The sequence below is a fragment of the Ranitomeya variabilis genome, chromosome 1 (genome assembly GCF_051348905.1).
Source record: "Ranitomeya variabilis isolate aRanVar5 chromosome 1, aRanVar5.hap1, whole genome shotgun sequence".
NCBI classification, from domain to species: Eukaryota; Metazoa; Chordata; class Amphibia; order Anura; family Dendrobatidae; genus Ranitomeya; species Ranitomeya variabilis.
Window position 1 is genome coordinate 573,070,749 of NC_135232.1, and position 72,089 is coordinate 573,142,837.

At 44.2% G+C, this 72,089-nt stretch overlaps 1 protein-coding gene across 1 annotated transcript; it reads right to left on the reverse strand.

Annotated features, from left to right (window-relative positions):
- Positions 1-12,611: 12,611 nt before the first annotated feature.
- Positions 12,612-59,449, reverse strand: LOC143805410 (C-reactive protein-like). Its single transcript, XM_077284763.1, has 3 exons — positions 59,315-59,449; positions 56,064-56,122; positions 12,612-13,349 (listed from the first exon to the last, which is right to left on the reverse strand). The coding sequence occupies exons 1-3, from the start codon at positions 59,317-59,319 to the stop codon at positions 12,694-12,696; spliced, it is 720 nt and encodes a 239-aa protein (XP_077140878.1). The 5' UTR covers positions 59,320-59,449; the 3' UTR covers positions 12,612-12,693.
- Between the last annotated feature and the right edge of the window lie 12,640 nt (positions 59,450-72,089).

The window sequence follows — 72,089 nt, forward strand, 5'->3', positions numbered from 1 at the left end:
ATATTTCTTTTGATTATTGCTTTTTGCAAATGCATGCTTTTGATGCATTCTTAAAAGCAGTGACTTATCTCCTGAACGTTATGATTTTTGATTGATTTGTAGCAATTTGTAAGGCTCCCCAATATTATGCGATAATGACTTTAAAATTGTTCCACAAACTAATATGCTTGTGTTGGCTTCTGGGTCTGCTGAGCCTATTGGCCATGATCGCCATGATTTACAGGCTACCTTTTTGTGGACCAAACGCAATTGAGCATCTATTCTTTAACTCTTTCCCACTGTTAACCCAAGCTTCTGCCAATAGTAAACTTGATGTTACAATGGACAGTTAGCTCCTTCTTCATTATCTTGAATTCTATCTTCATTGTTTTAATATATGCAAAAATCCTAGCCCCCATACTAAAAATGAAAACATCAGAAGAATGTAGAAAAGCCCTCTCCACCTTCATGTCTCATTTTTTTATGTCTTTTTTTTTCTATGGTAGCGTTGTTTTCATGTACATCAATCAACATATTCCCCTGCTTAGAGGTGTCAATATATCATTCTGTGTTCACTCATCTTTTGAGTCCTCTTGTCTACAGTTTTCGGAACACAGAAATCAAACACTTTTTGAAGATAAAACTTCTTCCTATAAGACTTTTTACATAGAAGAAAAACAAGACTCTCGGAAAAAAAGATAGTTGACTTGAAATAAGAGTTTTATTTTATATTTGGGACAGTTATGGCTGTGTGATCATGTCAAGAGAATGAAGACAACAACATGAATGATATTGTCATGTTTTTATGACTTATAGACTTTGCTCTACAAAATTTGTACCCTATTAAATAGTGATGAGCGAGTGTACTCGTTGCTCGGGTTTTCCCGAGCACGCTCGGGTGGTCTCCGAGTATTTGTAAGTGCTCGGGGATTTAGTTTTCATCGCCGCAGCTGAATGATTTACAGCTACTAAATCCAGCCAGGCTGAGTACATGTGGGGGTTGCCTGGTTGCTAGGGAATCCCCACATGTAATCAAGCTGGCTAACAGATGTAAATCATTCAGCTGGGGTGATGAAAACTAAATCTCCGAGCAGTTACAAATACTCGGAGAGCACCCGAGCATGCTCTGGAAAACCCGAGCAAAGAGTAACTCACTCATCACTACTAATAAACTTTTATTAGGATTACATTATGACAAAAGAATTTTTTTTCCTCTTACCAGGTCAAGAGTGGGCAGTTATTGCATTTATTTTATTCCCTTTGCTTCCTTAATTTTTTATTTATTTTTTCTCATTTAATGCTAATTTTCATGGGTGACAGGTCCTCTCACAAGCAGCATTTTGGAAATCTTGCAGATAAATTATGGGTCCTCTCCTTCAATATTACTTCATTGTCAACTATACTTTTCTGAATGCCTCCTGGGGTGTTTCATTTATTGTACATGTACCACTCAAAAATTGGAAGTTTGGAAAAATGGAGAGCTAGATGCATATACTAAATACTAGAGATAAGTGGATCAGGCAAAAGTCAAATTCCCATATTCATTCAGTTTTCTTCTGGTAAAATCATTTAGTGACAAATTTAATATCCCCTATGTTCAGGGCCGTATTTAGAGTTTCTGCTGCCCTAGGCACTTTTAGTGCTGCCTCCCCCATTGGTGAGTATGACACTATCGGCAGTGACTTTGGCAAGAATCGCTGTTGTGAAAATAGCCTTTTGCAGCAGATCCGGCAGTTTTTTCGCATCTGCCGCGTAACGGATCACTTACGGCAACACTGCGTTTGGCTTCATTCATTCCCTATGGGATTTGCGGCACTTGCTGTGATCTGGCAAATGTGGTACCATACCTCCCAACTCTTGAAGGGAAAGAGGCATAAAGGTTGTGGCACATGTAGTGCGCCATGGCAAATTTTAGGCCACACCTCTGACCACACCCATTTCACAACTAGTCACACCTATATCCAAGTCCCAACCACACCCATTTAGCACTGCTGATCACACTGTTTCATATACAATAATTATAACCCCCCAAAAATATGGCCACACAATGCTCCATACTGTATAATGACCCCTCATGATGTTCAATACTGTATAATGGCCCCACATGATGCTCAATACTGTATAATTGCCACACATGATGCTCAATACTGTATAATGGCCACACACGATGCTCCATACTGTATAATGGCCACACATGATGCTCCATACTGTATAATGGCCACACATGATGCTCCATACTGTATAATGGCCACACATGATGTGCCATACTGTATAATGGCCACACAGTGCTCCATACTGTACAATGACCACACATGATGCTCCATACTGTATAATGACCCCACATGATGTTCAATACTGTATAATGGCCCCACATGATGCTCCATACTTTATAATGGCCACACATGATGCTCCATACTTTATAATGGCCACGCATGATGCTCCATACTTTATAAGGGCCACATATGATGCTACATGCATACTGTATAATGGCCCACCCCCCTCTCCCATCCTGTATGCATGGCTCAGGGCAACCTGTCAGTCGATTCATTCTACCAACACCACGGGCGGCATCAGTCAGACTGCAAACAGGGACATTTATCTCTGCAATGCTCGGACGTTTCAGAGAGAATAGTTTGAAGAGCTGGATGGGCAATTTAGTGAGAACACTGACTAATCTGTTGCTATCGTCTGTGGGCTTCTCACTCCATGTCTCTAGATCAGGGGTGAGCAATTTATTTTCCCGAGGGGTCAGATGAAAGACCATGACTGTTGTGGAGGCCGAACCAATAGCATGAAAATAATTCTACTCAATATTAATAAATATTAATTGTATCACTTAATATTGAGCAAAATTAAGTATGCTGACACCCCCTATATATCTTTAACCCCCCCCACAGCCCCTTATATACAGCATGAGCCCCACACAGCCTCACTATATACTGCATGAACCCCACACAGCCTCCATATATACAGCATGAGCCCCACAGCCTCCCTATATACAGGATGAGCCCCACACAGCCTCCCCATATACAGCATGAGCCACACACAGCCTCCCTATATACTGCATGAGCCCCACACAGCTTCCCTATATACAGCATGAGCCCCACACAGCCTCCCCCATATACAGCATGAGCCCCACACAGCCTCCCTATATACAGCATGAACCCCACACAGCCTCTCTATATACAGCATGAGCCCCACACAGCCACCCTATATACAGCATGAGCCCCACACAGCCTCCCTATATACAGCATGAGCCCGACACAGCCTCTCTATATACAGCATGAGCCCCCCACAGCCTCCCTATATACTGCATGAGCCCCCCACAGCCTGCCCATATAAAGCATGAGACCAGCCTCTCATCTCCTCAGCAGCCTCCCCTCTCCAGCCTCTCATCTCCTCCCCTCACCAGCCTCCCCTCACCAGCCTCTCATCTCCTCCCCTCACCAGCCTCTCATCTCCTCTCCTTTCCAGCCTCTCATCTCCTCTCCTTTCCAGCCTCTCATCTCATCTTCTTTCCAGCCTCTCATCTCCTCTTCTTTCCAGCCTCTCATCTCCTCTTCTTTCCAGCCTCTCATCTCCTCTTCTTTCCAGCCTCTCATCTCCTCTCCTTTCCAGCCTCTCATCTCCTCTCCTTTCCAGCCTCTCATCTCCTCTCCAGCCTCTCATCTCCTCTCCTTTCCAGACTCTCATCTCCTCTCCAGCCTCTCATCTCCTCTCCTTTCCAGCCTCTCATCTCCTCTCCTTTCCAGCCTCTCATCTCCTCTCCTTTCCAGCCTCTCATCTCCTTACCAGCCTCTCATCTCCTCTCCTCAGTAGCCTCCCCACACCAGCCTCTCATCTCCTCTCCTTTCCAGCCTCTCATCTCCTCTCCTTACCAGCCTCTCCTCTCCTTACCAGCCTCTCCTCTCCTTACCAGCCTCTCATCTCCTTTCCAGCCTCTCATCTCCTTTCCAGCCTCTCATCTCCTTACCAGCCTCTCATCTCCTTACCCGCCTCTCATCTCCTCTCCTCAGCAGCCTCCCCACACGTCTCTCATCTCCTCTCCTTACAGCCTCTCCTCTCCTTTCCAGCCTCTCATCTCCTTTCCAGCCTCTCATCTCCTTTCCAGCCTCCCATCTCCTTTCCAGCCTCTCATCTCCTTACCAGCCTCTCATCTCCTCAGCAGCCTCCCCACACCAGCCTCTCATCTCCTCTCCTTACCAGCCTTTCCTCTCCTTACCAGCCTCTCCTCTCTCAGCAGCCTCCCCACACCAGCCTCTCATCTCCTCTCCTTACCAGCCTCTCCTCTCCTTACCAGCCTCTCCTTACCAGCCTCTCATCTCCTTACCAGCCTCTCATCTCCTCTCCTCTCCTTACCAGCCTCTCATCTCCTCTCCTTACCAGCCTCTCATCTCCTTACCAGCCTCTCCTTTCCAGCCTCTCCTCTCCTTTCCAGCCTCTCCTCTCCTCTCCAGCCTCTCCTCTTCTCTCCAGCCTCTCCTCTCCTTACCAGCCTCTCCTCTCCTCAGCAGCCTCTCCTCTCCTCAGCAGCCTCCCCCACCAGCCTCTCATCTCTTCTCCTTACCAGCCTCTCATCTCCTCCCCTTACCAGCCTCCCCTCTCCTCACTCACATACATCAGCAGACTCCCGTCTCCTCTCACCTCACTTCTCTCTACAGCTTCCTCTGAGTCCTCACACACTGCCCGCCTCCTCTCCCTGCTCACCGCCGACTTCAGTATCTTCTCCCACAAACATGTCCTGCTTCTCTACAAAAAAGCAAAATGTCTTCCAGCTTGAAACGTGTAAATCACCACAATCTGTGTCTCCCCTGTATGTGCATGCTCAGACTTAGGCGGCCTCACACTAGCGAGTTTTACGGACGTATGAGCGCATAAACTATGTCCGTAAAACTCGCAAAATAAACGGCACAATTATTCTCAATGGGGCTGCTCCTATTAGCCGTATATTACGGTTCAGTATTATACGGCTTTCTACGGCCGTACAAAATCGCAGCATGCTGCGTTTGTCACCGTATTGCGCAAAAAAATCACCAATGAAAGTCTATGGGGGCGAGAAAAATACGGATTCCACACTGACCAGCAGTGTGACTTGCGAGAAATACGCAGCGGTGTTAGTGAAAAGTCGGTAATTCAATTGCCGGCTTTTCATTTCTCCTGCACAAACCCGACAGGATATGAGACATGGTTTACATACAGTAAACCATCTCATATCCCCTTTTTTTTTGCATATTCCACACTACTAATGTTAGTAGTGTGTATGTGCAAAATTTCAGCGCTGTAGCTGCTGAAATAAAGGGTTAAATGGCGGAAAAAATTGGCGTGGGCTCCCGCGCAATTTTCTCCGCCAGAATGGTAAAGCCAGTGACCGAGGGCAGATATTAATAGCCAGGAGAGGGTCCATGGTTATTGGCCCCCCCGTGGCTAAAAACATCTGCCCCCAGCCACCCCAGAAAAGGCACATCTGGAAGATGCGCCTATTCTGGCACTTGGCCACTCTCTTCCCACTCCCTGTAGCGGTGGGATATGGGGTAATGAAGGGTTAATGCCACCTTGCTATTGGAAGGTGACATTAAGCCAGATTAATAATGGAGAGGCGTCAATTATGACACCTATCCATTATTAATCCAATTGTTGGAAAGGGTTAAAAAAACACACACACATGATTTAAAAGTATTTTAATGAAATAAACACAGCGGTTGTTGTAATAATTTATTGTTCTCTCAATCCATCAGGAACACCCTCGCTTGGAAAAATAATAAACGCACAAGATACATACCTTCTGGTGAACCGTCTCGTCCCACGAAGTAATCCATCTGAAGGGGTTAACTAATATTACAGGCAGGAGCCCTGCTAAATGCAGCTGTGCTCCGTGCTTGTAATTCCCCAGCGAATGAATGAAATGTAGGTCATTGACCTACATTTCCTTCAGTCGCGGTGAGGCGCCCTCTGGTGGATGTTCTCATGAACTGCAGCCTGGGAACTTTTTCCCACGCTCCAGGTCATATGAGGACATCCACCAGGGGGCGCATCACCGCGACTGAAGGAAATGTAGGTCAATGACCTACATTTCATTCATTCGCCGGGGATTACAGGCACGGAGCACAGCTGCATTTAGCAGGGCTCCTGCCTGTAATATTAGTTAACCCCTTCAGATGGATTACTTCGTGGGACGAGACGGTTCACCAGAAGGTATGTATCTTGTGCGTTTATTATTTTTCCAAGCGAGGGTGTTCCTGATGGATTGAGAGAACAATAAATTATTACAACAACCGCTGTGTTTATTTCATTAAAATACTTTTAAATCATGTGTGTGTGTGTGTTTTTTAACCCTTTCCAACAATTGGATTAATAATGGATAGGTGACATAATTGACGCCTCTCCATTATTAATCTGGCTTAATGTCACCTTCCAATAGCAAGGTGGCATTAACCCTTCATTACCCCATATCCCACCGCTACAGGGAGTGGGAAGAGAGTGGCCAAGTGCCAGAATAGGCGCATCTTCCAGATGTGCCTTTTCTGGGGTGGCTGGGGGCAGATGTTTTTAGCCACGGGGGGGCCAATAACCATGGACCCTCTCCCGGCTATTAATATCTGCCCTCGGTCACTGGCTTTACCATTCTGGCGGAGAAAATTGCGCGGGAGCCCACGTCAATTTTTTCCGCCATTTAACCCTTTATTTCAGCAGCTACAGCGCTGAAATTTTGCACATACACACTACTAACATTAGTAGTGTGGAATATGCAAAAAAAAGGGGATATGAGATGGTTTACTGTATGTAAACCATGTCTCATATCCTGTCGGGTTTGTGCAGGAGAAATGAGAAGCCGGCAATTGAATTACCGGCTTTTAACACATATCGCGCTGAATGAAATCTAAATACAGAATATATATATATGTGTCTCAATGACATATATATATATATATATATATATATATATATACTGTATATATGTTTTCCCGAACATTTGAGCACATAAATCCATTAGATGTCGGTTTTGCAAGCCTGCGCGAAAATCTCGCAGTACGGATGCCATACGGATTACATACGGAGGATGCCATGCGCAAAATACGCTGCCACACCCTGACTACGGATCAATATTTTGGGAACATTTCTCCGTATTACGGCCGTAGTATGGACGTATAATACGTGGCGTATTGTCTTACGCCCAGTGTGAGGCCGGCCTTATAGTGCCACAGCAGCTGAGACAGGATGGAAGGGCTCTTACCTGCAGACAGCAGTCGTGGACCTTAGCAGGGTCCCCCCTCTGACAGGCAACATCTGAGGGGGCAGACAAGCACAGAGGTGAGACGCCCAATATCACCAGACCCCCCTGATGCTCCCTGTACAAACCCCGCCCCAGTCACCTTCTCACCACATGGGGGACAGTACTGGCAGAGCACAAGAAGTGCAGCACTGAAACACTTCCCCCGCAGATGACACAGAAAGGTTCCTTGTTACCCGAGGAGACAGGAAATCCTCGGGCTGACAGCAGTTAACTCCTTACTGTCTGTGCCGTCACCTGTGGAGTATCCCTGAGGGCTCTCACACCTCCAGTCTGCTCCAGTGCTCCTACATTAAGATGAGCGTGCAGTGTGTCACATGACCCGTGTCAGGATCATGATACACTTGGGCCTGCTGCTGCTTAAAGGTACAGCACCCATTTCTGCCCCACACAGTAGTCAGGGCTGTAATGCCCTGATGGCGGCCCTGTGCCCGAGACCCCCTCCCTCCGCAGCAGCCGGGACTGAGGTGGGTGGGCGGGGCGACCCCAGACTTTAAAAAAAATTAAAAAAAATAAAAAAAATTTAACTTGGTCAGGTGCCGCCCCCTGCATTGTCCCCGCCCTAGGCACATGCCCTCGAGTGCCTAGTGGCAAATACGGCCCTGCCTATGTTAGGGTTGGCGGATTGCACTAAATTAAATTAAACTATAAAGTGCAATCGCATCCTGGGTTCCACCGTGCGGAAATGAATAACTGCTGCTAGTGTCAATAATGATGGATAAAAAACTAGCACATGCAAAACCACACAAAGCAAGCGGGATGCAGAGTACCAAGCTCAGCTAACCACCGAGCAGCACTAAAAATATAAGTACCAAACTCGGCTATCCGAGAGGCACAGAAAATATAAGTAACAATCCCAGCTAACCACCGAGCGGCACAAAACAATAAGAAAAGTGCAATACTCTGATAAAACCGCAGAGGTCGAAGCAAATGGCAAACTAGGTGTGGAACGCTATAGCTCTCCCAGGGAAGACTAGGCTAGTGGTTGGACTTGCTCTGTAACTCAGCTGTGCTAACTGCACACATGACAGGAGACAGATGCTAAGCCAAGCGGGATTTACCACCCTACACTGCCTGTCTAGACATACAGTACTGAAAAAGCAGCTCTGCAACTGAACCGTGTCACTTACACAGAGAAACTAAAGAGATGCTCTGCAACTGAGCTGTGTCACTTACACAGAAAACTAAAGAGATGCTCTGCAACTGAGCTGTGTCACTCACATACAGAAACATGCAAACAGAGTGGTAGCGTATATATATACACACACACACAATCACCAATAACACTGGCATGCCCGTGTGTGGCGCTGGAAGCCTTTTATGCACTAGGCTCCACCCAAACACTTACACCCAGATGGATGGGGCATGGCCCGTGGGCCAATCTGGAGCTTCAACATCACCAGAGCAGTCAGTGTCCGAACACCAATGAAAAGGTGCCTCATCATGGACATGCTCAGTAAGATGATTTCTGGACTTAGACTCCAGAGGGAAGGGCTGCCTCTGTATACCACTGGTTACCATAGACTTAGCTGGAGAGCCAGCAGTAACCACATGGACACCACAAAGCAGTGCAAGACGCTGGGTCTGAAGTATGTGCTAAGCAACAATCCCAGCTGCTGTGACTGAATGGGAGACTGCAGAGGCAGATAAGGCTTGGGATCCATCCTGCGCAGTGGAAGAATCATGGCGCCTTATCTGTACTTGGGTACCTCTAGACCCCAGGGAATACTAAATATAAGATACAAAAAATCCTTATACTCACTTCTCATCATCACCCATCCAGTCGTTGCCACATCTTCAAATTCCCACTGCTTGCACTGAATTCCCCAGGCCTCTCATGTTGACCAGCACTTCTGGTTTTGATTAAGTCAGGGATGGTTTTGAGCAATCATGGGCATGGTCCTAACTCATTACATGACATAATGATACCCTGATCCTTCGCTCGCCTGTGTAGAAGTTTCCCAGGCTATCATAAAAAAACACAAGTGAGGGGTTCAGGATTTTAGCATGAGCTGAGGTTGTCTAAAGATGCTTCAAGGATTGTATAGGTGATGTAGAGGGGCTGGAGAGAAGAGCATAAGAATTTTTTTGCTAACATTCTAAAGGACTTTTACATTTCAGAAAAATTGGCAAGCAGAAGTGATTTAAGAAAATGTGTAAAATTCAAGTAGAATTAAATTCTACTTGAATTTATTTGCTCCTTTTTAGCAAATATCCAAACTGGCCTACTTTACATGTCCACAAGGCATATCTAAAGAAAATAGATATCAGCTTTATATGTCTTTTTAACTGCACTAGAAAATGGCTTAAAAAAAGTGCCTCTTTTCCTCAAGCACAACACAACACCAGCCTATGAGTTGTTTGTCATATTAAAGCCCAACTCATTTGAAGTGAATTGGGTTGGGCATAATACCACACATAACTTCCAAACAGATGTGGTGCTCTTTTTGAAAGAAAGCAGGCATGTTTTTTGATTTCTTGATAACCCATTTAAACAGGCATTATAAATGTATAACATTGTGGGTGTAAGGACTAGAATTAGGAGATAGCAGCTGCAAATGGGGACAACTTGGTAAATAAATAAGTAAAAAAAAGATATTTACATGGTCACTGTCAATTTATAAATCCGCTCCCAGCCCCCGGGTGCTATGACTCCCATCCCTCCCTGCATTTCCCCTGGCTCACTCTCCACATTTGATCCCATCACAGAAAAAGAAGTCTCAAAGCTCCTCTCTTCTTCTCGTCCGACTACATGCACTACTGACTCATTCCCTCACATCTCCTCCAATCCCTCTCTCCAGTCATCACAACTCATCTAACTACAATCTTTAATCTCTCCCTCTCCTCAGGCATTTTCCCCCCTCCTCCTTCAAACACTCATTGCTCCGTTATTAAAGAAACCCTCTCTCGACCCTACACAAACAACTACAGTCCAGTCTCCAATCTCCCTTTCACCTCTAAACTCTTGGAGCCCCTGATCTACTCCAGCCTTTCCTGTTACCTCTCCACTCACTCCCTTCTAGACCCTTCACAGACTGGCTTCTGCCTCCTACATTTGACAGAAACTGCACTCATCAAAGTGACCAATGACCTTCTGACAGCAATATGTAACGATGACCACTCTCTGCTCATTCTTCTCGTCCTCTCTGCAGCTTTCAACACTGTTGACCATCATCTCCTACTCTCTAGGCTAAAGTCACTAGGCATTAAGGACCCTGCTCTCTCTTGGTTCTCTTCCTATCCTTCTGACTGTTCCTTCAGTGTTTTGTTTGCTGGCTCCACTTCATCTCCGCTTCTTCTCACTGTTGGGGTACCTCTGGGCTCAGTCCTTGGTCCCCTTCTCTTCTTTCTCTACACGGCCCCGATTGGACAGGCCATCAACAGATTTGTCTTTCAGTACCATCTTTATGCTGTTGACACACAACTATACACGTCATCCCCGGACCTTACTCCTGCTGTACTGCAGAATGCCAGTGACTGTCTGTCTGCAGTCAACATCATGTCCGCTCTCTATCTGAAACTTAACCTTTCCAAAACTGAACATCTTCTGCTCCCGCCGTCTACTAACCTCCCTAAGTCTGACATTTCCATCTCCATGGGTGACACCATGATAGCATGCCGGCAGCAGGCACGCTGTCTGCATGTTATGTTTGACACCAATCTCTCCTTCACCTCCTATATACAATCTCTTGCCCGCTTTTGCCGCGTACACCTAAAGAACATCTCTAGAATTTGCCCTTTTCTAACAATGGAAATAACAAAAACCCTCACTGTTGCATTGATACACTCCGGCCTGGACTACTGTAACACTCTATTAATTGGCCTATCTCTCACTCGACTTTCCCCTCTCCAGTCCATCCTTAATGGCTAATCTGTACTCTGACGCTTCCACTCTTCGCCAGTCGTTACACTGGCTGCCCATTCATTTTAGGATCCAAGTCAAAGTACTTGTTTTCACACACAAAGCTCTCCACAGTGCAGCACCCCCTTACATCTCCTCCCTCATTTCTGTCTACCGGGCTAGCCATCGCTGTGCTATACAAACGACTTTCTACTAATCTCTGCATTAATCCGTACCTCCCACTCTCGACTCCATGACTTTTCCCACATTGTGCCAATCCTCTGGAATGCTCTACCCCAGAAATTAGGACCAGCCACAACTTGCACAGTTTTAGGCACTCCCTCAAAACACAGCCTATCACGTTTCCTAATCAAAGTCATTTTATGTGTAAGGGTGTGTGTGTGTGTGTGTAGCCCATTCACTATCTCTATCTATCCCCCACTCCCTCAAGATGGCTGGACCATCCTTGTAAATACACACCTGTACTTTGTATCTCCCCCACCTCATTGTGGATTGTAAGCTCTCATGAGCAGGGTCGTTTTATTTTGCTCTAATTATTGTTTTATTGGTAACGTTTTTACGTTTGACTGTTGTGTTTGAAACTGTTAAACTGTAAAACACTGCAGAATATGTTGGTGCTTTATAAATAAAGATTATTATTATTATTATTATTATTAATGCGATAGTACAAGTTAATATAAGAAATATGCTACTAACTCTACCTAGAGCACTACTACTTCCTAAATTCACCCTTTACCATCAAATAAAACTAAAATCAGCATTGATTAAAATAGGTCAGATTGCCATTTCACTAAGAGATGAGCTAGCAGCTGCCTATAGAAGTCTATGAAGAGGGGAAGGAAGAAAGAGCGTGAAGCAAAGTGAGAGACAGAGACAAACAGATAATGTTCCTGTTTTCTATTAAGTGTTTTATCTCAACCTAGTTCTAATTTCACGGCCACATTGATCAGTATTGCTGTAAATTGTGTTCTTTAGCCTGTACCATAGACAATTAAAAGACCAGAAATATCTCACAAAGTCTTATGGAACTCTGTATGGGAGAAGTTATGGCAGCTAATCAACACCTACAAGCTTACTTGCTTAGAGAATAGTACTGATATTACTGATATTACGACTGGTAATTACAGTAACACTGGATTTTCATAGAAACACAGTTTACTCTGCTGTCAGTCTATCAATTCTCTGAATGCCGAGCTTTGTATAACCCCACCCACACCATGGATTGGCTGCATTCTATGATCAATGTATATGGGCAAAATGCTGCTAATCATTGTGGGGGGGAGGTGTGTGTGGACTAGGAAGCACGAGACACCTTGTCCTCAAATGATAATCTCCTGTAATACTGGATTATTATATACTGCATTATTGCTGGTAGAGCTTTTAGAGGAGAAATTTGATGAAAACTACAGCACATAAAATGGTGAAAAATAGTGTTGTTCCTTTTGTATACACGAGACAGTTAATTACAAAAAGTCAGTCAAATTAATAGTAGGTAATTTATTCCATATTGCAGACCACATTGTCATAAAATGTTATTATAAGCATCTCTCATTTAGACATTTGATCAGCTGAAACATTGAGTATAAAGGGATGCGGTGTAGCCCCAGGATTTACATTGAAGTTTTGGTTCGATCAAAACATTTCCCTTAATTTCAAAATTTAAAGATCTCCAGTTAATAACATTTCCAGTGTAATCATCGGCGACAACCTTTTGAATGTTTTCTGGTGTCAGCACATAATCCCACATATGGACATCACTAATCTCACCTATAAAGCTTTGTTTTGAGTCAAACCCACCACCAAATGAGTCCTGGTCCTGTGCAAGAATTATTTTCATCTCTGGTGTGTATGAAAACCCTTTTTGGGACACTCTTCGAGGATATAGTTTACCATTGACCCAAAGCTGAATGACTCCAGTTGTTGAGTCCCAAGTCACACATGTATGTTTCCAGTCTAGAACATCTAGATCTGTCTTGATTTTGTGTTCTTCCTGATTCACATAGACATAACTAAAATAAGGTGGTTCAGGAAAAATGAGAAATGCATTATCTTGGTTGGAACGAGCCATGGCCAGAGAAAAAAGGCTGTAACTGCGGGAAAGCTCAGTGTAGGACCTCAGGCAAACAGACAGCTTCTGTAGAGGCGCTTTTACTTCTGGCTTTAAGACCACGTATGAAGTTGAAGATTCTCCAGGGAAGAGGAAGACTTTGTTTCCCAAGTCTAAAATAACATAAAAAAAATCCAACAGCATAAATAATATAATGAAAGATTTATAAATGCAAGATATGTATCTCTTAAATAGTAACTAAACGTTTATTAATTTATTTTAATACTTTTGTCCAGCATGGAAAGTTCTGAAACATTGCAAATTAGATTATTTGTGATTTGTCTTTATTTCTCAAAGTTAAATTGCATGTAAGTGGCTTCAAAACCCTAGATTTTCCCCAGTCGATGTGCCTACTTTAGCTGAATTATTATTATATCATATCCTTTGGGGTACAGATGATGGCAGTGAGAGTTTCAGCTCAGCACCTGTGTATCACTATCTCCGGGGAGAAGCTGCTGATTGAGAATGTTCTGATAAAGTCAACACTCAGAGGAGGAGACAAGTGCTGCTGACCCATCACTGCCATCATCAGTACTCCAAATGACTATGGCCGGATATCAATGCGGCTGAAAGCAGGCAATGGAATGGGAAAAGAAGGGGTCTGTAAGCCACTTACATTCATTTTTAATAGGAAAGAAGACACATTCTCTAATAAAGAAATTTGCATTGTTTCAAAACTTTCCATCATGGAAAAAAATATAAACAAATATGAAAGTTTAATTATTCTTTAAAATGGTTATCTATTTTCTGAAAAGAAAGATAAAAGGGCATCAGAATTGATAAAGTAGTAAAGTAATCTTTACTGATCTCTTCTTTTCCTAGTTGTAGAGTTAGTCCTCACCTGTCATGTGACCTCCTTAGCCAATCAATTGGTAACATACTGATACTGCCACTAAGTGATGAGAGCCATGATGCCAGTAATACGGGGTGTGACTGTTGCGCCACCATTTAATCATAATTAGTGATGATCGAATAGTGAAATATTTGGATTTGTTAAAATCGGCATGAATAATTTCTAATATCCGTGTATTCGTCCCAAATAACGAATCCAATGCAAGTCAATAGGAAAGCCGAATATTTTTCTGCTGGACCCAACAAACAGGTCTGGGGGCCTGAGAAAAAAAATGAAATGGATGGGAAAGAGCTAAAACTAAATGGGAACAGCAAGGAAAAGATGTCTTCATGAATTTCTGACTCACATATGGTTTCTGGGAATAATGTTGTCAGACTATTGCACCGGTTTTACAAATTTCTAAAAAGACCTACCAAACCAAAACATTTTTTTACAGGGAAAAATGATAAGAAGCATTTTTTCCTTCACAATTACATGTATATAACGCTAAATAAAAATAAAAATAAAAAATTATACTTCCCCTTTAGCATATGTTCACAGAGTGCATTTTGGCTTTAGTTTTTCCATTAACATTTGTGAGGGCTCTCACTCCTACATTTGGGAGGTCCCTCCCTCATGCCAAATAGTTAGCAAGATAGTGGCATACATATTCCCCATACCTTTACAATGCCATTTCAAACATGCCCATTCAAATTTTGGGCATCGCCCGTCACTACCACCATGTTCACAGTCATGTCATTATGCGGCCCTCTATTACAATTTGCAGAGTGCCTGCAGGTGCCATAAAACCTGAGTTTGGGAAGGGCCCTCAGGTGGCACTGTATCATACATTTGGGAGACCTCTCACTCCTACATACGGGAGGTCCCTCCCTCATGCCAAATAGTTTACAATGCCATTTCAAACATGACCATTTGAATTTTGGGCTTTGCTCGCCACCACCACCACCATGCCCACTGCCATGTCATTATGCGTCCCTCGCTTTTAATTTTCAGAGGGCCACCAGATGCTGTGACACCTGTGTTTTGTAAGGTCCACAGTTAATTTTTGCTACTGGATCCCAATGGAACCACTGTCATAGCAGGTGAAGCCACTGTAAGGTGAATATAATACAGGAGTTTAGTGAGCTGTATGATCAATGTCAGTAAATTGGATTCGACCAGGCACCAAATTCTGAACATAGTGTATGCAAGCGAGGGCCTGTATTGTTCTCAGTCTGTTGGGCCTGAAACCCATGTCAGGAACATGTACAAGCCTCATTTTACTTAGAAACAGCCTCCTCAAGGGAAAGAGACAGGAGAGCCATTGACCAATCTGCACATGCCTACGCATTCTTCTAGAAACTACCCAACCACATGAATGTATCTTTTTCACGGTTTTGAGCAACAATGGAGTAATTGCAGGATATGTCCCAGAGAATGTCGAGGTCTGTGGAGTTTGTTACTCAGGTGACAGGCAGTGCTGCAAAGCTCAGGTAAAGGCCTTAGCGTGGCAATGACCATGTTCCAATATGTGTAAGGCTGCTGCCTGAATAGGTATGTGGAGCATATTTACCTAGTCTTTTAGACGTGCTTAAAATGTACATAAACTGGCCAATACCACACCACCATTTATTTGTAAGGACCCAAATTTAGAAAATGTAAGGGAAACGACAGTTCAATAAAGAGACACAAGTCTAATTTAGAAGCCTGGAAAAGTCAGCAATAGTCTTTGTCAAGCACCAGACAATGTACATTGCTAATGAATATGTATACCCTATATAAATAGCAATTTGTGAACAGACATACATGCTCACAAGGAACAGTTGAACGCTGTGATGGGACAACGGACTGGACATGGTTGCTGACTGTTGTGTCTGGGCAACTGCAGGTTGTGGACAGGAGGCCTCAGCGCATCTTTCCTGAACAGAAGAGTGGGAATGACGTAAAACAGCGGAAGGGCCAGTGGTTTCCCCATCAGACACAGATTTTGTACCCAGGTGTTCCGCCCACCTACTGGGGTGCTGCATATGTATGCTAACAGAGGTATTATGTCGCATTTCCCATTATAAAGGTTTATGTGGGTAAGATTTTCAAACTAGCAGCATATATATATATATATATATAGAGAGAGAGAGAGAGAGAGAGAGAGAGAGAGAGCATGTTTCTTTACTCATATTGTTGTTTTGTGTAAGGCTGAAACCTGAAGAATTGTGTGGAGCATATTAATGCATTCATGTTCTAAAATGTCCAAGTGCAGACCCAAAAAACAACATCAGGCTGCCAGATACACAATTAAAGAGACCATGAGATGGGCAACACAATAAATAAATTATAATAATAGAATATACAGATATTGAGAGTAGAAATTTGACAATTGCACAATGTACAAAGGTTTCCAAAAATTACCCAAGGGGTCTGTATCATACACGCTGAAACAGACCGTGATGGGGACCTCACAATACTTTAATCAGTTATTATAGGTAGAGATATGGAGTACAAGTTTCACAATTGCACAATGTGCAAAGTTTTCCAAAAATTACCCCAAGGGGTCTGTATCATACATGCTGAAAGATGCAGTGATGGGGACATCACAATATACTTAACAGTTATTACAAGAGGTAGAAATGGAGAGTACAAGTTTCACCATTGCACAAGGTGCAAAGTTTTCAAAAAATTACCCATGAGATTTGGAACATAAACACTGAAAGACGCCGTGATGGGGAAATCCCAATACACTTTTGGAGTTATTACAAGAGGTAGAGATAAAGAGTATTAGTTTCACCATTGCACAAGGTGCAAAGGTTTCAAAAAATTTGCCAAAGGGGTCTCTCAGACCAGCTGAAAGAGTCCATGAATAAGACATCACAATACATTTAGCAGTTATTACAAGATGTAGAGGTAAAGAGTACTAGTTTCCCCATTGCACAATGTGCAAAGGTTTCAAAAAGTACAAAACAGTACCCATGTGGGGTATACATAAATGAATATTAAGTAATTGTTGCAGAAGCAGGAGGAAGAGGATGAGGAGATGATTTCCTGAACAAAATGGTTTTAGATGGTAAGGGATGGACGTTAAGGGTATGTGCACACGCTGCGGATTTTGCTGCGGAACTGCAGCGTTTCCGCAGCTGCGGGTCCGCAGCGGTTTCCCATGATTTGACAGTACAATGTAAACCTGTGGGAAACAAAATCCGCAGTGCACATGCTACGGAAAAAACAGAAAAAAATGCGTGGAAACGCAGCGGTTTATATTTTGCAGCATGTCAATTCTTTGTGCGGATTCCGCTGCGGGTTTACACCTGCTCCAATAGAAATCTGCAGAGGAAACCGCAATAGAAACCGCGATAAATCCGCAGTAAAAACCGCAGCGGTTTTGCACTGCGGAATTATCAAATCCGCTGTGGAAAATTCCGCAATGGAATCTGCAGCATGTGCACAAGTCCTAAGACAGTTTTCAAACAAAAACTTTTGTCCTGCATTTACATAAGTTGCTGTCATCCATAGGGCTTACAAAGTTGGAGGAAATCCAGCCCTTGTTCAATTTTAGAAGAGTCAGCATGTTTGCATTTTCCTTTGACAGGTGTGCGCCTATCGGTTATGAATGCACCTGCAGAACTAAAAACTCACTCAGAAAACACAGTCACAGCAGGGCATGGCAGCACCTCCAAGGCATACAAGTAGAGGTCGGCCCAAGTGTGCAGCTTGCACAACCAATAGTTAAAGGGTAATAGTAGTCCTTCACCATCTTGGTCAACCTCTTCCTCCTCGTCATAGCTACACCACCCACAGATAGCCTTTGCTGATGGGACAGTCTCATGAAAATGGTCCAGTTGGTGGACAACTCCCCTGGGTTGCACCTGGTGTTTGTGGCCCTAACATGTAATCCTTGTGGGCGAAAAGAGCTGGCACCTCCTTCTCCATTGTTTTCTCAGGGTGATCCTTTGAGTAAGTCTTCCACTACGGCCCTCTAGCATGCATGCGCTGATAATGGCACGTCTGCCTCCGACATTAGAAAAGCAAATTTCTCCTTGTACCGTGGGTTAAGAAAGATGCACAGCCAGTATTTCACAGTGGACAAAATGTGTTTCATGCGAGGGTCTTGGGAAAGGCATCTGGATATGAATAGTGATGAGCGAGCCCTAAAATGCTTGGGTGCTCGTTGCTCGGGTCGAGCAGATTGGAATACTCGGGTACTCGGCCAGAACAACGAGCCCAATGTAAGTCTATGGGAGACCTGAGTATTTTTACTGCGATCCCCCCCAGGGGTCCTTTTAAGGTCTAAAAATGTCTGAAAATGATGGAAACACTGCTTAAATAACACAGGGACATCATGGGGATCACCCCTGGAAGCATTCCTAACTTCTAGTTCACAGCTTTAATCATTTTTTTCCGAGATTCATGCCATTTTTTCCGGTGGCACAAAAAACACATTAAAATGAAACCAAAATGGATTTTGCTGAGAAATATGTCAAGGTACATCCTTTGCAGGTTCATGACTTGCCTGTAAGGCCAAATATTTTACCCCAGACTGAAAATTTCCTCCCCCACTTAAGCTTAGTTCAGACGCAGCGTTTTTGAAGCGTTTTTCTACTTTAACATTGCTTTCAACCACTACAAATGCATTCACTGGGAAATGTCATTGTATCATTTAACACCTCTAGCTGGCCCATCTTGTTTCATTTATGAAGGTGGGACTCTTAAAGTCACAGAGCCTATTTTTACTGATGCATCAGGCGGCATTAATCTTCGTAAAGGGCCATTATTAAACAGTGGGTCTCCTAAGCTGTTGTAGTCTATGCTGTGAGTGGATGGGCTGGAAGAATTACGACGCACCACAATACCCCTGTCATAAGATGTCCAGGGGGGACTCCTACAATAAGTGTTGCATTGAATTCACTGCCATGCTACCAATTAATATGCACCCCAATAAGACTTAGAACCCACATACAGGATGGGTCCATGAAAATCCACTTCACAATATGCATTTTGTAGTCCCATACTCCTTTGCTTTACACATCGGCAGCAAGGCCTGCCCTACTGCATAGTCATATGCACCCCATTACTCCTTGGAACCCTCATACTGGATGGGCCCATGAAAATCCACTTCACAATATGTATTTTGTACTCCCTTACTCCTTTGTTTTACACATCGGCAGCAAGGCCAGCCCTACTGCATAGTCATATGCACCCCATTACTCCTTGGAACCCACAGACTGGATGGGACCATGAAAATCCACTTCACAATATGCATTTTGTACTCCGTACTCCTTTGTTTTACACATTGGCAGCAAGGCCAGCCTTGCTGCATAGTCAGTCATATGCACTAAATTAGGCCTTGGAACCCACATACTGGATGGGCCCATGGACATCCACTTGACAATATGGATTTTTTACTCCCGTACTCCTTTGTTTTACACATTGAGAGCAAGGCAAGCCCTGCTGCATAGTCATTTGCACCCCATTAGTCCTTGGAACCCACATACTGGATGGGCCAATAAAAATCCACTTCACAATATACATTTTGTGCTCCATACTCCTTTGTTTTACACATTGGCAGCAAGACCAGCCCTGCTGCATAGTCACTCATATGCACCCCATTAGGCCTTGGAACCCACATAATGGATGGGCCCATGAAAATCCACTTGTTTATTTTTAATGGTATGATGGTTCCCTCTTTGCACAATTATTTACAGTAGTATTTGGCAATTTCATTTGCCATGTTTTTAACACTAAGGTTCAGATACGGCTTTAAAAAAGGCTAATACTTGCAATACAAGGCAATTTTATTGCAAACTAAAAAAATTCAAGGAATAGTTTGATTGAATAGTGTGAGTGCGTATAATTTTGTATATGTTAACATACAAAGGTTAACCCCTTCCCGACCCATGAGGCCACGTAGGCGTCATGAAAACCTGTGCCAATCCGACCCATGACGCCTATGTGGCGTCATGGAATGATCGTGTCCCTGCAGAGCGGGTGAAAGTTAACTCCAATTTCACCCGATCTGCAGGGACAGGGGGAGTGGTACTTCAGCCCCCAGTGGCTACGATCGCTCTGATTGGTTGTTGAAAGTGAAACTGCCAATCAGAGCGATTTGTAATATTTCACCTAAAAAACTGGTGAAATATTACAATCCAGCCATGGCCGATGCTGCAATATCATCGGCCATGGCTGGAAACACTGATGTGACCCCACCCCACCCCACCGATCGCCCCCCCCCCAAGCCACTGATCTGTGGTCCGCTCCCCTCCGTCTTGTGCTCCGTTCCCCCGTCCTCCTGTCCGCTCCCCCTGTGCTCCTATGCCACCCCCCCGTGCCCCGATCTCCACCCCCTTATTCTTACCGAGGCTCCCGGTGTCCATACGTCTTCTCCATAGGCGCCGCCATCTTCCAAAATGGCGGGCGCATGCCCAGTGCGCCCGCCGAATCTGCCGGCCGGCAGATTCGTTACAGGTATAATTTGATCACTGTGATAAAACCTATCACAGTGATCAAAATAAAAAAAATAGTAAATGACCCCCCCTTTATCACCCCCATAGGTAGGGACAATAATAAAAAAAAGAAAATATTTTTTTTTCTTTTTCCACTAGGGTTAGGGTTAGAACTAGGGGTAGGGTTAGGGTTAGGGGTAGGGTTAGGGGTAGGGTTAGGGTTAGGGCATGTGCACACAGTGCGAATTTGGCTGTGGATCCGCAGCGGATTGGCCGCGGATCCGCAGCGGATTGGCCGCGGATCCGCAGCGGATTGGCCGCGGATCCGCAGAAGATTGGCCGCTGCAAATTTGTAGCAGTTTTCCATCAGGTTTACAGTACCATGTACACCTATGGAAAACCAAATCCGCTGTGCCCATGGTGCGGAAAATTCCGTGCGAAAACGCTGCGTTGTATTTACCACAGCATGTCAATTCTTTGTGCGGATTCCGCAGAGTTTTATACCTGTTCCTCAATAGGAATCCGCAGGTGAAATCCGCACAAAAAAACACTGGAAATCCGCTGTAAATCTGCAGGTAAAATGCAGTGCCTTTTACCTGCAGATTTTTCAAAAATCGTGCGGAAAAATCTCACACGAATCCGCAACGTGGGCACATAGCCTTAGGGTTAGGGTTGGAATTAGAGTTAGGGTTGGAATTAGGGCTAGGGTTGGAAATAGGGTTAGGATTAGGCTTGTGGTTAGGGTTACGGATAGGGTTAGGAGTGTGTTGGGGTTACAGTTGTGGTTAGGGTTGGGATTAGGGTTAGGGTTGGGATTAGGGTTAGGATTAGGTTTAGGGTTGGGATTAGGGTTACGGGTGTGTTGGGGTTAGGGTTGTGGTTAGGGGTGTGTTGGGGTTAGGGTTGTGATTAGGGTTAGGGCTACAGTTGGGATTAGGGTTAGGGGTGTGTTGGGGTTAGTGTTGAAGTTAGAATTGAGGGGTTTCCACTGTTTGGGCACATCAGGGGTCTCCAAACGCAACATGGCACCACCATTGATTCCAGCCAATCTTGCGTTCAAAAAGTCAAATGGTGCTCCCTCCCTTCCAAGCCCCGACGTGCACCCAGTGGTTTACCCCCACATATGGGGTACCAGCGTACTCAGGACAAACTGGGCAACAAATCTTGGGGTCCAATTTCCCCTGTTACCCTTGCAAAAATAAAAAATTACTTGCTAAAACATAATTTTTGAGGAAAGAACAATTATTTTTTATTTTCACGTTATAAATGCGTTATAAACTTCTGTGAAGCACTTGGGGGTTCAAAGTGCTCACCACACATCTAGATAAGTTCCTTGGGGGGTCTAGTTTACAAAATGGGGTCACTTTTGGGGTGTTTCTACTGTTTAGGCACATCAGGGGCTCTGCAAATGCAACGTGACGCCCGCAGACCATTCCATCAAAGTCTGCATTTCAAATGTCACTGCTTCCCTTCCGAGCCCTGACGTGCGCCCAAAAAGTGGTTTACCCCCACATGTGGGGTATCAGCATACTCACAACAAACTGGGAAACAACTTTTGTGGTCCAATTTCTCCAGTTACCCTTGTGAAAATAAAAAATTGCTTGCTAAAACATCTTTTTTGAGGAAAGAAAAATGATTTTTTTATTTTCACGGCTCTGCTTTGTAAACTTCTATGAAGCACTTGGGGGTTGAACGTGCTCACCACACATCTAGATAAGTTCTTTGGGGGGTCTAGTTTCCAAAATGGGGTCACTTATGGGGGGTTTCTACTGTTTAGGCACATCAGGGGCTCTGCAAACGTAACATGATGCCTGCAGACCATTCCATCAAAGTCTGCATTCCAAAACGTCACTACTTCCCTTCCGAGCCCCGGCATCTGCCCAAACAGTGGTTTACCCCCACATATGGGGTATCAGCATACTCAGGAGAAACTGGACAACAACTCTTGGGGTCAAATTTCTCCTGTTACCCTTGGGAAAATTAAAAAATTCTGGGCTAAAAAAATATTTTTGAAGAAAGGAAACACATTTATTTTTTTCACGGCTCTGCGCTATAAACTTCTGTGAAGCACTTGGGGGTTCAAAGTGCTCACCACACATCTAGATTAGTTCCTTGGGAGGTCTAGTTTCCAAAATGGGGTCACTTGTGGGGGAGCTCCAATGCTTAGGCACACAGGGGCTCTCCAAACGCGACATGGTGTCCGCTAATGATTGGAGCTAATTTTCCATTCAAAAAGCCAAATGGCGTGCCTTCCCTTCCGAGCCCTGCCGTGCGCCCAAACAGTGGTTTACCCCCAACATATAGGGTATCATCGTACTCAGGACAAACTGGAAAACAACATTTGGAGTCCAATTTCTCCTATTACCCTTGGGAAAATAAAAAATTCCAGGCCAAAAATAATTTTTGAGGAAAGAAAAATTATTTTTTATTTTCACGGCTCTGCGTTGTAAACTTCTGTGAAGCACCTGGGTGTTTTAAGTGCTCACTATGCATCTAGATAAGTTCCTTGGGGGGTCTAGTTTCCAAAATGGGGTCACTTGTAGGGAGCTCCAATGTTTAGGCACACAGGGGCTCTCCAAACGCGACATGGTGTCCGCTAACGATTGGAGCTAATTTTCCATTCAAAAAGTCAAATGGCGCGCCTCCCCTTCCGAGCCTTGCCGTGCACCCAAACAGTGGTTTACCCCCACATATGAGGTATCGGCGTACTCAGGAGAAATTGCCCAACAAATTTTAGGATCCATTTTATCCTGATGCCCATGTGAAAATGAAAAAATGGAGGCTAAAGGAAATTTTGTGTGAAAAGAAAGTACTTTTTCATTTTTACGGATCAATTTGTGAAGCACCTGAGGGTTTAAAGTGCTCACTATGCTTCTACATAAGTTCCTTGGGGGGTCTAGTTTCCAAAATGGGGTCACTTGTGGGGGAGCTCCAATGTTTAGGCACACAGGGGCTCTCCAAACGTGACATGGTGTCCGCTAGCGATGGAGATAATTTTTCATTCTAAAAGTCAAATGGCGCTCCTTCCCTTCCGAGCCTTACCATGTGCCCAAACAGTGGTTTACCCCCACATGTGAGGTATCGGTATACTCATGAGAAATTGTCCAACAAATTTTAGGATCCATTTTATCCTGTTGCCCATGTGAAAATGAAAAAAATTGAGGCTAAAATAATTTTTTTGTGAAAAAAAGGTACTTTTTCATTTTTACGGATCAATTTGTGAAGCACCTGGGGGTTTAAAGTGCTCACTATGCATATAGATAAGTTCCTTGGGGGGTCTAGTTTCCAAAATGGGGTCACTTGTGGGGGAGCTCCAATGTTTAGGCACACGGGGGCTCCCCAAACGCGACATGGTGTCTGCTAAAGATTGGAGCCAATTTTTCATTCAAAAAGTCAAATGGCGCTCCTTCCCTTCCGAGCCCTGCTGTGCGCCCAAACAGTGGTTTACCTCCACATATGAGGTATCAGCGTACTCAGGACAAATTGGACAACAAAGTTCGTGGTCCAGTTTCTCCTTTTACCCTTGGGAAAATAAAAAAATTGTTGCTAAAATATCATTTTTGTGACTAAAAAGTTAAATGTTCATTTTTTACTTCCATGTTGCTTCTGCTGCTGTGAAACACCTGAAGGGTTAATAAACTTCTTGAATGTGGTTTTGAGCACCTTGAGGGGTGCAGTTTTTAGAATGGTGTCACTTTTGGGAATTTTCAGCCATATAGAACCCTCAAAATGACTTCAAATGTGAGGTGGTCCCTAAAATAAATGGTTTTGTAAATTTTGTTGTAAAAATGAGAAATCACTGGTCAAATTTTAACCCTTATAACTTCCTAGCAAAAAAAAAATTTGTTTCCAAAATTGTGCTGATGTAAAGTAGACATGTGGGAAATGTTATTTATTAACTATTTTGTGTCACATAACTCTCTGGTTTAACAGAATAAAAATTCAAAATGTGAAAATTGCGAAATTTTCAAAATTTTCACCAAATTTCCGTTTTTTTCTCAAATAAACCCAGAAATTATCGACCTAAATTTACCTCTGACATGAAGCCCAATATGTCACGAAAAAACAGTCTCAGAATCGCTAGGATCCGTTGAAGCGTTCCTGAGTTATTACCTCATAAAGGGACACTGGTCAGAATTGCAAAAAACGGCCAGGTCATTAAGGCCAAAATAGGCTGGGTCATGAAGGGGTTAATAAGTACATATAAGGATTAAATAAATATAGTGATTGCATATATATGAAGATTAACTACATACAGTATACTTAGATCATCACCAAGAGACTTTTAAACATCATCGGTCTGGAATATTACAAAAGCAACACCAAGACAGAGAACCCCTGGGAGATTAGCTAAACTGCATGGGCGTCCCCAAATATTCAGGCAGCATACTACACATGTACAGGTACCCCAGTTTTGGCATCTGTCTTAGTCATGTTTCTCTGGTCTTATATAGTGATTTACACTATGTAGTAACTCTAGTTTCACCCACACCTTCAAGTGGCCACTTTTCAAGGTTGGATGAAACTGAGATATCATGGAGTCATCATACGAGGGGCCATAAACCCATAGAAAAAAAAGCCACAAGGATTTAGATCAAACTACCACCGGCATAGTTTCAGTAAACCTTAATGTTTTACAATGACAAACAGCAAACATATAGAGGCTTAAAACTGTTTGTGAAGTGAATAAACAAACATTTATCAAGATTGTGTCACTATGAGCATTGACAGTCACATCTGTAACTGTTTTACAAGAAATGCAGCTATGTGATTGTCTGAATGCATTTGGTATACAGTATTTTAATCTGGATTCCAAGTCGCCACTGGTATATTCGCCATTTGTACATTTGAAGCACCCAAACTTATGGCTCTCAAGGAGAGAAAGTAATATAGCGGACAAATAAATATTTTAATGAACTACTGAGCCAAACTAACAGCATTGCTTTATCAAATTTATATGAAGTGTATTGTGTGCAATGTGAGCAATCAGGCAACACAGAAAGGAGCTTTTTAAGTGAGCTCTTTAAGGTACACAAATGTTATGAAGTCTTTGCCAACAAGGATGTGGTTTCACCAATGTGGAGTACCTTTTTAAAAATATACTATTGCCATCACAGCCTCCCTTGTCCAAACTTAACCAGCCTATAACAGTACAGAGCACATTCACCCTTGTGATCTAGTTAAAGAAGAGACATTGCAGGAGACAGAGTTAAGAAGTAGGCCCAATGTAATGTCATGCCCAATTCCCCAAAGTGGGTTCCTGTTTTTTATTTAAAAAAATAGTGCCATCACAGCCCCCATGCCCAAAATTCACCGTACAGAGCACGTTCACCCAGGTCATCTAGTGCCAGGTAAAGGACACATTGCAGGAGACAGAGTTAAGAAGCAGGCCCAATGTAGGGGTGTGGGTCTCTTAGACTTGTAATGGAGTGTCTGGCCTGACAAGCATTTGCTCATAGGTGGTTAATTTTCAAAAAAAAAATTCATGTGGATCCTAGACACCCTTTCCCAAAAATTGACTTTCTGTAGCAGCAGGGAACATGTGAACCCTGATGTTCTAGTGATGGAAAATGAGGAGACATTGCTGAAGGCCTCATTAAAACCTAGGCCCAATGTAAAGGATTGTGTCTCCTACACTTGTAATGCCCATACACTATGTAAGGACTCTGGATTCCTTGTTTATCTGTGGTGTTTTATTGCCATTTTCCAAGATGGCGTCTGCTGCCTCAAATCTGCTCATTTGATCTGACTTCCCTGTCTTTATAAGCCTGGCTTGCTTCATACTCCTTGCGTGAGTATTCTGCCTGAATCCCTGGCTTGTGCTGCAAGAGACTTCCCCTCTCCAGATACTCCGGCTCCGCCTATTCAGCTAACCTTCTCAGCTCTCAGAGGTTCTCCTGCATTACTCTGCATTCTTCTCCTGCCTGCTGGGACATGTAAGCACATCCTGCAAGCAAACTATTCCTAAGAAGGACCCAGTTTGCCATCCACTTGAACTGTTGTGCACATGCTTCACCCACGTTTGTTCATTTGAATATTGACTTTGCCTGCAGCTGAGCTGCAAGAAACTTATCCTGATTTCACCTTATTTGCTGTGTTTGAACTTGCTCACGCCTTGCACCTGTGTTTATTTGAATAACACAGACTTTACACTATACTCTGGTTCTGCTGCTTATTTGTCTCAAGCCAAGAGATTCCTGAGTGTTCCACTATAATTGTTGCACACTAAGTGCATGGGCTGACAAACATTTCCCCATAGGGGGGGGCATCATAAACACCTTGCAAAACTGTAAAGTGATTTCCTACACAGTTCCTGCTGGGAAGATGCAGGTTTGTAGTAAAAATATGGCGGACAAATCGTTTGATGAAGTCATCAGGAAAAGGGGCATGGTGATGACAGGAATGGGAACGTACAGGATAAATAACAGTCGTGGCCATGGGAGGTATGAGATCCAGGATACAGCCTACAATGATTAGTCAATTAGCCACCACCAGCCACCACCAATTACAGATGCGCGTGTTTGACTCAGCCTAAAAAATGCCTGTCAAAAATATGTTGCTAAACCAAAGAAGCAAGTGTCTGTCTAAAGGGCAAAGTGCAACATGTTCATTAGATGCTGAATTATAGAAAGCAGATCAGTGTTTTTAGAGGAAAGGCAAACAAACGGAGTGCACGAGGAGGGGGACAAGATGGGTCATCTCCTCTCTAGAATAATGGTGGCACAGAGAGACTCCAAACATATAGTTGCTTTGAAGGGAAAGGATGGGTCGAAGCATACTGATTGCGGGGCAATTTTGGAGGTGATGACAGAGTATTAGTCAGATCTTTATAAATCGTGGGTACAACCAACGATGGAGGAGGTAGATGGTTTTCTGGCAGAGGTTCAGCTTCCTAGACTTTCTACAGTTGATCAGGGACTTCTTGAAGAGCCGTTTAATTTGGAGGAGCTTGACGCCGCACTGGCCTCTATGCCTAATGATAAAGCCCCAGGGGAGGTGTAAATAAAATGTAAAGAGGTATTGCTTCCCGCTTTGGTGGAGGTGTATGCTGCTGGTCTGGTTGAGGGGGAATTGTCGCAGTCCATGTCTGAGGCAATAATTGTAGTGTTGTCAAAACAGGGTAAGGATCCAATGGATCTGACTTCTTATCGCCCAATCTCATTATTACCCATAGATATCAAAATCTTGGTCAAAATGTTGGCTAATCGTCTTAACAAGGTGATAACGACACTAATAAACTGGGAACAGTACGGTTTTATGCCCAGTAGTTCTACAGCATGTTATCTTAGACAATTGTTTCTCAATATGCAGGTAAAGTCAGACAATATGGGTCAGAGGGTTGTGGTGTCTTTAGACGCTGCTAAGGCTTTTGATAGTGTGGAATGGCAGTATTTGTGGGCGGTTATGAAGGCTATGGGTTATGGCGAGAGATTTATAATTTGGGTGCAATTGTTATATGCCTCTCCAAGTGCCAGGATATGGGTAAATGGGCTCTTGTCAGGGGATTTCCCTTTATATAGGGGAACGTGTCAGGGTTACTCCTTGTCTCCTTTCTTGTTTGCAATTGCTGTTGAGCCATTGGCGGCGACGATACACAGGTATAGGGACATAAAGGGATTTAGATACGGAAACTATGAAGAAAAGATTGCCCTGTACATGGACGGCATGTTACTGTTCTTGGAAGATGCAAAGTAGTCTTTGGGGGCTGTTATGAACAGCATTAAAAAATTTGGGGCTCTTTCTGGATTATCTATTAATTGGGATAAGCCTGTGTTGCCCATGGATGCTTCTCTGACACTAGACCCTGGGGTTCCCTTAAGGGTGGTACATGAGTTTAAATATCTGGGCATCATGGTTTAGGGCAAAATAGAGGACTATGTGTAGCTCAACCTGACTCCTATGCTTGGGAAGTTCCAGCTGAAGATTGGGGCCTGGAAGAAGCTATTTCTGTCGGTTGCAGGAAGAGTAAATTTGATCAAAAAGATACTTATGCTTCAGCTCCTCTACATATTGCATAGTGCTCCAGTGTGGCTGCCTCAGAGTAAATTTTATAGGATCAATACTCTATTTAAGAACTTAATTTGGAAGTGTGGCCTGGCGAGCATCAAATTGCAACATCTGCTAAGGGCAAAGGATGAGAGTGGTCTGGCGGTCCCCAATCCATGGATTTACTATATAGGATCTCAATGCCAGCATATGGTAGGTTGGGAAGAACTGGAACAGGTCACTTAAGCTGGGATAATCATTGAATACGCGGTAGGGAAAGGCCCATTGTTAGCCAGTCTGGAAGCAGGCAGATTCAGAATTAACCCCAAACAATTCCCAACAATAGCTATGATGGGGAAAGTCTGTCAGTAAATTATGTTTTGGAGGGGAATAATGGAATTTACGAGATATACGTCGATTTGGTTTGATCCTAGGTTGGCAGAGCTCATGAGACTGCGGGGGTTCGGTCAGTGGAGGCACATTGGCATTTGGTTTGTGTCTCAGTTACTTGATGGGGATGTTATTATAACATTCGAGACACTTAGGACTGAGTTTCCTCTGTCCCAGAAGATGTTATTTCAATATTTGCAGTTGAGACGCCCTAAATTGTCAAAAGGAGGGGTCGCGTGTGATTCTGCAGTCCAATACCTTGTTGAATCTTATTCGGCCTCAAAGGAGTACGACGTGGTTCATTACCTTGATGCACAGAGGTCTGATGGATACCTTTTTATTGAAACATCCATTAAGGCTAAAGGAAAAATGGGTGGCGGACGTGGGTACTTTGTCTGATTACCAGTGGGAGTCTATACTTCAAAACATCCCCAGGGCGTCCTTGAGTGAGGCTAAGAGGGTGTCAGAGTAATACCTGGTGTATAGGGTATACAGGACCACGGCATGGATGAGGAAGGCAGGACTGAGAGGTGACTCAAAATGCCCAAGGTGTGGTGAGGATGATGCAGATTTGATACATATGATGTGGTCCTGCGCTCGCCTCCAACCCTTTTGGGTGAAGGTGCTTAACTTGGTTCAAGAGGTGACGGGTAAATGTGGTGCGTAACCCGCTGACTTGCCTTCTGGGTTGTATGGATGATATTGCTATGGATGAATGTGTAAGGTTGATTATTGCAAGATTGTTGTATGCTGAGAGAAAGCTTATTGCGATTTACTGGTTGGACGAAAAACCGCCAGGGCAAAAGGAATTTATTAATAAAATTAATTTCCTTTTCCTTATGGAAAGGAATATCTACATCAAGTGAGGTCAGAATACAAAATTTGAAAATGTGTGGGGCGGATGGATGGATTACCCAGTTGTGGTGTCTGCTGAGTTATTGCAGAATAGAATGGGGTCATTTAGCTGCTTCTGGAGGGACTTTTACATGTACTGTTGGACAATTTTCAAGAGGTGATGTTGTCAGTTGGTTGTAGTGGATAATAGGTAAGGGACTGGGGTGAGGGAGGGTTGGTTATGGGGTAAGGGTCATGTTTTCGTAAAATGAAAATGTATTAATCGGTTTTAGTATTAGTGGTACCTGTCTGGAAAATGTGTCAGACTGTGTTACTGCGTGTCATATGCTTTAATACAAAATTATTTGATTTAAAAAAAGAGGAGTGCACCGTCCGTAACTATAAACACACCCGTGGCACAAGCTTCTTCATCTTCAGCCATACATATTACCAATAATATCCCAATGTCACAGTCGAAAATTATTTGTTCTAGTGTAACGAACGCTGTTAAAGGAATGCCACGAAGCGTAGATAACCACGACCCTGGGAAACAGCATTTCCTCTTTACAACTTATGGATGATGATGGTATTGATGACGACTTTGAAATTAGTTTACCACATCCACACCAAGAAGATGAAGATCACAGCTGCAAAAAATGTGCAAAAAAAGGCTGTGAATGTCTGGAAAATCATTTTCTCTTGGGCAAACTTTCCCTCTTACTAAAGTGGTACCGAATGATGCATACACAGCTCGCATGTCTCTTTAACATGACATGGTTGAAAGATGATGTATTCTGTTTTGTCCATGTCCAGTTTTTAAAAGCGAGCATAAAAGAAGGATAAAATAGCTGCAAGACGTGTGATTTTGGTCAGTAATGAGGTAATGTCAGGTACAGATAGGTAGATCTGAGTGTCATCGGCGTACTGATGATATTGCAAACCATGCCATTACATCAGCTGTCCCAGGCCGAAGGTGTAGATGGAGAAGAGTAGGGGTCCTAGAACTGAGCCTTGGGGAACACTGAAAGACAATGGTCGAGGTGAGGAGTTGGTGTGGGAGAGGGAGACACTGAATGTCTCCGTAACACCCTGGTTGTTTTTTAAAGACTCTGCCAATAACCCCCAGAAGGCCATTTGCACCAACGGCCAGGTCCGCATTAGTAGGGGGAGCAAAACTGCCATCCTAACCACCACAAGCATGATCAGGCACATGGCAGCAAAGCAACCAACTTTGTTGGTTGAACACAAGGCTCCATGAACAGTGTCTGCGGGTGATACCACTGCTTCTTCCAATGTTTTGCATGCAAGCAAATCCCCTGTCCATGGTGCATGCAAAGATGCCTCATGCCCTGCATCTGCAGTTGCACACAAACTCAACTAGCACCATCAACAAGCACGTACACGTCCTTGTCCCAGCGTAGCGTTCAGTTGTCCATACCTCAGTCTTTGGAACGCAAGCAGAAATAAGCAGACAATGCCAAAGTACTAAATTCACACATTTCTCGTCTGCTTGCACTCGAAATGTTGCATTTTTGGCCTGTGTGAGACCTAAGCTGTCAGCAACCTGATGGCGGTTACCATCACAAGGTACTCATTACCCAGCTGCCACAATTTTTCCCTGTCTGCCGTCATGACATTAGACAAGCAAGCACATATCCCGCAACATTACCCGGGCCCTCTACCATGCTGTTACAGGGAAAGTGCACTTAACCCCTTAACGACCGCCGATATGCCTTTTAACGGCGGCCGCTAAGGGTACTTAAACGACAGCGCCGTTAATTAACGGCGCTGTGGAAAAAGTGAATAACGCCCCCCAGAGTCGGATTTTCTCTGGGGTCTCGGTTGCCGAGGGTAGCCGAGACCCCAGAGAACATGATTCGGGGGGTTTTTACCGACCCCCGAGTTGGTATCGCCGGTAATTAACCGTTTACCAGCGGTCGCAACAAAAAAAAAACGTGATTTGCCATTTAATTTTTCTGTCCTCCGATGTGATCGAACATTGGAGGACAGAGAAATAGAGTCCCCAATGGCCCCCAATAGCCCCCCAATACTCACCTATCTCCCCCGGTGCTCCTTGTGGCTCCCGATGGGCACCGCCATCTTTTTTCTGGGAAAAAATGGCGGGCGCATGCGCAGTGCGCCCGCCGCCCGGCACCCGGAAGATCTTTGGGGTCTCGGCTGCCAGGGGTAGCCGAGACCCCAAAGAACATGATCGGGGTCGGTTTTTACCGACCCCTGTTTTGCGATCGCCGGTAATTAACTGTTTACCGGCGACCGCAAAAAAAAAAAAAATGTGATCGCACATCAGAGGACAGAGAAATAGGGGGATTCGGGGACCCTATCATACTCACCCGGTGTCCCCGGGTCCTCCTGCGTCTCCTTTTGCCGGCCGGCTTCTTCCTCTGCAAAGAAAATGGCGGGCGCATGCGCAGTGCGCCCGCCATCTGCTGCCATCTGCCGGCCGGCAGGAGAGACGAGTTGGGGCTAAAATTAGGGTTAGGGTTAGGGCTAGGGTTAGGGTTAGGGCTAGGGCTAGGGTTAGGGTTAGGGCTAGGGTTAGGGTTAGGGTTAGGGCTAGGGTTAGGGCTAGGGTTAGGGTTAGGGTTAGGGTTAGGGCTAGGGTTAGGGTTAGGGCTAGGGTTAGGGCTAGGGTTAGGGCTAGGGTTGGGGCTAAATTTAGGGTTAGGGCTAGGGTTAGGGTTAGGCTACTTTCACACTAGCGTTTTTTGGCTTCCGTCGCAATGCGTCGTTGGAGAAAAAACGCATCCTGCAAAAGTGCTTGCAGGATGCGTTTTTTCTCCATTGACTTGCATTAGCGACACATTGCGACGGATTGCCACACGTCGCATCCGTTGTGCGACGGATGCGTCGTGCTTTGGCGGACCGTCGGCACAAAAAAACTCTACGAGTAACTTTTTTTGTGCGACGTGTCCGACATTTCCGACCGCGCATGCGCGGCTGGAACTCCGCCCCCGCCTCCCCGCACCTCACAATGGGGCAGCGGATGCGTTGATAAAACAGCATCCTCTGCACCTGTTGTGCGGCACTTACAACGCTAGCGTCGGTACGTCGGCCCGACACACTGCGATGAGCCGAGTACGACGCTAGTGTGAAAGTAGCCTTAGGCTTCTTTCACACTTGCGTCGGTACGGGGCGGTCGCAATGCGTCAGCCCGACGTACCAACGCACGTTGTGAAAATTGTGCACAACGTGGGCAGTGGATGCAGTTTTTCAACACATCCGCTGCCCAGTCTATGTCTTGGGGAGGAGGGGGCAGAGTTACGGCCACGCATGCGCGGAAATGGCGGACGCGACGTACAAAAAAAAGGTTACATTGAACTTTTTTTGTGATGACGGTCCGCCAAAACACAACGGATCCAGTGCACGATGGACGCAACGTGTGGCCATCCGTCGGTAATACAAGTCTATGGGCAAAGAAGGCATCCTGTGGGCACATTTGCAGGATCCGTTTTTTGTCCAAAACGACGGATTGTGACGGATGCCACAAGACGCAAGTGTGAAAGTAGCCTTAGGGTTAGGGTTGGGGCTAAAGTTAGGGCTAGGGTTAGGGTTAAATTTAGGGTTAGGATTGGGGCTAAAGTTAGGGTTAGGGCTAGGGTTGGGGCTAAAATTAGGGTTAGGGTTGGGGCTAAAGTTAGGGATAGAGTTGGGATTAGGGTTAGGGTTTGGATTAGGGTTGGTATTAGGGTTACGGTTGGGATTAGGGTTACGTTTGGGATTAGGGTTGGGATTAGGGTTAGGGTTGGGATTATGTCATGATCTCTGCAGGCAGAGATCATAGCAAGCCTATAGAGGAACAAGCTCTCGGAAGATGGAACTATACTGACCATGAACTAAGCCTGCCGCGCAACTAGAAATAGCCAGGTAGCATTTCCTATTTATCGCTAGATGCCCAGCTCTGGCCTAAGACCTAAATAGCTAGCAGAGGGAAATATAAGACCTGGCTCACCTCTAGAGAAATATTCCAAAGAAGACAGTAGCCCCCCACATATAATGACGGTGAGTTCAGATGAAACAACAAACGCAGCAGGAAAATAGTCTTAGCAAATTTGAGGTCCGCTTACTAGATAGCAGAAGACAGATAGTATACTTTCATGGTCAGCAGAAAAACACTAACAAAACACCATCCAGAGATTACCTTAAACTCTGGCATTAACTCATAACGCCAGAGTAGCAATCCCTGATCAACGAGAGCTTTCCAGACACAGTAACAAAACTTCAGCTGTGAACTGGAACAAATAGGCAAAACAAAACATGGACAAAAGTCCAACTTATCTAGTAGTAGTCTAGAAGCAGGAACAAGCACTGAGAGGCATCAGATAACATTGTTGACCGGCAAGAAACCACCAGAGAAATGAGCTTAAATAGCGACACCCACTACTGATGGAACCAGGTGAAACAGGAAAGAGGATGACAAGTCCAATTCCACAAGCGGCCACCGGGGGAGCCCAGAATCCAAATTCACAACAGTACCCCCCCCTCAAGGAGGGGGCACCGAACCCTCACCAGATCCACCAGGGCGACCAGGATGAGCCCTATGGAAGGCACGAACAAGATCAGAAGCATGAACATCAGATGCATTGACCCACGAATTATCCTCCTGGCCGTAACCCTTCCAATTGACCAGATACTGGAGTCTCCGTCTGGAAACACGAGAGTCCAAAATTTTCTCCACAACGTACTCCAACTCACCCTCAACCAACACCGGAGCAGGAGGCTCAACTGAAGGTACCACAGGTACCTCATACCTGCGCAATAACGACCGATGAAAAACGTTATGAATGGAAAAGGACGCAGGGAGGTCCAAACGGAAAGAAACAGGATTAAGAATCTCCAATATTCTATAAGGGCCGATGAACCGAGGTTTAAACTTAGGAGAAGAGACCCTCATAGGGACAAAACGAGAAGACAACCACACCAAATCTCCAACACAAAGCCGAGAACCAACACGACGATGACGGTTGGCAAAACGCTGAGTCTTCTCCTGGGACAACTTCAAATTGTCCATAACCTGCCCCCAGATGTGATGCAATCTCTCCACCACCGCATCCACTCCAGGACAATCCGAGGATTCCACCTGACCGGAGGAAAATCGAGGGTGAAACCCCGAATTACAGAAAAACGGGGACACCAAGGTGGAAGAGCTGGCCCGATTATTGAGGGCGAACTCTGCCAATGGCAAAAAAGCAACCCAATCATCCTGGTCAGCAGAGACAAAACACCTCAGATATGTCTCCAGGGTCTGATTAGTCCGCTCGGTCTGGCCATTAGTCTGAGGGTGAAAAGCAGATGAAAAAGACAAATCTATGCCCATCCTAGCACAGAATGCCCGCCAAAATCTAGACACAAATTGGGTACCTCTGTCAGAAACAATATTCTCAGGAATACCGTGCAATCGGACAACATTCTGAAAAAACAGAGGAACCAACTCAGAAGAAGAAGGCAACTTGGGCAGAGGAACCAAATGGACCATTTTAGAGAAACGGTCACAGACCACCCAGATGACAGACATCTTCTGGGAAACAGGCAGATCTGAAATAAAATCCATCGAGATGTGTGTCCAAGGCCTCTTAGGAATAGGCAAGGGCAACAGCAGTCCGCTAGCCCGAGAACTACAAGACTTGGCCCGAGCACAAACGTCACATGACTGCACAAAGACTCGCACATCTCGTGACAGGGAAGGCCACCAGAAGGATCTTGCCACCAAATCCCTGGTACCAAAAATTCCGGGATGACCTGCCAATGCAGAAGAATGTACCTCAGAGATGACTCTGCTGGTCCAATCATCCGGAACAAACAGTCTATCAGGCGGACAACGATCCGGTCTATCCGCCTGAAACTCTTGCAAGGACCGCCGCAGATCAGGAGAAACGGCCGACAAAATTACTCCCTCCCTAAGGATACCTGTGGGTTCAGAATTACCAGGAGAGTCCGGGTCAAAACTCCTAGAAAGGGCATCTGCCTTAACATTCTTAGAACCCGGTAGGTATGACACCACAAAATTAAAGCGAGAAAAAAATAAAGACCAGCGCGCCTGTCTAGGATTCAGGCGTCTGGCAGTCTCAAGATAAATCAAATTTTTGTGGTCAGTCAATACCACCACCTGATGCCTAGCCCCCTCGAGCCAATGGCGCCACTCCTCAAACGCCCACTTCATGGCCAAAAGCTCCCGATTCCCAACATCATAATTCCGCTCTGCGGGCGAAAATTTGCGAGAAAAGAAGGCACAAGGCCTAATAACGGAGCAGTCGGAACCTTTCTGCGACAACACTGCCCCAGCTCCGATCTCCGAAGCGTCAACCTCAACCTGAAAAGGCAGATTCACATCAGGCTGACGCAACACAGGGGCAGAGGCAAAACGGCGCTTAAGCTCCTGAAAGGCCTCTACAGCATGAGGGGACCAATTAGCAACATCAGCGCCTTGTCTGGTCAAATCAGTCAGTGGTTTAACGACATCCGAAAAACCAGCAATAAATCGGCGGTAAAAGTTGGCAAAGCCCAAAAATCTCTGAAGACCCTTAAGAGAGGAGGGCTGAGTCCAGTCACAAATAGCTTGCACCTTGACGGGATCCATCTCAATGGAAGAGGGAGAAAAAATATACCCCAAAAAGGAAATTTTCTGGACCCCAAAAACGCACTTAGACCCCTTCACACATAAAGAATTGGACCGCAGAACCTGAAAAACTCTCCTGACCTGCTGGACATGAGAGTCCCAGTCATCAGAAAAAATCAGAATATCATCCAGATATATTATCACAAATTTATCCAGAAAATCGCGGAAAATATCATGCATAAAAGACTGGAAAACTGAAGGGGCATTAGAAAGACCAAAAGGCATGACCAAATACTCAAAGTGGCCCTCGGGCGTATTAAATGCGGTCTTCCACTCATCCCCCTGCCTGATCCGCACCAAATTATACGCCCCACGAAGATCAATTTTAGAGAACCACTTAGCACCCTCTATACGAGCAAACAAATCAGTAAGCAATGGCAATGGGTACTGATACTTAACAGTGATCTTATTCAGAAGCCGATAATCAATACATGGTCTCAAAGAGCCGTCTTTTTTTGAGACAAAGAAAAACCCAGCTCCCAAGGGAGAAGAAGATGGACGAATATGTCCCTTTTCCAAAGACTCCTTTATATATTCCCGCATAGCAGCATGTTCCGGCACAGACAGATTAAACAAACGACCCTTGGGATATTTACAACCCGGTATCAAATCTATGGCACAATCGCACTCACGGTGCGGAGGTAACGACCCAAGCTTGGGTTCGTCAAAGACGTCTTGATAATCAGAGAGGAACTCAGGGACTTCAGAGGGAATGGACGACGAAATAGAAACCAAAGGTAAGTCCCCATGAATACCCTTACATCCCCAGCTCAACACAGACATTGCTCTCCAGTCCAAGACTGGGTTGTGAGACTGCAACCATGGCAATCCCAGTACCAAATCGTCATGTAAATTATACAGCACCAGGAAACGAATAATCTCCTGGTGATCCGGATTGATACGCATGGTTACTTGTGTCCAGTATTGTGGTTTATTATTAGCCAATGGGGTGGAGTCAATCCCCTTCAGAGGAATAAGAGTCTCCAAAGGCTCTAAATCAAAACCACAACGATTGGCAAAGGACCAATCCATAAGACTCAGAGCGGCGCCAGAGTCAACATAGGCGTCCGTGGCAATGGATGACAAAGAGCAAATCAGGGTTACAGACAAAATAAACTTAGACTGAATGGTGCCAATGGAAACAGACTTATCAAGCTTCTTTGTACGCCTAGAGCATGCTGATATAACATGAGTAGAATCCCCACAATAGAAACACAATCCATTCTTCCGTCTAAAATTCTGTCGCTCGCTCCTGGACAGAATTCTATCACACTGCATACTTTCTGGCGTCTTTTCCATAGACACCGCCAGATGGTGCACCGGTTTGCGCTCCCGCAGACGCCTATCAATCTGAATAGCCATTGTCATGGACTCATTCAGACCTGCAGGCACAGGGAACCCCACCATAACATCCTTAACGGCATCAGAGAGACCTTCTCTGAAAGTTGCCGCCAAGGCGCACTCATTCCACTGAGTAAGCACAGACCATTTACGGAATTTTTGGCAGAAAACTTCAGCTTCGTCTTGCCCCTGAGATAGTGCCATCAAAGTTTTTTCTGCCTGAAGTTCCAAATGAGGTTCCTCATAAAGCAAGCCCAAGGCCAGAAAAAACGCATCCACATCGCGTAACGCAGGATCCCCTGCTGGCAATGAGAAGGCCCAATCTTGAGGGTCACCCCTGAGCAAGGAAATCACAATCCTAACCTGCTGAGCAGGGTCTCCAGCTGAACGAGACTTCAGGGACAAATAAAGCTTACAATTATTTCGGAAATTCTGGAAACTAGCTCTATTCCCTGTGAAGAACTCCGGCAAAGGAATTCTCGGCTCAGATACCGGAGCATGTACCACAAAATCTTGTAAATTTTGTACTTTCGTGATGAGATTATTCAAACCCGCAGTTACACTCTGGAGATCCATTATTGTCAGGTGCACACAGAGCCATACAGAGATTAGGAGGAGAGAGAGAAAAAAGACTGCAGCAAGGCAGACTGGAGGAAAAAAAAAAAAAAAAAAATTCCAGCAGACTTCTTATAACTCTCCTTTCTCAACCTGGGTCTTTAACACTTTATTGGCCGGTCAAACTGTCATGATCTCTGCAGGCAGAGATCATAGCAAGCCTATAGAGGAACAAGCTCTCGGAAGATGGAACTATACTGACCATGAACTAAGCCTGCCGCGCAACTAGAAATAGCCAGGTAGCATTTCCTATTTATCGCTAGATGCCCAGCTCTGGCCTAAGACCTAAATAGCTAGCAGAGGGAAATATAAGACCTGGCTCACCTCTAGAGAAATATTCCAAAGAAGACAGTAGCCCCCCACATATAATGACGGTGAGTTCAGATGAAACAACAAACGCAGCAGGAAAATAGTCTTAGCAAATTTGAGGTCCGCTTACTAGATAGCAGAAGACAGATAGTATACTTTCATGGTCAGCAGAAAAACACTAACAAAACACCATCCAGAGATTACCTTAAACTCTGGCATTAACTCATAACGCCAGAGTAGCAATCCCTGATCAACGAGAGCTTTCCAGACACAGTAACAAAACTTCAGCTGTGAACTGGAACAAATAGGCAAAACAAAACATGGACAAAAGTCCAACTTATCTAGTAGTAGTCTAGAAGCAGGAACAAGCACTGAGAGGCATCAGATAACATTGTTGACCGGCAAGAAACCACCAGAGAAATGAGCTTAAATAGCGACACCCACTACTGATGGAACCAGGTGAAACAGGAAAGAGGATGACAAGTCCAATTCCACAAGCGGCCACCGGGGGAGCCCAGAATCCAAATTCACAACAGGATTAGGGTTAAGGTTAGGGTTGGGATTAGGGTTAGGGGTGTATTGGGATTAGGGTTAGGTTTGAGGTTAGGGTTGAGATTAGGGTTAGGGGTGTGTTGGATTTAGGGTTTTGATTAGGGTTATGGTTAGAGTTGAGATTAGGGCTGTTTTGGGGTTAGGGTTGTGATTATCGTTAGGGTTGTCATTAGGATTATGGATTGGGTTGAGATTAGGGTTAGGGGTGTGTTGGAGTTAGGGTTGGAGTTAGATTTGGGGGGTTTCCACTGTTTAGGTACATCAGGGGGTCTCCAAACACGACAGACAATTTTGCGCTAAAAAAGTCAAATGGTGCTCCCTCCCTTCTGAGCTCTGCCGTGCGCCCAAACAGTGGTTTACCCCCACATATGGGGCATCAGCGTACTCGGGATAAATTGGACAACAAATTTTGGGGTCCAATTTCTCCTGTTACCCTTGTGAAAATAAAAACTTGGGGGCTAAAAAATCTTTTTTGTGGAAAAAAAAATATTTTCTATTTTCACTACTCTGCATTATAAACTTCTGTGAAGCACTTGGGCATTCAAAGTTCTCACCACATATCTAGATAAGTTCCTTGGGGGGTCTAGTTTCCAAAATGGGGTCACTTGTGGGGGGTTTCTACTGTTTAGGTACATCAGTGGCTCTGCAAATGCAACATAACGCCCGCAGACCATTCTATCAAAGCCTGCATTCCAAAATGGCGCTCCTTCCCTTCCGAGCTCTGCCATGCGCCCAAACAGTGGTTTACCCCCACATATGGGGTACCATCATACTCAGGACAAATTGTTCAACAACTTTTGGGGTCCAATTTCTCTTGTTACCCTTGTGAAAATAAAAATTTGGGGGCTAAAATATCTTTTTTGTGGGAAAAAAATATATTTTTTATTTTCACTACTCTGCATTATAAACTTCTGTGAAGCACTTGGGCATTCAAAGTTCTCACCACATATCTAGATAAGTTCCTTCGGGGGTCTATTTTCCAAAATGCGGTCACTTGTTGGGGGTTTCTACTGTTTAGGTACATTAGGGGTCTGCAAACGCAACATAACGCCAGCAGACAATTCTATCAAAGTCTGCATTCCAAAACGGCGCTCCTTCCCTTCCGAGCTCAGCCATGCGCCCAAACAGTGGTTTACCCCCACATATGGGGTACCAGCATACTCAGGACAAATTGGAAAACAACTTTTGGGGTCCAATTTCTCTTGTTACCCTTGTGAAAATAAAAACTTGGGGGCTAAAAAATCTTTTTTGTTAAAAAAAAAATATTTTTTATTTTCATGACTCTGCATTATAAACTTCTGTGATGCACTTGGGCATTCAAAGTTCTCACTACACATCTAGATAAGTTCCATGGGGGGTCTAGTTTCCAAAATGGGGTCACTTTTGGGGGGTTTCTACTGTTTAGGCACATCAGGGGCTCTCCAAACACGACATGGCGTCCGATCTCAATTCCAGTCAATTTTGCATTGAAAAGTCAAATGGCGCTCCTTTGCTTCCGAGCTCAGCCATGCGCCTAAACAGTAGTTTACCCCCACATATGGGGTGTCAGCGTACTCAGGACAAATTGTACAACAACTTCTGGGGTCCATTTTCTCCTGTTACCCTTGGTAAAATAAAAATTTGGAGGCAAAAAGATCATTTTTGTAGAAAAAATGCGATTTTTTTATTTTCACGGCTCTACGTTATAAACTTCTGTGAAGCACCTGGGGGTTTAAAGTGCTCACCACACATCTAGATAAGTTCCTTAAGGGGTCTAGTTTCCAAAATGGTGTCATTTGTGGGGAGTTTCTACTGTTTAGGCACATCAGAGGCTCTCCAAACGTGACATGGTGTCCGATCTCAATTCCAGCCAATTCTACATTGAAAAAGTAAAACGACACTCCTTCTCTTCCAAGCTCTGCGGTGCGCCCAAACAGTGGTTTACCCCCACATATGGGGTATCAACGTACTCAGGAGAAATTGCACAACAACTTTTGTGGTCTAATTTCTCCTGTTACCCTTGTGAAAATAAAAATTTTGGGGCCAAAAATCATTTTTGTAGAAAAAATGCGATTTTTTTATTTTCACGGCTCTACGTTATATACTTCTGTGAAGCACCTGGGGGTTTAAAGTGCTCACCACACATCTAGATAAGTTCCTTAAGGGGTCTAGTTTCCAAAATGGTGTCATTTGTGGGGGGTTTCTACTGTTTAGGCACATCAGGGGCTCTCCAAACGTGACATGGCGTCCGATCTCAATTCCAGCCAATTCTACATTGAAAAAGTAAAATGACACTCCTTCTCTTCCAAGCTCTGCGGTGCACCCAAACAGTGGTTTACCCCCACATGTGGGGTATCGGCGTACTCAGGAGAAATTGCACAACAACTTTTGTGGTCTAATTTCTCCTGTTACCCTTGTGAAAATAAGAATTTGTGGGTGAAAAAATCATTTTTGTGAAAACAAATGCGATTTTTTATTTTCACGGCTCTACGTTATAAACTTCTGTGAAGCACTTGGGGGTTCAAAGTGCTCACCACTAGTGTTGAGCATTCCGATACCGCAAGTATCGGGTATCGGCCGATACTTGCGGGTATCGGAATTCCGATACCGAGATCCGATACTTTTGTGGTATCGGGTATCGGTATTGAAACAACATTAATGTGTAAAATAAAGAATTAAAATAAAAAATAGGGATATACTCACCCTCTGACGCGCCCTGGACTTTACCGCCGTAACCGGGAGCCTTCTTTGCTTCAAATGCGCGCGTTTTCTTCATTCCGTGACGTCACGGCTTGTGATTGGTCGCGTGCCGCCCATGTGGCCGCGACGCGACCAATCACAGCAAGCCGTGACGTAATTTTCAGGTCCTTCTAGGCATTCAGTATTTTAAAATTACGTTCCGGCTTTGTGATTGGTCGTGTTGCGGTCACATGGGCGACACGACCAATCACAAGCCGTGACGTCACGGGAGGCAGGACACGCGCGCATTTTTAAAATTACGTCGCGGCTTGTGATTGGTTGCGTGCCGCCCATGTGACCGCGACGCGACCAATCACAGCAAGCCGTGACGTAATTTCAGGTCCTGAATGCAGAAATAGGCACGCTGTGATTGTGATTGAAAACGCGCGCATTTGAAGCAAAGAAGGCTCCCGGTTACGGCGGTAAAGTCCAGGGCGCGTCAGAGGGTGAGTATATCCCTATTTTTTTATTTTAATTCTTTATTTTACACATTTATATGGATCCCAGGGCCTGAAGGAGAGTTTCCTCTCCTTCAGACCCTGGGAACCATCAGGGATAACGTCCGATACATGAGTCCCATTGACTTGTATTGGTATCGGGTATCGGTATCGGATTGGATCCGATACTTTGCCGGTATCGGCCGATACTTTCCGATACCGATACTTTCAAGTATCGGACGGTATCGCTCAACACTACTCACCACACATCTAGATAAGTTCCTTAAGGGGTCTAGTTTCCAAAATGGTGTCACTTGTGGGGGGTTTCCACTGTTTAGGCACATTAGGGGCTCTCCAAACGCGACATGGCGTCCGATCTCAATTCCAGCCAATTCTGCATTGAAACAGTCAAACGGCGCTCCTTCACTTCCAAGCTCTGCGGTGCGCCCAAACAGTGGTTTACCTCCACATATGGGGTATCGGCGTACTCAGGAGAAATTGCACAACAAAATTTGTGGTTAAATTTCTGTTTTTACACTTGTGAAAATTAAAAAAAATGGTTCTGAAGTAAAATGTTTGCAAAAAAAAGCTAAATGTTCATTTTTTTCTTCCACATTGTTTCAGTTCCTGTGAAGTACGTAAAGGGTTAATAAACTTCTTGAATGTGGTTTTGAGCAGCTTGAGGGGTGCAGTTTTTAGAATGGTGTCACACTAGGTTATTTTCTATCATATAGACCCCTCAAAATGACTTCAAAAGTGATGTGGTCCCTAAAAAAAACATGGTGTTGTAAAAATGAGAAATTGCTGGTCAATTTTTAACCCTTATAACTCCCTAACAAAAAAAATGTTGTTTCCAAAATTGTGCTGATGTAAAGTGGACATGTGGGAAATGTTATATATTAACTATTTTTTGTGACATATCTCTCTGATTTAAGGGCATAAAAATACAAAGTTTGAAAATTGCAAAATTTTAAAAATTTTCGCCATATTTCCGTTTTTTTCATAAATAATCGCAAGTAATATCGAAGAAATGTTACCACTAACTTGAAGTACAATATGTCACGAAAAAACAGTCTCAGAATCAGCGGGATCCGATAAAGCGTTCCAGAGTTATAACCTCATAAAGTGACAGTGGTCAGAATTGTAAAAATTGGCACGGTCATTAAGTACCAAATTGGCTCTGTCACTAAGGGGTTAAACACGGACACTTGGACAAGTGCATGTGGGCAGGGATGGTACATCTCACTGACGGCACACTGTGTTAGCGTAGAGGAAGCCATGAACCAGTAGGACATTGGGAGACCATGTTGCAGATGTATGGAGATAGTTTGTGGAAGGCTTTGTCAAACATAGTTGGGGTTTTGAACTGTAGCCTCTGGGCAATTGGAAGGCAGTGTAGGGACTGGCAGAGAGGAGAGGCTGGGGAATAACAGAGGGACAGTTGGTTTACTCGGCCATCAGACTTTAGGATAGATTGGAGTGGTGCAAGAGTGCTAGAGGTGAGGCCAGAGAGTAGAAGGTTGCAATAGTGTAGGCGGGAGATCATGAGGGCGTGCTCATACATTTTTGCAGTTTCTTGGACTGTACGGATCCTGGAAATGTTTTTGAGTTGTAGTGGCTAAGGGCTTGGATATGTATCTTGAAAGTGAGGGCAGAGTCAAGGATCACCCCGAGGCCCCGAACATGTGGGACTATTTGTACCGGTGTTCCCTCCCGTCCATACACAGGCACGTGTCCCACAACATTACCCATGCCCTCCACAATGCTGTTATTGGGAAAGTCCACCTAACCACAGACACGTGGACAAGTGCTTGTGGTCAGGGACAGTACATCTCACTAACGGCACACTGGGTTAACATAGTGGAAGCCTGGACACAGTCCAACCTTGGGATGGTGCACGTCCTCCCAACCCTGAGTATTGCTGGCCCTACGTCAATCAGGGTTGCCACCACAGTCTACAGCTACTGCACCCCCTCCCCCTTCGCATCCTCTTCGGCCTCCATCTCTGAAAGTAACACATCAGTCACAAGCTGGAAGCACTGCAGCACTGCCTCAGGCAATCGGCAACAGGCTGTGCTGAAGCTGATATGATTAGGTGACAGCACAATGATGAAGAGTTGTGGACAGCTCTGAAAAAGCAGGCATATCTGTGGCTGACACCACTGAACCTACAGCCAGGCATGGTCATGTCTGACAAAGGCTGGAACCTGGTGGCTGCTCTGTGTCGAGGCAAGCTCACACATGTGCCATGCATGGCCCATGTGCTTAACCTCATTGTTCAATGTTTTCTGAAAAGCATCACGGAGGTGCCAGATCTGCTAGGAAAATTATGAGGCTCTACTTACCCATTTTAGAAAGTCAGATACAGCTTCATCTGCCCTTGCCATGATTCTGCAGTGCTTGCAGCTTTTGTCTCACCGACTGGTGTGTGATGTCCTCCCCATACATTGGAACTCTACACTGCATATTTTGGAAAGGATTTCTGAGCAGAAGAAGGCAGTTGTTGACTACCAGCATCAATAAGGCCGTTGGTATTCAGTTCTGACTTCACACATATGATCTCAGGAGTGGACATGGATGTCAGACATATGTACCATCCTCCAAAACTTTGAGGAATTCACCAAGATGGTGAGCAGCAATGATGCCATAATTAACTTCTCCATCCGGCTGTGTTCTAATATAAATATTTATGGTTATTTATATAGCGTCAACATATTTGCAGTTTGAAACACAACAGTCCTAAGTAACAGCGATAACAATAATACAATAATTAAACAGAAATAAAACAACCCTGCTCGTGACAGCTTACAATCTACACTAAGTAACGAGAACAATAATTAAACAAAAAAAACCATCCTGCTCGTGACAACTTACTATCTACAATGAAGTGTGGGAGATAAAAACTAAAGGGGAATGTATTTACAAGGATGTTTTTACCATGATGTTACTGAGGTTTGTCAAAAGTTGTGGAGGACTGAGGACAAGGAGGTGGAGGAGAGCATGGTAAGTTGTCCTCTCTGTTAGCAGTCTTGCACGCACGCCTGAGTTTATGTTCCGCTGCCTTTCTGGTCACCCTCGCGTTCTCAAAAATTTGGGTGGCAGGGAATACTGATTGATGACACTTCCAGACCCACGCTACAAGGAGAACTTTATTTCTCTTATTCCAGAGGCAGACAGGTGTAGTACAATGTTGAAGGACCATAGGGCCCTTCTTGCTAAAATATTAAAACAATTCCCATCTGAAAACACTGGCAGAAGAGGTCACAGTTCGTTGGCCAAGCAAGTAGTACAAGTGAGAGAGACACAACTCCAATCCAGCAGAGGCAGTGGAACACTGACAAAGTTCAAGGAGAGTTTTCTCAAACCCTCCTATCGCCCTGGCCCTGAGGCGTGGAGGACTCTCATAAGGAGTAGTTTGTTTTGGAAAATGCTGAGGGAGTACCCTGCTGACCGTAACAATGTCCTCTGTCATTCCTCTGTGCCCTTTAATTATTGTTTTGCAAAGAGTAACACGGAACATGAACTGTCTCTCTACTGCGAACGTGCGCTGTACTCACGGTCATGGAGTGCACGGTGCCTCGCTTTCTGGCGGTCACTGTGTACATGGCTCATCACTGTAGGCCACAAATACATGAGACGTCTGACAGCCATAACGCACTGGCAAATATGTGGCCTTTTTGTAATTTTGGAAGCTAAATAGTGTTGTATAGATTTAGATTCTCACACAGCATAAAAAGGGGTCCACTGGCCTACAATGACCCAACTTGGAGCACGCAGATATATGAGGGCTATCACAGAAATACCACACTGGCAAATATGTGGCCTTTTTATAATTTTGGAAGCTAAATAGTGCTGTATAGAATCAGAGTATCAGACAGCAAAAAAGGGGTCCGCCGGCCTACAATGACGAAACTTGGAGCACACAGATATGTGAGGACTGTCACGGAAATACCACACTGGAAAATGTGGCATTTTTGCAATTTTGGAAGCTAAATAGTGCTGTATAGAATCAGAGTATCAGACAGCAAAAAAAGTGGTACGCCAGCCTACAATGCACAAACTTGGAGCACGCAGATATATGAGTGCTGTCACTGGCAAATATGTGGCCTTTTTTTTTTCTAAGATCCAAAATAGTGCTGTATAGAATTTGAGTATCAGGCAGCAAAAAACAGTGGCAAAACGGAATAAAATGCAAAAACTTGGAGCACGCAGATATATGAGGTGAATTTAAAGCACACAAAAAAAAGTGGCACAAGGCTAGCACACACAACTATGATACGTATGCCTGACAAACTAGGATTTTTCAACAGGCCTCAGTCTGCCAGAACAGACTGTATATTTTTGTTTTTTGGGGGTAAATTTTTGAAAAAAAACAAAAAAAGGTATAAAATAAAGAAGCTGCAGCAGCAGACAGTTATGGAGCTTTGGGAGGGATGCAGTGGGAGCAATGGATGCACATACAGTGCCTGAAGCCCTTGCACTGATGTGGATATGCTGTGCCATGCCTACCTAGCACTGTAATATTGGGACCAACAAATTAGCCCTAAAAAGGACTGTTGGTTTCTCAGGAGTTGTGGATGTAAGAGCTGCAGAACTACACTACCTCTAAAAACCACAAATTCTATCCCTATTTCAGCACCTGCTCTCCCTACTCTCGCTGAAATAGGAACAGAATGCGGCGAGCAGGGCGGCGAAAGATCTCTTATACTCGGGATGATGCTGTGCGGCCAAGCCAGTCACTGCACGACCACAACAAAGATGGCTGCGGCATTTCATGGCCTGGCAGACAATCCCTGCACCTTGATTGGGTCTCTAAAGTCCGCCAAAAAGGCTGGGTGGAGACACCAGTTACCAACGAATAATCCCAGAAATGCTCGCCGAGTACACCGAGCATAATGATACTCGGGCAAGTGACGAGCAGTGGCGAGCACGTTCGCTCATGACTAGATATGAACTCTACCATGTTTGGCAGACTGCAAAGAGTCAAACGATCAGTGTCCTCACCAGGAAAAACATTAACCATCCTCTCCTCCTCATGACGCATAGCTTCCTCCTCCTCTTCTTCAGGACTTCAATGCTGGACAGGCATGAAGCTGGGATTGAGAGTCCTCTTTGTAGCACAGAGCAAAAATTCCTGTTCCGCCTCATCCTCCTCATCCATCTCCTGTTCCTCATCACTACCCAATGTTGCCTGAGAATACTGTGTGAAGCTTGGCTGTGTGGTATCAGCCACTGTACAATCTTGCTCTATAGCCACTTGCTCAGCATTCAAAGCTTCCACTTTCAGATTCTGACTTCCCCTTGAGAAAGCGAGCAAATATTGGAGCGAAACGCGCATCGGGGGTGTCACCCAACTCAGTCTATCTCCTGCACATTGGTAATAGATTCTATAGGGTACTCCCATTATGGCACTTTTCACGCCAGGTGGCATGTATGGATATTGTGTCATGGGGGTGTTTCCCTTAGCCTGTTCCGAACCCTGGATCATAGATTGGTTATAGTGACTAGTATTTGCACATTGATCCATGTGTGGATTTCAGACATGGCATACCCTCTTAACTACACATGACTTTCTAATGGTTTGTGATCGTTTATGGTATTGTGTGTTTCACAGGAGTTTAGCATTTGGTGTCCTGATTTTATGTACATGTTTGTATGTATGTTTTAAGTTTTTTCAATAAACTTTTGTATATTTTATAGCAACTTTAAATGCTCCTGTTTTTCTCCGCTATTTGTCTATTATTGTTTGGAGTAGCATTGAGAGTTGCCAGGACATGGTTCCTGGACACCTCGCAATATGAGTCTGGGTTTATATATATTCACTTTCAGATTCTGCAGCGAACATTTTAATAGACTGAGTAGTTGGATGGTTACAATCATAAGAGCGTCGTCAGCGCTCAACATCTTGGTGCAGTAATCAAAGTTTTGAAGAACCTCACATAGGTCAACAATCAACACCCACTCAGCAGTTGTTTTGTGTGGGGGGCTGAGTGTTACTCTAATGGGCATTGAGAAGCTGGAATTCAGATACTGCCCTCTGCTGCTCACTAAGCCTTGTCATCATACGGAAGGTCGAATTCCAGCGTGTGGACAGGTCAAAAATCAGTCAGTGAAGAGTCAAATTAAAGTGCTGCTGCAGCGAAGCTAGACCGACGAAAGCCTGAGTTGACTTTCAGAAATGGTCACTGACACGGCATACCTTAGCAATTAGGTCCAGCAAGTCAGGGAATGTTTTTAAAAACTTCTGTACAACCAAGTTCAACACATGGGACATGCATGGAACGTGTATCAATTTACCATGCTTTAAAGCCGCCACCAAGTTATGCTCATTATCGCACACAACCAGACCTAGTTGGAGGTTCCACGGGGAGAGCCACTGATTGGTCTGTTCTTTTATCCCTTTCAACAGATCGGCTGCATTGTGAGCTTTATTATCTAAACAGATGAGCTTCATCAGAGCATGCTGCCACTTTGCCAAGGCAGTGCTGCAGATTTCCCAGCTGGGAAGTGATGGGGAGGCTACTAACGCTGAGGATGAGGAGAGACAGGAAGTGCAATACGAGGAGACTCAAATCCTGATGTGGGTTGGTGTGGGTAAGATGTGTGATGTCCCAGCATCTGACTCTGAACCAGAGTCCACCAGGTTAACCCAGTGTGCCTTCTAGGAAATGTATCATCCCTGTCCACAAGAACTTGTCTACGTAACTGTGGTTAGGTGGACCTTCCCTGTGACTGCAGATTCCAGAGCACAGCTGGTATTGTGTAACACGTGCTTAGGTCATGCGGGGATGACACACCAGGAAAAATTGTGTCGGCTGGAAAAGGAGTACTGTGGAGCTGCCACCGCCCAGTGGTTGAGGAAAGACTCAGTTTCCACAAGTCGAAATGGCAACATTTCAAGGTCTAGCAATCTGGCAATGTGGTTGTTTAGAATTTGTACCTGTGGGTGGGTGGCTGGATATTTCTGCTTTCTAGTAAATGTCTGGGACAAGGACAACTGAACGCTGCATTGAGACAACGAAATGGACATGGTTGCTGACTGTTTTGTGTGTGAGGCATCTGCGCCTGCTTCATGGACTGCAGATTGGGAAGGCCATAACACAGGAGAAGGGTTATTAGTTTTACCCTCAGACACGGATTTGGTACCCAGGCATTCTGTCCACTGTTATGACCTGGTGGTTAAGGAGCAACATGGGACGAGCTCTGAGGAGGTGGTATCTGTACTGACCGCAGTTCCTAATCCTAACACCAACACTAGAAGTAGCCGTGGGATGTTCCTGTCACTCCCTAGACACCTCGTCACAGCCTGAGAACTAACTACCCCTAAAGATGGAAACAGAAAGCTATCTTGCCTCAGAGAAAACCCCAAAGGAAAGATAGCCCCCCACAAATTTTGACTGTGAGTGGAGAGGGAAATGACATACACAGAATGAAAACAAGATTTAGCAAAGGAGGCCAATTCTAAACAGATAGACAGGATAGAAAAGGATACTGTGCGATCAGTATTAAAAGCTAAAAATCCACACAGAGTTTACAAAAAATCTCCACACCGACTCACGGTGTGGAGGGGCAAATCTGCTTCCCCAAAGCTTCCAGCTAAGCTGAATATATCATACTGACAAGCTGGACAAGAAAAAACATAACATGAGCTGAACGATTAAGTCCACAGCAAGTGGACAACCAAAAGAAAAGCAATGACTTATCTTTGCTGAAATGGACAGGCTATCAGAGAAATCCAAGGAGAGATCTGAATCCAACCAAGAAACATTGACAGCTGGCACTGGCCAAAGACCAGAGCGAGGCCAAACAGCAGAGCCAGGAGAGACGATCAGTGGAAGCAGCTGCTAATGCTAAACCCAAGGAGCAGCAGTTCCACTCAAAACCACCGGAGGGAGCCCAAGGGCAGAATTCACAAAAGTGCCATTTACAACCACCGGAGGGAGCCCAAGAACGGAATTCACAACAGCCCACCTTCTGTAGAGCTTGGCTGCCATGTGCTTTTGCATGCTGGTGGTGCTCATGTTGGCAGTAATCTTGCCTTTTCTTAGCTTGGTTTGGCAGATGTTGCAACGTACAGTTGTTTTATCTGAAGGACTTTCAGAAAAAAATTGTCATACATGTGATCAATGCACCCTTGGCCTTTTATCTAGCGAAGTGGGAGGGGCCTCTCTGTGGAACAGTTGACAGTTCTACCTCTGGTCAAAAGACCTATTCTTGCCTGTTTCCTTGCTATAGACCTATCCCTATCTGCAGTGCTGTGCTCGCTAGGCATGCCACAGTGCCAGTTTGGATCAGTGGCCTCATCATCGACCACGTCATCTTCCAAATCCTCAATCTGATCCTCCTTCTGAGTTGCAATTTGAGACTGACCTGATGTCTACTGTGCCTCATTATTATCCTCCACCTCTTCAGACATCAACTGACCTTCCTCAGCATGGCTTTCTCCCAGCTGTGGGTGTTCAAATGTTTGGGCATCACTGCACTCCACTTCCTCAAGATCCTCTTTAGTGCTGCACATTGGGAGGTCTGACAAATTACTAGGAAACATAAATAGTTCCACAGAGTGGCCAGCATTGTGGTCATTTGTCTCCTGGGACTCTTGATGATGGGAGGAAGAAGGGCCAGATTGAAGATTCAGAAGCCCATCCTCTTGGCTACTGAGACTGGCCCGTGTGGAAGACTTTGTGGTGCTGCTTGTTAACAAACTGGAGCCTTTGTCTGCCATCCAACCCACAACATCCTCACACTTGTCTGGGTTCTTTAGTGGCGTCGCGAGCTGACCTAATTTTGATAGGAAACAAGAACAAGATACAGTCACCTTCGGATCTATCTCACGGCCTTGGCAGGCACTACCACATCCACATTCCTTAACGTCACCCTTTCTCATCTTGAATGTGTTATGCTTATAAAACCCCCCAAAATTCTGGCTTTATTTTTCACAAGTAGCCTTACAAAGGTCTTACGTACAAAATCACAGTATCTAGCAATGTGTTGCTATTTTTTTTGAGATCACAGCTTGATTATACACGATAACAGCAGACTGATGTAAATTACAGGTAAATAGTCATATTTGCGAAACTCTGCAGGCTCCGTGCCAGTCGCACAACTGCCAAATAAAGATACACTATTTAAAAAAAACACTAGAAAATTAGGATTGTTTTTTATATTGCTTTGCTGAAACACTCCAACAGTGGCATAATGAAGATAATTGCCACTGCTAAATTGTCACGTAAGATTATTTCTACCCGGATTGTGCCAGTCGCACAACTGCTAGATAAAGATACACTATTTTTTAAACCAATAGAAAATTAGGATATTTATTATATCGCATTGCTGACAGACTCCAACAGTGGAGTGATGAAGATTATTGCCCCTGCTAAATTGGCATGTAAGATTATTGTAACGATACAGCATTTCATCTTAATTATACCAGACGTAAATTGAGTAGGCCCAGAATTAGAAACTGTTGTCTGAAATATTAAATCTTCTTGTAGGATGAATATTTACCTCTAATATATTATCTGCTACAGTTTATCTTCTGTTATCTCTGTAAAGCAGTAATGCATGGCCACTGAACAATGATGTGTGATTATTTACATTGTTAATGCCAGCCAGTTTCTAGGCATTCCCAAATAGAGGAGAGAAAGCTATGCAAATAGTTTACATAATTGAACAATGCAGGTTGGCCTCACTCACATCTCTTTCTGACTTCTGGATGCTGGTTGAATGTCAGTTGAGTACTATATAAAGAGACTTTTTCTTCTGGTCTATGTGACTTTTCAGGATCTCAGCTTAGGGTACTACGGACACGACTGGAAGAACACAGGACTGCTTCACTGACCATCACTGAAACCCCCTTAAAGAATCTAGGTTGGGACAATTGGTTCACCTGGCCACATAACTCACTGCTCTCGTTTAGCTTCCAAACTGTTACCTTCTTGCTGTGGGGCCCACCAAAAGTGGGGAGCCACTAGTGGGAGGTATGAAACACTGAAAGCAGCTCTAATCCCAGTGAGTCAGTGGAAGGGTGAGACTCTAAGTTTCACCATCTTGTGTATTTACTGATACTGTTATGTATGCTACTGTGTGTTGGTGGTTCAATAAATTTTTGCCACACTGTTTTACCCTCACCCTGTGTTGTCTGAGTAGTGTTCTGCCCACGGGGAGAGAGAGCGGGTGTTCAGTGGTATGAGCCCTGATCCATGCAGTTTTTCTAAAGACAGCCGTGTCAGCGGATGAGAGCACTAACTGACCCCCATGTCTCCACAATTATCTCTACCTGGATTGTGCCAGTGCACAACTGCTAGATAAAGATATACTATTTTTAAACCAATTGAAACTTATGATTTTTTTCATTCGCCTTGCTGACAGACTCCAAATGCAGAGTAATGAAGATTATTGCCCCTGCTAAATTGTCACGTAAGATTATCTGTACCCGGATTGTGCAAGTCGCACAACTGCTATATAAAGATTACCTATTATTTAAAACAGCGGAAAATTAGGATTGTTTTTTTAGATCATCTTGCTGACAGACTTCAACAGTGGAGTAATGAAGATTATTGCCCCTGCTAAACTGTCATGTAAGATTATCTCTACCCGGATTGCATCAGTTGCACAACTGCTAGATAAAGATACGCTAGTTTATAAGCAAATATATATTTTTTGGTATTTTTCTTACATTGTCTTTATGAGAGGTAAATAGTGATGTTTCCGTAGCTCGTATCTCAAGAGGTTTTGCGCCAGTCGCAAAACTGCTAGACAAATATTAGGTACTTCAGCAATAGACGAGGAATATTATTTAGCAATTATATTTTAAAATGGATGTTACTATTTGCTGGCACTGAGGAATATTATTTTACGCTTAAAAAAAATTATAGGCTGCTACACGGGATTATCATGTAGATGCCAAAAAATAGTTTTGTATATGATGTTGCTACCTAATATTATTTCCCTGATTTTTACATTTTGGTAGTTGATGAAATCCTCCCTATATCTCCCTAATCCCACAGTCTGTTCCTAATACTAACTACTATACAATACAGTAGAATATAGCAGAGATCTGCAGCATGTACTTGCAATGAGGAGAACACACAGCTGCCTATCTGTTATGATCCGGTGGTAGGATCTCAAAACTGACCTGATACATATAACCAGAATGTTAGGACAAGTTCTGGGGATGTGGAAGCTATACTGACCGCAATCCTGATCCTATCCACACACACTAAAGGCAGCCGTGGAGCGTTACCTAAAAACCTAGACGCCTCTTCACAGCCTGAGAAACTGACTGCCCCTAGAGAGAAAGCAAAGATCTCACTTGCCTCAGAGAAATAACCCCAAAGTTTTAGACAGCCCCCCACAAATAATAACGGTGAGTTAAGGGGAAAATACACACGTAGAAATGAAACAGGTTTAGCAAATGAGGCCCGCTAACACTAGATAGACAGAAAATAGATAGGAATCTGTGCGGTCAGTACAAAAACTATCAAAAATAAACCATGCAGAGAATACAAGAACCCCCACACCGACTCACGATGTGAGGGGCGCACTCTGCACCCCAGAACTAACCAGCAAGCAAAAAATCACATAAAAGCAAGCTGGACTGAACTCATCATATACTGAGAAACGTTTTCAAGGAAATAATGAGCAAAATGAACAAGCAAACTTAGCTTCTCCAGCAGGAGACTGGTCACAAGGAATATTCAGGAGAGCTCAGAATCAGGACTGAATACACCGACAGCAGGCAACAAATGAAGGTCCAGGTGAGTTAAATAGGCCCAGCATAGCAGGAAATGAAGCAGCTGAGCCCAGCCAAGACCAGCCATATCGCTAAAGGCCACCAGAGGGAGCCCAAGAACAAACTCACACAGTACCACTCATGACCACAGGAGGGAGCCCGAGAACGGAATTCACAACACCTATCACTGTCCCTCCTGTTAAATCTCTCCATACTTAAATCCCAACCTAACAAACAAGTAATCTCTTCACAATCTTCAGCTGTTAAAAGAGCTTTTTGGAATAAATAGTGCTCCCTATATCTTCCTATCACTCTCCATATGCTCATATCACTCTTCCTATGCTGAAACTTTGCTTCGCCTATGCTGTTTCTGGCTGCAATGTGCGCAAGATGGTGCCTGCAGCCTTTAAATAGTCCCTATGATGCTGTAAGGCCAGACAATCACAGTAATGCCACCCCAAAGATGGCGCCGGCAACACTGTGATTGGCAAGCTAGCCCAGCATGTTCTTTGGCTGCAAATAAAGCACCAAACATGCTGGGCAAGTCACTCGAATATGCCGAGGAGAATACCTAATAACTCGCCAAGTAACGAATAGCCCGAATACCATACTATTCATGCGAGTAACAAAAGGTGCCAAATGTATTCGCTCATTACTAGTCATAATGTGCAGCCTTTTGCCCACAAAGTCTTGGGATAATGCCAGAGCTTCTGTGCTGGACTGCTGGGAAATGAAGAAGTGACTGAAGTTTATCGATTTTTCTGGATATCCTTTAAAGCAACAATCATTGCCTTTATGTCCACACTCTTTGCCATTGCCTTTTCCGTTGCCATTATTTCTTTTGCAGCTCCTTTTCTGGCTTCAGATTGGAGGTAAGAAATGCAGGTAAGAAATTTGTATAAACTCTCTAATAAAAAGCTTTAGACTAGCGCTACTCTAAATTGAAAGTGGTGTGTAGTGTTAGTCTGAAGGTCACAGAAGGATGTGTCACTTTAACCTGTGTACAAATTGCAGCAATTGCTAAGTAGCTAACTTCTGTTACTGTGATCCCGGGCACATCAATACTAAGGTGACTGTGAAAACCCTTGCTGAGACATTTGGTCAAATATGCCTAAAGAGTGTTCTTTTTGCTTAAATGTGCTCAACTATAAAGCGTAGGTGATAAATTTGTAATAACTGAAGGTCTGATATCTGGGACACCATCAATCACAAAAACAAGTGTCCCCAAGTCCCTGTCTTATGTGAATGGAGTGGTATTGGGCAGTTGTGAGCACTCCTTTAATTTTTTTTCTCTAGGACTGTTGAGACCTTAGACCCAAAGGAGTAAAAAGAGTATTCACAAATGCACTCTACCACGTCATTCACACAGGGGCCTTGGGACTGCTGTATTATTCATCTTTGGGGATCCTCCAGCAATCATATATTTATAAACAGAAGAAAAACCGTGAAAGAGAATTTGTCACCAGGTTTCGTGGCTTCATCTGAGAGTCACTCAGTACCTGCCCTCCCAGCCTGACTGACAGGTGCAGCTTATACTGAGCAGCATGAGATTACAGCCTCAGAAGAGACACCGAGGAGCTGTAATTTGGGTTTGGTGGACATAGTTACACTTTCATAAATAATATTACAATAATTCTGATATGACTTTCAAGGTCAGTACACTAATCTCATCAGATTTAAGAAATCTATTGCATAATGTGTGCAGTTTACATTTTGAAATATGGTGACAGATCAATGGTAAACACCAAATATTATCTTTGGCCTTGGATGCAAATATGTTTGGTCAGTTATTCTTATGCCCACCACCCTTCCAACATAATAAAATCGAAGGGTACCATTAGTAAGGAAAAACTCAAGGACATAGAGATATGTCAGGGGTGATGGAACAGCATTTTGGCAGATAAGCACAGGGTTGTCAAAAGAAAACAAGGAGCAGTAAGGGTAGAAAAAATTACTTTCAAAATCACTTTATTTTATTGATCTAAGAATAATATATTAAATGTAGCTCTTATACCTTGTGCTGCTTGAGATCCGATGAGACCCATCAGAAGAAGAACAGGTAATGTCATCCACCTTTAATGTACCGTACATATTAATAGAAAAGATGATAGTTACACAAAAGTAATAGTTAAATAATATTTGTTGTAATCATTGGAGTAAACGCAAAACAAGTGAGATAATAAAATATCCCTGACTCATATAAATGCACATAAAGGGGTTGTGATACGTGGCTGATGTAACTGTCCCAGTGAAGGTGGAATAGCCAACATCATATACTATAAAAACAGTGCATTCCATACTCATGAACCTGAACTTGTGACCCAGAAGTCTATACATTTCCCAAACCCATTGGAGCAAATTCATCAAGTCTTGGTGGAGTTGAAGGCTCCAAATTCATTAAGAGGATCACAGCACTAAATTTGACACCTCTTCTGAATAGTATGTGGCTTGTGTGCCATACCAGACTTGCTGTCCCAGTCAATACGGGAGAAGCAATTCTGATGTGGACAAATGATGTTGCTCCAGCCAGGCTAATCAAAACAGCTCAGGGATCGCTGAAGGTGAGAGATTTGTGAGCCTCCTGTCTAGTGGCCAGAGACTACCCACCTGGATGATGGACGGTAGTACCGGAAATCGATCTGCCCATGTCTATTGAGACCACAACATTGGATTTAAAGTTACATAAATCTGTCAAACCCATGTAGAGAGTATGTCTATTTCATACAAGGTATTTTACAAGGTGATTCTCAGAATGCCCTGAAAACCACAATTATTGGGTTGAGGCTGAATGTACGTATATGCAATAAGTAAGGCTACCTTCATACATGACTTATTATTTTATGTGAGTATTTTTTCTAGTATACTTTGGTGGGTTTTTGTTTAAATTAATGTGTTTGAGCCCCAGCTTTCTTTGGCTGCATCTTTTTCAATTACATTTTTACCATTACAAGTCATGTAATTCATTGATCATGTAATGCAAAGATTCATCCTAGAGTCACATTATTTGTAGTATAAAAAATGCAATAGTAAGGAAACACCGAAAAACTCAATGTACAATAAAAGTAATCTGTCTGTAAATTTACACTATAAACCAACAACTTAGCCTTGTAATGGATGGAACAACAATAAAAATCATTGTTTTACCTTTCAAATCTGTTCTTTTGTTGCCTCTCTGAATTGCTATTTTTCGTTCATTCTGCCTCACAAAAATCGGAATAAAAAAATGTCATGTTCCCAAAAATGTGACCAATAAAAACGTCAACACGTACTCCACAAAAAACAAGCTGTCATATGACTCTGTCCACAGAAATATGGAAAAATTATAGGTATCAAAATATGGCGATGCAAAAACTATATATTTTTTTTACAAAAAAGCGTCTTTTAGTGTGTGACAGCAGCCAGAGAAACCTGGTATAAATCTGGTATCTCTGTAATCGCATCTACCCAAAGACACCTAATCACTTATACTTCATGAGGAATGGCATAAAAATAAATAGAATCAATTATTGACCTACTCCTGACTTGTTCATTTGCCTCCCAAAGATCGCAGTAAGGTTTGGCGCACATTTATCCTGCGCACTGCTCTGGGCGCTTTCTCGGGGGTTTCCATGTAAATCTCTGAAATATGTGATTCAGATGGTGTGTCAACATGATCAATGCACCCTTAGATAACTTAATTGAGGGGTGTAATTTGCAAAATGTGGTTATTTATGGTTTTTTTTTTTTGCTGGTCTGGCACCTCAGGGGTTGTCCCAATGGGTCTCGGCACCCGCATACCATAACAAAAAAATCTCCACTACAATATGGTGCTCCTTCCCTTCTGAGCTTTGCACTGTGCCTCAAATGTAGTTCCTGATTATATGTAAGGTATTGGCGCACTTAGGATAAATTGCACAACAAACTGAGCTGTTACTTTTTCCAATTAATTTACTAAAAATTAAAAATTTGGGGTTAAAACTACATTTTTGAGTCAAAAATTCATTTATTATTCCTTCACCGCCATATGATATAAATTCTGTGAGTCACATGTGATGTCAACATCCTCACTGCACCCCTACATTCATTCAGAGAGGGGGTTTCTGCTGTTCTTGTGCTTCAAAGAAACTGCCAATTTGACATGACACCCTCAAACCATTCCAGCAAACCCTGATTTCTTATTTGGCACCTCTTCCCTTCTGAGCTTTGCGCTGTGCATCAAAAGTAATTTTCGACCACATAAGAAGTATTGCATGCTCAGGAAAAAATTCTCAACAAATTGAATGATTCAATTTCTCCTTTTACCCTTGTGAAAAAAAATTGGGGCTAACAGAACATTTTTATGGGAAAAATTTGATTTTTTTTTTATTTTAACGATTGTACGTTATAAACTTATATAAAGCACCTGGGGTTTCAAGGTGCTCACCAAATATCTAAGGGGTCTAGTTTTCAAAATGTGGTCCCTTGCGGGGGGTTTCTACTGTTTAGGCACATCCTTCGCACTCCAAACTCGACATGACGCCAGCTCTCCATTCTAGACATTTTTGCATTCAAAAAGTCAAACAGTCCTCCTTCCCTTCCAAGCCCTGCCACGTACTCAATCAGTCAATTCCCCCCCCCCCCCCCCTATGGATGTATCAGTGTACTCAGAAGAAATTGCACCACAAATTTTAGGGTCCATTTTCTCCCATTACTCCTGTGAAAATAAAAAATTTGGGGCTTAAATAAAATTTTTGTGAAACAAAAGTTAAATGTTTATTTTTTCCTTCCACATTGCATTGATTCCTGTGAAGCAGCTGAGGCATAAATAAACTTCTTGAATGTGGTTTTTGAGCACCATGAGGGGCGCAGTTTTTAGAATGGTGTCAATTTTGTTTGTTTTTTCTATCATATAGAACCCTCAAAGAAACTTCAATTGTGGAGTGTTCCCTAAAAAAAAATGTTTTGCAATTGTTTTGGGGGAAAAAATGGGATACTGCTGATCAATGTTTAACCCTTCTAACTCCGTGACAAAAAAGTAATGTTTCAAAAATTATGCAGATGTAAAATAGACATATGGAAAATGTTAGTTATTAACTATTTTGTGTGATATAATTTTCTTCTTTAAGGGCATAAGAATTAAAATTTTTAAAATGGTGAGATTTTCCCCAAATTTCCAAAATTTTCAAAAATATAAACAAGTCATATTAAACAAATTTTACCACAATCATGAAGTAAATCAATTACTCAGTAGTTCATTAATTCTATGCACAATTGTATGTATATAATTAGTTTTCTCATTCACTCTACCTCATGATGTCGGATTTCTCTGATTTTTCGGATTTCTTCAGACTTTTCTCCACACTGTGTTTTGATGTAAGAATCCATGTTTTATAGTCTGTATTATATTATGGTCAGCCCATTTTTGTAAATAGTACATGTTGCAATAGACTTTCCCAGAAATGTCCATGTAGTTGTCGTATAAATACACTTATACTAACAGAACTGATCTTTATCGACCTTTGGATGGTTCAGTAATATTTATTTATGAATAGATAAGAATTTACGTGAACTTTTAGCCCTAAGTTTGGCATCATGTTACACTGTGAAACTCCAGAGTGAAATAAAGGATGATTTAGAAAGTGAGAACTATAAAGAAAACCAGAGTGACATATAGCCCTAAGGCATGCGAGGTTTAGCTTGACAGAATATTCAAGGTGCATAGTTTTTAGATAGCCTTTGTGCTGCACCATGGCATGACATCTTCTGTTTCTATGTTAATCCACACACCAGGTTCTGCTTCATCTAATGGTCCCTACTCCATCCATCTGCCATTGTGCATACCGTGCTGTCCTGGACCTTATTGATCCAAGTGCCATTCATCCAGACTTTCTTCACTGCACCTTTGATTCCATTCCTTCTGCTCACCCCGACCTATGACTTAGAGAGCCAACCTTACCAGGGGAGCCAATAACACTCAGACTGCATGGTGGCCTTTGTTAGCCTCCCACAGCCACTTTCCACTTTCCTTTCCTCTTGCTTCCAAAATTGACATCAATTGAGTGGGGCAAGCAAATGCATGGCACTCCCTGCCTTTCATTTGCAAGTGGATTGAAAAGCCAGTGGCAGTGTAGTTTATTCGTTCAGATGACTTCCAAATTGTAGAATTGACGAAACAAGCGATGGCACCAACAACGGTCAGCACGGAGTTGATCTGGTGTAGTCCTGAATACAACATCGAGCTGGGTCCTGATGGCAGCGGTTATTCTCTGATGTCCTCTGTGGGATCTTTAGTCTAGGGGTAGCAGTAGTGAGGGGTAAGGCACTGACCACAGCATTGTTGAGGCCCAATGTGGCCTGACAAATATGCACTGGGAGGTCACAGTACAGTTCACGGTCACACATCCAGTGCATCTCAGGCGGTACGCGTGCAGCAGTCATGGGCCCAGGGCGTCTGGCACTTTGCTTTGCATTGGCCAATGGGCGCATGGCATGTCTCTGCTCACAGTCTCTGCGGTGACAGCAGGGATACATGGGCGCTGGACTGCGCTGCTATGGTGCTCAGAGGACGGAGCACTCACCTCGCCCTGCTGCGCGCTGTCTGTTCCCACCGAGTCTGACTGCTTCCGCACGCGCTTTCTCTTTTTATCCTCAAACACGCCCACTGCTGTCAAGTGCAAAGGTTGGTATGGTTATTTTAGCTTACCCCAGACAGCAGGGGAGACAGCCCTGACAGTTCCAAACCTGGTTCAAGGAAGGCACCCCAGCACGGTCCTTTTGCTTACACTCCTGCTCTCCTTTTGCTCGTCATTCCATGGGCGAGAGTTCTTGCAGTAACCGCTGACATTCTACCAGTTCCCAGATGATTTGCAGCCAAATAAATTGGTCTTGATTGTATCTGTTGGGAGGTATTCCAGCTGTTGTCCGTACGGTGTGGTGTAAGTCAGTTTGAGTAGTAGAATTAGGCTGGGCAGTAGAGTCAGGCTGACTGGGCGAGGATGGGGATGCGCCCAAGTGTAGTGGAGCAGCCATTCCAGGAGTTTCAGGTGCCTGTCCCGCTTCTGGGTTGACAAGTGGTGGGTCAAGATAATCTTCTTCATAGTCAACAGCTACAGGAGTAAGTGCTTCAGGTACACTTTGCGTCTCTTCCATTTGATCAGGATCCCTTGACAGGTAAGAACGTTGCATATTTCGATGAACTACTCAAGAGGGAGCGTCTTCTTTTCCCTCAAGTTGAACTTCATAGAAAGGTCCTTTGAAGTTGACCCTCTGCTTTACCCGATTCGATGTCTTTTCCCACTGATACTCCAACTTGCCTCAAGGACGTCTCTCTCAGACTAACACACAGTCTCTAGGAAACAAAGAGAAAAGGGACTGACAGCACTCACTTCATGGGGCGCCCGTTCTATGTCCAGGGAACCATCCCGGATATCCAAACAGACTCAAGTAGATGAACAGCGCTCCAACCAGGTGTAATCATCAAAGTGAAAAATTTATTAAGCCATGGTACAGCAACGTTTCGACCAAAAATGTGGTCTTTTTCAAGCATACATATCAACACAACATGCTGGCTTATATAGTGTGGATACCATGCAGGGCATCAATCACCATCCAGCCATCAATTACATAGAAAAACAACACAAAATATATATCAAATAACCATATAATAAATACACATCGTTAAAAAACAATTCCCCACATAGATAATATAAATATATAGTCATATACACAAGAAGGATGATTTGTTTATCTTCCGGTCAGCGAATAGAAGCAAGGCATCCCTGTTTCCATAGTAACATGTAGGTGCCCGCACATCATCAGCCCAATGAGCCCCCATCGTGATTCACGAGGTGGACAGATCAGGCAAAAACGTGCACGCAACCCAAAAGCGTGTATCTACATGACCGCGGCAAGGCAGCAGCCTAAATGCTTTAAGGGAAAATAATTTTTTATTGAGAACAACCTTCAAATATAAGGATGACATACAGAATACAAATTGTATCAAAACAAACCACATAACACACCCTATGACCTTATAATGAGGCAGTCGGTAGACAATATACCAGAGGCCAATATACAAAATCCATGTATTCCTCATTGCGTAGAAGACATAATCTTAAATGCAATTTCCAAAGAACTCCAATGGTCTGTCCACCGACTGTCACATCCTTTACCTATTAGGAAGAATAGGTTAAAAAATACAAACAAAAATGTGTTACTAAAAACAAGAATACCGATGACAACACTACAACAACTCGGAAGAGCAAAATTAATCTTTGGAGACACATACTTGTAAATTGAAGTCTAGATTCAGACCCCTAGGTTGTAAGGACCCCAATTCATAGATCCATCTCATCTCCTTCCTTCCTTTTTAGCAATGTTAACCTATCACCTCCTCTTCTAAGAGTAAGGACACTGTCTATTACTCTAAAACGTAACTGATTGACCGAATGTTTATTATCCAAAAAATGTTTGGGAATTGGCAGATCAATAAGACCTGTTCTGATAGTGCTTTTATGCTTGCTGATACGGGCCTTCACCTCCATTGTGGTCTCACCCACGTACACCAAACCACATGGGCAAACAATCATGTAGACCGCAAAACTGGAGGTGCAGGTATACCGTCCCTTTAAAAAGATCTTTTTTCCTGTATGAGGATGATAGAAAAATTCCCCTTTCAGCAAATTATTACAACAAGCACAACCCAGGCATGGAAAATTCCCATTCCGGGGTGTGCTTAAAGTCTGTTGGATAGGAACTTTCGATGTCCCAATATCCGATTTAATTAATTTGTCCCCCAAATTCCATCCCCTTCGGTATGACATCAGGGGATAATAACCAAAAGCTGAAACAGACGGTAAACCATGTTGCTAACACGACCAATGTTTTTTAAAATCCTATCAACCCGATTGCTAGCTGAATTGTATGTTGATACAAATGGGATCCACTCGCAAGAGCGTTTCAATGAGGTTTTCTTACGAATTGAATCACGTGACAACGATAAAGCTCTCGTATTGAACCTCTCCAACTCCTTTTGGGATAACCCCTAGCAGCATTGATCCACTATAGTATCATCGCACACTATCCTCCGTACCCTCAGTAATTGGCTCCAAGGCAAAGAGTTTACCATTCTCCTTGGATGATTGCTGTCAAATAATAGCAGATTATTCCTGTCAGTATCCTTGACAAAAATATCCGTTTTCAATCTGTCTGCTTCCTTATATACAAGGGTATCCAGAAATTGTATCTGGGTAGTCGACTGCGTTAAAGTAAACTACAACTCTGGGTAAATCCCATTCAGGTATTCATGTAATTGTTTAAGTTCCACTAAACTCCCCTCCCACACCACAAAATGTCATCTATATAGCGCCACCAGGCTCTGACATGCCGCCAGAGGCTGGAATTGTACACGTACATGTCCTTGAATACCGCCATGTAGATGTTAGCATAAGTTGGGGCCACATTGGACCCCATGGCGGTACCCCTTAACTGCAAAAAGAACTCATCCCCAAAGAGGAAATAATTCCTCCTGAGGATGAGCTCTAGCAGTGTGAGGACAAGTCGTGCACACTCTGGGGCCACGTCAGAGCCCGATAGCGCAAATGACACAGCGTCAAGTCCCTTCTCATGTTCAATCGATGTGTATAAAGATACAACATCGAATGAAACCAAAATGGTGGATCCAGAAACAGTCAAATCATTTATTTTGTTCAAAAAATCATTTGTGTCACGGATATATGATCGTGCTGAGACAGCATATGTACGGAGCACCCGATCCAAAAAGATAGCAGTTTTATTAAACAGGGAACCCCTCCCTGAGACTATCGGTCTCCCGGGAGGGTTGAGCAAATCCTTATGGATTTTGGGTAGCACATACAGTACCAGTACCACCGGTGTATCCACACGGTCTCTGGCCATGACAGCTGTCCCTCGCAGAGGAGCCAATTCAGGATGTTCAATTTCCCGAAACTTGGCATGCATGAGATGATGCAGCAATTCTAAACAGTGAAGATGCTCTCGGACCCAGGTGGACACCCCCATCTGTGGGTAGTATTCCTCTGGATTTAATTCCAGCTCAGTGATTTCTCTCCCCATTCGGCCAAACAACAGGGTGTATGGCTTGTATCCAGTGGTGTGATGTTAGGTGTCGAGTTCCCGCCGCTGCACAGGGGTAATCTCGAGCCACCTCCGCTGCGGTCTCCCATTGTTCTTCAGCTGCAGTGGAGCCTGCTCAGCGGAGACGTCGGTCCCAGCATCTGGCTCAGGCAGATACTGTGCGCTTGGTTACTGCTGATCTTCCAGGCCCAGCCATTGTAACCAGCACTGTTCTACGGCAAGCAGATGCTCCTGGGACTAAGTCCTGCCTTTCCGCTACTGAGCATGCCCAAGGGATGACCTCTCATTGGAGGTCAGGGGTCACATGCTCAGGTCCTGAAGCAGTTCCTATTGGACCACTAGGAAGGTCCTGGAGTGCTTTCTCTATAAAAGGTTTGCATGGCCGCGCGGCCATGCGCTAGTATCAACTTATGTTTTTGAGCTTATCTACCTTGTGGTCTGTGTCTGCATGTGCTCAGGGTCGGCTGTATAGCCACTAGAATTCCAGCACCTCCGGAGAAGAGTTTGTGTGTATGAATTTAGGGCTGGAGTATAGCCACTAGAATTCCAGCACCGCCGGAGAGGAGTTGTTTGTGTGCTGATGCTGACTGTTTGACCACTGTTTGCTACCTGCTCTGTTAGTTAGCTGTGATCCTCTGTGAGGTTAACAGGGCACAGCATTATCCTAATACCGGTGACTCTGTGAAGCAACAGAGTTCGCTCCTACACAGCCTGGGTGACAGAACCCATGTCTACTGAGGCGTTGTACCACCATATAGTGCCGCCATATACTAGCAGCAGGTTCCACTCCTGCACGGTGGACCCCGGGCTGCGAACGCACCTATATTATCTCAATATTTACTCGGTGCATTCCGCCAGCCCTAACATGTGATGGATTCAGTTATTGTACACCCAAATTAGTTCAGCCACAAACTCAGGCCAGCTAACTTTCCTGTCTTTCTCTAACGTCCGCAGCATCTGGATCAAAGTTCAATTTAACCGTTCACAGGTCCCATCCCTTGGGGATGCTAAGGTGTCATCCGAGATTTCTCAATCAGATATATACGATACAGGTCTTCCATCACTCACCCTTGGAAACAGGCACCTTGATCAGAGTGAATTCTTTTCGGGCAGCCATACACCTGGATGAAGTCCCTACAAATGGCCTGTGCCACTGATTCAACAGTTTGATCCCGAGTCGGAGTTAGTACAGCCAATTTGGTGAAGTGGTCAGCCATCACTAGACAGTGTTCATATCCAAGGTGAGCCGGGCCTATCCCGGGTCAGGTACTCTATCATCAGCACCTCTATGGAGCAGAAGTCATGACTCCTTAATCCTTGGCAGTGAATATGAGTCTCGCACAGTGCAGGCTTTCAACTTTCGATAGTCTACACAGAAACGAAAAGTTCCATCCTTTTTTCGTACAAGTTGTGAGGCAGTGACCCTTGTTTCAGCTAAGGAGAGCTTGTCTGTGCTCTCCCGAATGTGCATGGAAGCGTAGTAAGGCCATGAGGGCATACTGCAGGCACACGTGTGCCTGTAATTAGAATAGTGAAGCAGTGACTGATTAAAAGCCCTGTAGTAGAGGGGGAGGTGTGTCAGTGTTGTTTTGGAAGCAGACAGAGCAGTTGTCTGTAGAGCTCTTTGTGTGTGGAGCAACACAGGGGCAAAAGGAACTGACACCCTGCATCTCAGGCTGTCTTGTGTTGCCAGGCTGCAATCTGGAGGATAGCGTGAGGTGCACGGCATGAGTAAAGAGACTTGGTATCGGCAGGCGGTCGCCCCAGGGAAACTGGACAAAGAGAAGTCTTGCCTGTGTAGGGACTGCAAAGTAAAGCTGGTTACTGTGTATTTCTGATGGACTGTGTTAAGAAGCCGTGTACTGTATATTTTCCTGAGGCCTGGATGAAGAAGCCGTTTAATGTGTATTGCTAATAGACTGTGAAGTAACACAGTAAAGAAACGTTTTGTTTGAACTTGCTTGGGTCACTCACTGCAGTTTCACTGTGTATGGTCCTACCGCTGCATCACAGAGTACAATAGGGGCAGCCCATGGGGTTTGACTCTTTATTGTAAGTCCATTCTGTAGTGTTGTGAATTGGGTTTCTGGGCTCCCCCGGTGGTCACTGGTGGTACTGAACTTGTGTGCTTCATCTCCTCTGTTCACCTGTTTCCATCAGGATGTGGGAGTTTTCTATTTAACCTTGCTCCTCGGTCATTTCTATGCCGGCCATCAATGTTACCAGAAGCCTTTCTGTTGCATGTTCCTGCTCCTAGACTACTATCAGCTAAGTTGGACTTGTAGTCCTAAGTTTGTTTTGCATTTTTGTTCCAGTTCTCTGTGTTTGAATATTTCTGAGGCTGGAAGCTCTTGTGAGCTGAAATTGCCACTCTAGTGTCATGAGTTGATATTAGAGTCTTAAAGTAATTTCAGGATGGTGTTTTGAAAAGGGTTTTCAGCTGACTGTGAAGTTCCCTTTTCTGTCTTCCTACTATCTAGTAAGCGGACCTCAATTTGCTAAACCTATCTTCATACTTCGTATGTCAATTTCCTCTAAAATCACCGACAATATATGTGGGGGCTACTGTCTGCCTTTTGGGGAAAATTTCTCTAGAGGTAAGCCAGGTCTGTATTTTCCTCTGCTAGGGTCAGGCAGTCCTCCGGCTGGCGCTGGGTGTCTAGGGATATAACGTAGGCACGCTACCCGGCCACTGTTAGTTGTGCGGTAGGTTTAGCTCACAGTCAGCTCGAGTTCCCATCTTCCAAGAGCTAGTCCTTTTGTATGCTTTACTACGGTCTCTTGCCATTGAGAACCATGACAGTTTGGCCGGCCAAGGGTTAAAATAATTGGCAGAAGAAAGGAGAGAAAAGAAGTCTGCAGAGAATTTTTTTTTTTTCCTGAGTTTGCTCATTAGTTGATTTCTTGCATCTCTGCTTACTGCAGCCTTCGTCTCTCTCTCCTTCTAATCCTTGAATGGTTCTGATTTCACCTGATAAAAATGGATCAGCAGAGTTTAGCTACAGGTTTGAATAATCTCGCTATGAAGGTTCAAAGTTTACAGGATTTTGTAATTCATGCTCCTATATCTGAACCTAGAATTCCTTTACCTGAATTTTTCTCCGGGGATAGATCTCGCTTCCAGAATTTCAAACATAATTGTAAATTATTTTTGTCTCTGAGATCTCGCTCCGCTGGAGATCCTGCACAGCAGGTCAGGATTGTAATTTCCTTGCTCCGTGGCGACCCTCAGGATTGGGCATTTGCTTTGGCACCAGGGGATCCTGCGTTGCTCAATGTGGATGCATTTTTCCTGGCATTGGGGTTGCTTTATGAGGAACCTCATTTAGAGATTCAGGCTGAAAAAGCCTTGATGGCCCTGTCTCAGGGGCAAGATGAGGCTGAAATATACTGCCAAAAATTTCGTAAGTGGTCTGTGCTTACTCAGTGGAATGAGTGCGCCCTGGCGGCGAATTTCAGAGAGGGTCTCTCGGATGCCATTAAAGATGTTATGGTGGGGTTCCCTGTGCCTACAGGTCTGAATGAGTCCATGACAATGGCCATTCAGATTGATCGGCGTTTGCGGGAGCGCAAACCTGTGCACCATTTGGCGGTGTCTACTGAGAAGGCGCCAGAGATTATGCAATGTGATAGAATTCTGTCCAGAAGCGAACGACAGAATTTTAGGCGAAAAAATGGGTTATGCTTCTATTGTGGTGATTCAACTCATGTTATATCAGCATGCTCTAAACGTACTAAGAAGGTTGATAAGTCTGTTTCAATTGGCACTTTACAGTCTAAGTTTATTCTGTCTATGACCCTGATTTGCTCTTTATCGTCTATTACCGCGGACGCCTATGTCGACTCTGGCGCCGCTTTGAGTCTTATGGATTGGTCCTTTGCCAAACGCTGTGGGTTTAATTTAGAGTCTCTGGAAGTTCCTATACCTCTGAAGGGTATTGATTCCACGCCATTGGCTAGTTATAAACCACAATACTGGACACAAGTAACTATGCGTATTAATCCGGATCACCAGGAGATTATTCGCTTCCTTGTGTTGTATAATCTACATGATGTGTTGGTGCTTGGATTGCCATGGCTGCAATCTCATAACCCAGTCCTTGACTGGAAAGCAATGTCTGTGTTAAGCTGGGGATGTCAGGGGACTCATGGGGACGTACCTTTGGTTTCCATTTCGTCATCTATTCCCTCTGAGATTCCGGAATTTTTATCTGATTATCGTGACGTTTTTGAGGAGCCTAAACTTGGTTCACTACCTCCGCACAGAGATTGCGATTGTACTATAGATCTGATTCCGGGCAGTAAGTTTCCAAAGGGTCGTTTATTTAATCTATCTGTGCCTGAACATGCTGCTATGCGGGAATATATTAAGGAGTCCTTGGAAAAGGGACATATTCGTCCTTCGTCATCTCCCTTAGGAGCCGGTTTTTTCTTTGTATCTAAAAAAGATGGCTCTTTGAGGCCGTGTATTGATTATCGGCTTTTGAATAAAATCACGGTTAAATATCAGTATCCTTTGCCACTGCTTACTGATTTGTTTGCTCGAATAAAGGGGGCCAAGTGGTTCTCTAAGATTGATCTTCGTGGGGCGTATAATTTAGTGCGAATTAAGCAGGGGGATGAGTGGAAAACCGCATTTAATACGCCTGAGGGCCATTTTGAGTATTTAGTAATGCCTTTTGGTCTTTCAAATGCCCCTTCAGTCTTTCAGTCTTTTATGCATGACATTTTCCGTGAATATTTGGATAAATTTATGATTGTGTATCTGGATGATATTTTGATTTTTTCGGATGACTGGGACTCTCATGTCCAACAGGTCAGGAGGGTTTTTCAGGTTTTGCGCTCTAATTCCTTGTGTGTAAAGGGTTCTAAGTGTGTTTTTGGGGTTCAAAAGATTTCGTTTTTGGGGTACATTTTTTCCCCCTCTTCCATTGAGATGGACCCTGTCAAGGTTCAGGCTATTTGTGATTGGACGCAACCCTCTTCTCTTAAGAGCCTTCAGAAGTTTTTGGGCTTTGCTAATTTTTATCGTCGATTTATAACTGGTTTTTCTGATGTTGCTAAGCCGTTGACTGATTTGACTAAGAAGGGTGCTGATGTTGCTGATTGGTCCCCTGCTGCTGTGGAGGCCTTTCGGGAGCTTAAGCGCCGCTTTTCTTCCGCCCCTGTATTGCGTCAGCCTGATGTTACTCTTCCTTTTCAGGTTGAGGTCGACGCTTCAGAAATCGGAGCTGGGGCGGTTTTGTCGCAGAAAAGTTCCGACTGCTCCGTGATGAGACCTTGCGCGTTCTTTTCTCGTAAATTTTCGCCCGCTGAGCGAAATTATGATATTGGTAATCGGGAGCTCTTGGCTATGAAGTGGGCTTTTGAGGAGTGGCGTCATTGGCTTGAGGGGGCTAGACATCAGGTGGTGGTATTGACCGACCACAAGAATTTGATTTATCTTGAGTCTGCCAGGCGCCTGAATCCTAGACAGGCGCGCTGGTCGTTATTTTTCTCTCGGTTTAATTTTGTGGTTTCTTACCTACCGGGTTCTAAAAATGTGAAGGCGGATGCCCTTTCTAGGAGTTTTGAGCCTGATTCCCCTGGTAATTCTGAACCTACAGGTATCCTTAAGGATGGGGTGATATTATCTGCTGTTTCCCCAGACTTGCGACGGGTCTTGCAGGAGTTTCAGGCGGATAGACCTGATCGTTGCCCGCCTGGTAGACTGTTTGTTCCGGATGATTGCACCAGTAGAGTCATCTCGGAGGTCCATTCTTCTGCGTTAGCTGGTCATCCTGGAATCTTTGGTACCAGGGATTTGGTGGCTAGGTCCTTCTGGTGGCCTTCCCTGTCGCGAGATGTGCGAGGTTTTGTGCAGTCTTGTGATGTTTGTGCTCGGGCCAAGCCTTGTTGTTCTCGGGCTAGTGGATTGTTGTTATCTTTGCCTATTCCGAAGAGGCCTTGGACTCACATCTCCATGGATTTTATTTCTGATCTCCCTGTTTCTCAGAAGATGTCTGTCATCTGGGTGGTGTGTGACCGTTTCTCTAAGATGGTCCATTTGGTCCCCTTGCCTAAATTGCCTTCCTCATCCGAGCTGGTTCCTCTGTTTTTTCAAAATGTGGTTCGCTTGCATGGTATTCCGGAGAATATCGTTTCTGACAGGGGAACTCAATTCGTGTCTAGATTTTGGCGAGCATTCTGTGCTAGGATGGGCATTGATTTGTCTTTTTCGTCTGCTTTCCATCCTCAGACTAATGGCCAGACCGAGCGAACTAATCAGACCTTGGAGACTTATTTGAGGTGTTTTGTGTCTGCGGATCAGGATGATTGGGTTGCCTTTTTGCCCTTGGCGGAGTTTGCCCTCAATAATCGGGCTAGTTCTGCCACCTTGGTTTCTCCTTTCTTCTGTAATTCGGGGTTTCATCCTCGTTTCTCTTCCGGTCAGGTGGAGTCTTCGGATTGTCCTGGAGTGGATGCTGTGGTGGAGAGGTTGCATCAGATTTGGGGGCATGTGGTGGACAATTTGAAGTTGTCCCAGGAGAAGACTCAGCAGTTTGCCAACCGCCGTCGTCGTGTTGGTCCTCGTCTTTGTGTTGGGGACTTGGTGTGGTTGTCTTCTCGTTTTGTCCCTATGAAGGTTTCTTCTCCTAAGTTTAAGCCTCGGTTCATCGGCCCGTACAAGATATTGGAGATTCTTAACCCTGTGTCCTTTCGTTTGGACCTCCCTGCATCTTTTTCTATTCGTAATGTCTTCCATCGGTCATTGTTGCGCAGGTATGAGGTACCGGTTGTGCCTTCCGTTGAGCCTCCTGCTCCGGTGTTGGTTGAGGGTGAGTTGGAGTACGTTGTCGAGAAGATCTTGGACTCCCATGTTTCCAGACGGAGACTTCAGTATCTGGTCAAGTGGAAGGGCTACGGTCAGGAGGATAATTCTTGGGTGACAGCCTCTGATGTTCATGCCTCCGATTTGGTCCGTGCCTTTCATAGGGCTCATCCTGATCGCCCTGGTGGTTCTGGTGAGGGTTCGGTGCCCCCTCCTTGAGGGGGGGGTACTGTTGTGAATTGGGTTTCTGGGCTCCCCCGGTGGTCACTGGTGGTACTGAACTTGTGTGCTTCATCTCCTCTGTTCACCTGTTTCCATCAGGATGTGGGAGTTTTCTATTTAACCTTGCTCCTCGGTCATTTCTATGCCGGCCATCAATGTTACCAGAAGCCTTTCTGTTGCATGTTCCTGCTCCTAGACTACTATCAGCTAAGTTGGACTTGTAGTCCTAAGTTTGTTTTGCATTTTTGTTCCAGTTCTCTGTGTTTGAATATTTCTGAGGCTGGAAGCTCTTGTGAGCTGAAATTGCCACTCTAGTGTCATGAGTTGATATTAGAGTCTTAAAGTAATTTCAGGATGGTGTTTTGAAAAGGGTTTTCAGCTGACTGTGAAGTTCCCTTTTCTGTCTTCCTACTATCTAGTAAGCGGACCTCAATTTGCTAAACCTATCTTCATACTTCGTATGTCAATTTCCTCTAAAATCACCGACAATATATGTGGGGGCTACTGTCTGCCTTTTGGGGAAAATTTCTCTAGAGGTAAGCCAGGTCTGTATTTTCCTCTGCTAGGGTCAGGCAGTCCTCCGGCTGGCGCTGGGCGTCTAGGGATAAAACGTAGGCACGCTACCCGGCCACTGTTAGTTGTGCGGTAGGTTTAGCTCACAGTCAGCTCGAGTTCCCATCTTCCAAGAGCTAGTCCTTTTGTATGCTTTACTACGGTCTCTTGCCATTGAGAACCATGACACTGTAGCATATGTGTTAACATCCCCTTCAATTCCTGGTACATTTGTGCTGTGATCTGTCGATATCACTCCCTAATGGGCACTGCATTTCCTGTCGGAATCTCGTGGGTGATTGCTGTGGTACATCCGAAATCATCACCATGGCAGGCAAAAACATCCTGGTACTGCCCTAACAGGGTTTCCACCTGGTGCACTTG

Coding starts and splice junctions, on each gene's coding strand:
- LOC143805410 (XM_077284763.1), bottom strand. Junction 13,350..56,063: donor CGGATCTCAAGCAGCACAAG/GTATAAGAGCTA, acceptor ATGTTATTTTAG/ACTTGGGAAACAAAGTCTTC.